Raw genomic sequence first — 71,724 nt, forward strand, 5'->3', positions numbered from 1 at the left:
TTTTATGCTAACGACGGCGAAGAGAAGGCTACTCCGGTCAAAAATGGAGTAAATCCTTATTAGAGAAATAGCCCCGCCGCGGTGGCTCAGTGGTTACGGCGCTCGGCTGCTGGCCCAAAAGACGCGGGTTCGATCCCGGCCGCGGCGGCTGAATTTCGATGAAGGCGAAATTCTAGAGGCCCGTGTACTGTGCGATGCCAGTGCACGTTGAAGAACCCCAGGTGGTCGAAATTTCCGGAGCCCTTCACTACGGCGTCCCACATAGCCTGAGTCGCTATGGGACGTTAAACCCCAATAAACCAAACCAAACTTATTGGAGAAATAAGCGAGGGTACCAGGAATGCGGATCACTTTGAAAGCACTATGCTAATCGGAAATTAAGAGGGGGTAAAAACCGAATTGGATGCACACAGCAATTTCTTCAGAAAGCATGCAGCCCCACCCGGATACAAGAAATCCACCTCAGATCCCTCCCTCAGAATAATAATAATAATAATAATAATAATAATAATAATAATAATAATAATAATAATAATAATAATAATAATAATAATAATAATAATAATAATAATAATAATGTTTATTGCCACTTTGTAGATAATACAATAAGGTTCAGGCCCGTCAAAGCCAACAAGAGGCTTGAGTGACTGGGCCCGGCAGTTACGGCCAGGACTACAAAAAAGGCAATAGATACAGTAACGCTTCTCGTTACACCCAAACGAGAGCAAAAAAAAAAAAAACAAAAATTGGAAAACACAGGTTAACAGCACAAGTATTCAGAAATTCAACTCTAAACCCAGAGTATACGTCAAAATAAAAATAAATGAAATAACGAACATTTTAAGCATAACTTCACTCTAACAGAAGAAAACCAAGATCAACACAAGGCTTTCAGATGCATCTTCAGGTCACGCATAGAAGTTACAGCAAAAATTTCATCCGGTAATTCATTAAAGATTTCAGGTACATAAGCACAGCGCCTTGCTTTTCCGTATCTAGTTACACTGCGCGGCACATAATAACGAATTGTTTTCCTTAATTTCCGTTTAGGAGTATTAGGAATAATAATAATAATAATAATAATAATAATAATAATAATAATAATAATAATAATAATAATAATAATAATAATAATAATAATAATAACTCCCTGCTACGTTACGCTTCTGCTGTGAGAAAAAGCACCAAAGTTTTGGGTGTATATTTTTTCCTTTGGAGTGATGCGCTGGACCATGGTATACATAAGTAACGACGGGAAATTCACCTACGGCTATAGCGACGGCAGCTGAATAATTTGCAACTGAATTTTTTTCTCGTGTCGCTTCGGTTTTTATTTCAAAAGCCGAACGGCGGCTGCGCCGCACAAGACATGTTCAGCTCATGTGAAACATGCAAAACTTTATTATAATCGCTATTTGTTATTTTTTGTGATCCCATCTTAAGAGTTGCTGTGAATTAAAAGGAAAAAAAAAAAGCAGCAAACACACTGCAGTTTTTGTATTCCTCATTTGACCTGAGCCCGTTTGGCGTCGCAGTCGTCGTTTAGCTGCTGAAACCGAAACCCAAAAGGCATAAGATAAAAAAATTTATTATAAAGTATTCGCTGCTTGTTGGCGCATTCCACGTAACTGTCTATGTTTTCTAATGTGCTGCGCATCATTCTACAGAGAAAAAAACAACTAAAATTTGGTGTTTCTACTCAATTCAAGGTTACAGAAGGGTTGCTTCAGTGCTCTTTGCTGTTGCTGCTATAACATAACAGCAATACTATGTTGCTGCAATAAAATTATTTCACTAAATAGTGTGAGCGCTGCTGTCTGTGTCTTCTACTTGGTCCCGTTTGTTGCGCTGCTAATTTTGTGAAATGTACCAAATGGCCCTGCTAAGTGCTCTATTAATTCACCAAGACAACGCGCGTTGCTGCCAAAAAGAAATTAGTCGCTATTTTTTACGTTTCTTTTAGGAGTGCAAGTTTGTTCAGAAAGTTTACGTCCGAACGCCCGCGCTTTCCTCGTCGGAGGATTTACGTTTGTTTCGGTTTCATTTTCGGAAAAACTGCACCAGCGACAGATTCAGAGGTTGGCGTTAGCGTCGTCTGGCAACGGCTGCCTCTCTCGCAGTCAAAATGGCGGAATGGGACTTGACTTGCATTGTCGGCCAGTACATAGACCGGCATATGGTATTTCCTCTGCTGGAATTCCTTCAGAACAAGAGTGTGAGTGTTTTTAATATCCTTCCTGCCGTTCAGAATAAGTATGCTTCTTCAAAATCGCTTGGGAAACACCTGTTCGCACTTTAGCCATGTGTCATGCTGCATCGCCTCCCATGTTGGTCTTCGCGTTTGAGAATGTCTAACGTGGCTCAGTCATTAAATCTCGTACTTTTTCTGGAAACGGCTGTAGGCATGTTTCCGTTTAGGTGCTGACAGTAGTGTCGGTCGCTGCTCTGCTGTGTGTCGTATAACCGGCGGAACTCAAGTCGTTGACCTAGTAATCCAAGTGCCATACTACCAAGAGCGACATATGTGATTTTTAACTGTTCTTTACCATCACTAGGTCTACAACGAAGATGACCTCCTCAAGGCCAAGTTGGACTTACTTCAGAACACGAAGATGGTCGATTTCAACATCGACGTCTACAAAATGTGCTATCCTGACGCCGACGTTCCGCAAGGTATTCGACCCGTTCACTGCCTTAAAACCATGCGCCATCGTAGAATAGACGGTAAAAGTTCAATTTCGTTTTTTTTTTTTTTTTCAGATATGATCGAGCGACGAGCCGAGGTCGTGCAAACGCTCGTCGTTCTGAAGTCCCAGACGCTCGCTTTGATCGAAGCCTGTCAAAATGATGAAGTGTGCAAGTACATCCAGAGTTCAAGGTAAATTTAGTTCTGGCTGAAAATACGTTGCACTTTTAGGACCAGCGCAGCAATCCTTATTATTCACACTATTTTGGCATGATAATTTAACTCCGTTTTCTTTTAAATAGGGACAGCAGACAAGTCATGGACTACCTGATGCAGAACTGCGATCTTGTGAGTAGAACGAGCGTACAGAAACCAGATTCTATTAAATTATTTTCATAAATGCCTTGAAAAGCTCTACTTGAGTTCACTTTCCTGTCTACACCGTTTTTGTTTTTTTTTTCTATGGCTACACGTTCAGTGAATGCATGATAGTTTCAAGTGTCAGACGTTTGTTAGTTGTTTCCCGGTGTCTCCTGTCATGCCCTTGAGGGTTGGCCATCAGGCATGGCCAGTCATGTTTTGTTTCCAATAAGGAGTTCATGCATGTTTTGCGGTTTTTCTGTCATTACCAGATCAACCCGGAGATGATCGACAGCCTCTATGCCTACGCGAAGCACCAGTACGAGACTGGCAGCTACACAGGTGCTGGAGAGTGCTTGTACCTTCATCGCTTCTTGGTGAGTGTAAAGTTATCACACAATGACATACGACTGGGAGTTGAAAGCGGATTGATGCTCCTATTCTCTAATTTTGAAGTCCCCATGAAAAACAAGTTAATCACTATGGCTTTTTGAATTGCATTATATTGAGCTTGCACATAAGCTACGCTGGCCACCGTTTTTACGTGCATGGAACATGTAAAAGGTTCTCTGTGTGCTTAATTGGCTTGTTGCCACCTGATCCGGCTTGCACTTTTGAAGCTGTGCGCTTAAAATGGCGCCGTGACTTCACGTGCAAGCCTCCTACATGCTGTGCAGCTTGATCCTGTTATGCTTTGAGCAGCCTGTTTGCTGTTAGTGCTCGTGTTTGTTAGCTAACTCATTTGCCCTGTTCCAGATATCTCCCAACGACAAGAACTATCTAAACAATCTCTGGGGCAAGCTGGCCTCGGAGATCCTGATGCAAAACTGGGATGTGGCGCTCGACGATCTGAGCAGACTGCGGGAATACATTGACAACAATGTAAGTAGCTTTGCAAAGTGGGAAACTCTTTCGTGCTCTTAGTAATACTTTGTTACTACAGGTGTTTTGTTTTACATGGGCATTTATGGCTGGAATTATGAGCTTTAGACTTCAATGTGCGGGGGCAGGCTGAGTGACCCTTGTGGCCCCCGCCGCGGTGGCTCAGTGATTACGGCGCTCGGCTGTTGACCCGAAAGACGCGGGCTCGATCCCGGCCGCGGCAGCTGAATTTCGATGAAGGCCAAATTCTAGAGGCCCGTGTGCTGTGCGATGTCAGTGCACGTTAAAGAACCACAGGTGGTTGAAATTTCTGGAGCCCTTCACTATGGCATCCCTCATAGCCTGAGTTACTTCGGGACATTAAACCCCAATAAACCAATAAACCAAAACCTTGTGGGCTTTGCAGCTTTCACTGCTACATGGGTCATTCATTAATGCAGACAGATGTTATTACCATTGCTTCTCGTTTATTGTTATTAATTGAGAGAGGATCTATAGATAGAATAGAGACAAAAAGAACAAGCAGTTGTTAGTTGGGTTAGAGTGATAACGAGCAACCCACAGGTGCCAACATCTCAGGCATGAGTCTTGTACGTGAGTGACGAGGTGCAGCATTGCGGTTTGGTCTGCGTCGCTTTCCTTAGACTAAGGACTACTGGACTCGTTATCAGTACTGCTGGACAGATGTGTTATGGCTGCAACATTTGGCAAGAGCCTCTTCTGGTCATGTTGCAGGCAAGCACAGAAGTTCTGAAACTGTGGTTTAACTTGATTGGCCGATTTTTGCATTATATCTCTTTGACTTGAGCTCCAATAAATACGGGTAATCTAGGTATGAGTGCTTTAAATTGTGCATAGTAGTTCGTTGTGCCTTTTTTAGAGTACTGGTGAATAGGGAATTTTATTTTGTGTTGGTCACGCATGCCATAGCTTGTCCATTCATTAGTGTTTGCTATAATGTAGTTAGTGGTAGCTGTGAAAGAATTGCCGAAATATTCGACATAACTCTGCAGGCTCAAAAGTGCACATTGTTTACATTCAGTATGCATTTTTTTTTTTCCAGCTGCACCTTCATTGAAACGTTGCCTTTCTATCTGTGCACTCTACTTCACTGCATCAACTCTCTAGCACAGTTCTTGCCACGGGTCTTCATTTGGCAGTGCTGGCTCTAGATATTGATTTGTGTTTCATCCTTACTCCATCTGTGCAATTGAAGGTTGATTAAAGTATAACGCTATTGCTACAGCAGTGCCGTTTAATGAGCACAAGTGCTTGCTGAAGCCGTAATGTCTCTCTGTAGATGCGTCATGTGCTTAAAGCTGTGAATGCTGGGAGGACAGCATTTGGTGTCGGTTCTGTGTAAAACAGCTGAGTGCAAAGTGGGCTGATTTTCGCTTTGGCGTTTGCCGCTTCATGCAGAACTTCTCGTCACCGCTGCTGTCGCTTCAGCAGCGCACTTGGCTCATCCACTGGAGCCTCTTCGTCTTCTTCAACCATGCCAAGGGCCGGGACCTCATCATTGAGCTCTTCCTCGGGCAGCCACAGTAAGTTTCCTACTTGTATGTTGCCTGGATTGGCAGGGAATGGCTGTGGAGACACGGGTCCTTGTCTACCTCATGTTTAACGTTGCTTTGGGACATTTGGGTCACTTTGGAAACTCCACAGTTTAGAATTTCCAACAGAGTAGCCGCTCTGTCAAGGGCAAGTGATGGTGCATCAATCCAAGCTAATGTCAATGTGTCTTTTTATTTATTTATTTAAAATACCTTACAGGCCCCATAGGGGCATTGTGTAAGGGGGGTTACAGAGTAAGCAGCAGAGTAAAGTGGTAAACAAAAGATACACGTCAATACAAGGCTCACCAACATTAGTACCAAGATTAAAACATGAAACAGGAACAACTGTAGTAATGAAAGGCCACAAAGGTACACTTAAGGAAATAACATGAGTAAAACTTAACGTAAGGCATTAATTCTAGAAAGTAAAAAAAAAACGCAAAAAAACACAAAAACACAAAAAATGACCATATCAGGGAGTAGAATTCTTGAAGTGATACTCAGGGAAAAAGACGCAAAAAAGCAATAATATATACAGGGCATACAAGTGAACACACGACGCAGCATAAGATAGCAATTCACAAGAGCGAGATAGCAATGAAAAAAGAAAATCACAAGAAGTTCAAAGCAGATTGCCAAGTGTAAGAGACAAGATAAAGTGATTTGTAAGTGCTATTGTGAAAAATGCTATTGTGAAAAAAAAGAGTATCTTTAATGTGCCGGCCCTAAATGTTGATGTTGTACAGTTACACTGTAATGCAGTATTCCATAGGAAGAAAAGTGCGAGGGCTAAAATTGCTGCAAGGACACTGATCACGACCAAGAAAGGGCAGCGGCCACAACAATGGCATTGTTGCATGAGAGACCCCCTAGATTATGCGGGAGGTGTGGGGTTCGATCCCCAGTGCTGCTGGGTACCTGCTGGTTTTCCAGTGGGTACTAGCTTTCGTCTGGCCTGATGCTCAGCCTCAGGGGTGGAATGCTTAGAAAAATGGTCGTTGACTTTACCTCATGCATACCAAAAAATGTGTTGGATGTGGCACTCTTTGGCCCAGCTGTCCTTTGTACCTTTGAAATCAAACCACTATCATCATAGTTCAGTTCTAGAGGAAATGTTGTTATTGTTTATGATTTGTTTACTTCTTTCTACCAGGTATCTGAACACCATACAGACCATCTGCCCACACATCCTGAGGTATCTGACGTGTGCCGTCATCACCAACAAGCAGAAGCGCAATGCTCTTCGTGACCTGGTCAAGGTTATCCAGCAGGTAGATATTTTTTCATTAAGGGGGCCCCAGAAACACAATCTTGGTTAACTGTTTTGCCTGTTGATTGCATACAGTGAGTTATAATGGTGCTATTAGCGTCGGTAATACCGCGCACATTCCGTTTTTTAATATTTTAATGTCCTCCCAAAAACAACAACATGGCTCTGATGGTGTCGCCACACAGTGGCGGGTTTTTAGCAGCGGATATGACATCACCTGGCGCGAGCTTGATGACCGGACAAACAGTAAATATACTGCAAATTGTGTGAATAAATAGAGACACATTTTGTCACCTGTCTGCGTTTTATATTAGATCAACAAAAACAACTTGTTTGTCTTAGATAAAAGCCCTGCAAAGCAAGTAAAATAAAAATACACCACCAGGGGCGCTCTGGCATGGAAACGACACTGCCATTCTCAGCAAGAACGAGTTACAGAGAGCAGGCAACCATGGAGTGCAAACTTCCGCAACGTGCTCTGGCAGGCTGTTTTGATTGGTTGCGCCAGGTGCCGTCATTGGGAGAGCGAAATAGGAGTGGGAAGCCCCGCCAAAATCGAGTTGAGGGCAGCGTTTTGTTTGCTTGTATTTTGAAATTTCTTCACTGAATAACTCCCGTTCCAGTGCATCGATTCCTGTAATTCTTTTTAAGTCGGCATCTGTGTGACATAAAGAACCCACCTGAAGTATAGCCGGTATTCCCCCAGGCAGTGTTTCGCAGCCCCTTTAACATGTATGTGTAGGTGGCACAAAGTGGTGCCGTACTAACTTGTTTGAGTGTTACCGCTCCTGTAAGTTGTAGGGTTCATGCAGAGCTCTTGACCCTTATCTGGGGGCGCTCGTGACAATCTCCTGTATGGATTTTAAAACATGCCTACCACTAATTGCTTCAGGGATCCTTTCAGTGCTTTTGAAACCTTTAAAGATGCCTTTCATGGTTTGCTGCTTCTGTCCTAGGTAGTCCGTGATTTAAAGATTTGGCATTGTTCACATTGTTCACATTGAGAATTGCTCATAATGAATGAAAACTTGTCAGTGTTGTAGTAGTGACATGGGGTGGGACCATATTTCAGAATAGCCATTTTTGACGTGTGCAGATTGGGCTGGAGATAAGAAGTCATGCTGCTGATAAAGTTGTTCATTCTTCTTTTCTTGCCTCAAGCAATAGGGAAAATGCAAGATTGTCGGTGGAGCTACAGTTTCTGTCAGTCTCATTTGTACGCCTCACACTTGTTGAGTTTTTTGACACCTGTTGTACAATTTAAATAGCTTTGAGTGCGTTTTTCTTTGTCTGAACATTCAAATGACTACCCTGCTGCCAACTGTGTGCGTTTTCACTGAACAGAACAGTGGTCTGGTTACTGGTATAACCTGCTGAGTGTATTTTCAAGATTGTTCTGGTGGAATTTTCGTAACAAGAGGTTTTTATCTCTTGTCACAAAAATTTTATTTGATTTGAGATTTTATTGCTTCAGGGAGCGACCTTTACTGCATAGAAAAAGCGCGCGAAATTTTGTGTCAAGTGAACTGAAGGCACTAGTTTCAGAATACAACTAAGGGGTACTGCTGCACGTAAACTTGCCTCCTCTTCTGCCTACCTTGCATGTTCGAAGCATGCCGAGAGGAAGCCATATGTGTTTATTTCCAGTATGTGTTTATTTCATAAGTTTTTTTACAGCTCACTGCATATTCCACCCTACATTAGCCCTCCAGCACGCATTTCACTCCGCCTTGGTCATCCCCTGCAAGTTTCCCGTCCACAGACTCATACCACAACGTTTGCTGCATCATTCTTTCCTCGCTCCGCCAAAGACTGGAACGGCCTTCCACATGACGTTGCTGCAACCACCTGTTCATCCTCATTTTTGAATTGCATAACTGCCATATTTAACGAATAACACCTTTGTATATAAAGTTTGATTCTACCTGTACCCACCCCTTATGTAATACCCCCTAACTGGGGGTCTTTAAGGAAATAAAGTGATGTGATGTGATTTCGGGTGCATTAGTAAGTGCGTGCCACTGATGTTGTCATTTGCCTGGGGAACTCGACGCAGGAGTCGTACACCTACCACGATCCCATCACTGAGTTTGTGGAGTGCCTCTTCGTCAACTTCGACTTTGACGGGGCCCAGCAGAAGCTGCGCGAGTGTGAGGTGGTCCTCTCCAACGACTTCTTCCTGGTGGCCTGCCAGGACGACTTCATCGAGAATGCCCGCCTCTTCATCTTCGAGACCTTCTGCCGCATCCACGAGTGCATCTCCATCAAGTACGCAGTGCTGCCTTTTGAAAGCGCTCAGTGGAGGGTGGTTGTGTTAGTTTTGCCTGCTTTTGAAGGAACAAAAAATATTTCTTCGCACTGCAGTGGATGTGGGCTGTTGCAAATTGAGTTGTGCTGTGTGGCAAGGGTTCTCATCACTTGCACCATTGGCTGCATAGACATGTTGGAAAACCCTGTGTGTGTGTTTTGGTTTCTAACCCTTCCTGCCTAACGTGACCACTTCCGCGGCATCAGCACTGACTGCTAGTAACAAATCTGTTAGCCTCCCTCACTCGTCGACATCTTGCAATTCTTGTGTTGTTGAGAACCCCCCACAAAGTTGTGAGCATTGGGTAAAAGAAGTGGCTTAGTAATAGACGAGTTTTCACGTGCATTGAGCTGTTAGCTTAAAGGTGCGCTGAAGAGGATTCTGAACTTGTCTTTTTGCCGCGGGAACTCAATCTACACGTTCCTAGCATTCTTAGAAACTGCGACTTATTGCTCTGTGTGGCCAATTTCCCCAATTAAATCGAATTAACGTCCGGCTCCCGCCTTTTTTTTTTTTTAATTCTCCCTCGTACGGTGGGCCGAGTCGACCAATGCGTGAAGCGCCTTTCACCCAGTCCCGTGGAGGCTTTGCTTTCGCTGTATTTTGTTTTTTTAGGTTTCCATGAATAAATAGTTTCATTCGCAGATAATATAGCCGCAAAATAAGCCCGAAGAAAAAAAAATATGCGCGGACTATTTGCTACTACGGACTACTACGTATTACTCCGCCGATGGCAGAGCGGCAAGCCACCACGGGACTGGGTGAAAGGCGCTCCACGCGTTGGTCGACTCCGCCCACCGTACGAGGGAGAATTAAAAAAAAAAAAGGTGGGAGCCGGACGTTAATTCGATTTAATTAGGGAAATTGGCCACACAGGGCAATAAGTCGCAGTTTCTAAGAAAGCTCGGAACGTGTAGATCGAGTTCCCGCGGCAAAAAGACAAGTTCAGATTCCTTTTCAGTGCACCTTTAATCTTTTTTTCTGCCTCACAGGTGGCACAAAAAAAGAGAAGTAAAATTTGATTCGGGATTAGTTTGGAATTTTTACTTCAGTGAAGAACAGCTGGCTTTCGTTCTGACTTGCATTTTTTAGCTTATCTCAGGGCAAAGCAGTTAGTATGTAGACGAAAAGGAGTTGCTTGCAGTGCACTGTGTTTCACAAGCTCCGCATCGTGGTGGTTCGATGGATTTTACATTTCGGCTTCCGAGCACAGGGTTGCCAGGATGAAGTCCCAGTCAGTGGTTTCATTGTCGTGGAGGCAGAATGAAAAACATGCCCGTGTGCTGTTTAATGCCTGTGCACTTTGAGGATTCTTCTCAGAATAATTGCTGGTCGTTAACTCCACTGTGATGCTGGAGTCTTATTTCTCACTCATTCCCTGTCTGCTCTTATTCTCAGTGATCCTTGATTAATTAGTTCTCATAAATCAAATCAAATTTATTCATGTTCATTTAGTACATGAGTTTTCCCGTCCAACCTAAGCACAGGGTGCTTGTTGGTTGTTCAGGCAGTACAGTGAATCACCGAATGTGTACAAAAAAATATCCACAAAACAATAAATTTAAGAACACTAGTACATGCATATTATACAAAAATTATGTATGCATATTGAGCAATGCAACTCGAGAAAAACGGAAACAAACATGAACAGACGTCATCATAACTTGAAATGAGCCATCTAAACAACTGAACAAATCTAAAATATGTAAACAACTCTAAAATCTGAAGCAAAAAACAGGGAAAATAGATTATAGCATGCAAGAGGCCATCAGTGATTTATCTGCAAGGATGAGCACCATTTTCTTATTGCTTTAGTCATTTTACGTTTTGTTTTGAAATTGTAAAATTCTTCACCAAGTGTATTGAATACCTGTGGTACGTAATATCTCCGTATCTTTTTCCCATAATGCGTGAAGCAGCGCGGCTTACTATAAGCTTCTGTCTTTCTTAAGGCAGCGTTTTTCTTGACGGGTATTTTGAAAGCATTTGTAAAGTAATGACGTGTGAGCACTGTGTAATAAAATAGTTCCCGCATTTCCAGTACACCTAGCCTACTGTATATTTCCTCCTTATCAACCTCCTGCAGCATAGTACCATAAGTTATACTATTTACAGTTCTTTTAATTATGCGATTTATGGCTCCCATTTTGTGATCAGAGCAGGTGCCATATAATGTAATGCCGTAGGTTATAATAGATTCAGCTAGCGCCTTGAATATGAATATGATGAATATGAAGATGAAGTAGCATTGTTCAAATGTCACTGTGAGCTGTGTCACGAGTGGCCTGTTCCAACACGTTTGGCTCTGTGTTTCAAGTTACCAACAAATGGTATTTTTTTAAGCAATCAAAGACGCATGTGGTTTCATATTATTTCATGCAGGATGCTTTACTGTACATAATTTCAAGGAAAAAAAAAATGGAAGAGCAGAGATGTGGCAAAGCTGTTCAAGACCTTAGCACAAAGAAAGAATTTCGCGCACACACTTAAGACTGCTTACATGTGGGAATGTGGAAGCATTACTGTCCCTGGGTGCATTGTTTAAGTGTAATGTTTGTATAGATGCACACACACACACACACACACAAGCTGCCGGCTTTTTTCTTATGGGACTAGAAGTTTGAGTCAGAAGCACTCAACTGCTTATAAAATACAGCTGTCACTCAATCTTTGAAACTTGAAGGGGATACAAGGTTTGTTAGAATTTAAGGGAGCCTTTTAATACACGTGATGTTGGTGAGACCAAAGTCAGTTTTGAACTAGCTAGAAGCTTGAATTAGATAAGTTGGAATGACACGAGTCCACTTTGGGCAGCGCCTTTACATTGGTGTGGTGTGGAGAGATATGGGAGAGGCCCTTGCCCTGCAGTGGGCGTAGTCATGATGATGGTGTGGTGCAAAGATTGTAGCTGTTTAAGTATTGAATAGTGTACACTTGTTATTGTGGTTTGTCCATGAGTTTTGAATGTGTAATGCATAGCAAGCTGTTAAGTAATGGCTCGTATCAAGATGGCTAAGTTTGTCTCTTTTTTTCTTTCTTTCTTTGACCCTCTACAGTATGCTGGCCGAGAAGCTCAACATGACCCCGGAAGCAGCCGAAAAATGGATTGTCAACCTCATTCGCAACGCCCACCTCGACGCCAAGATCGATTCGAAGCTGGTACGTTCTCTCTCTCTCTCTCGGATTGTTGGTTGTTCAGGAGCCGGTGGGTTTGCGGACATGGCAAACTGTGACAGTGTACCATGTCCAAGACCAAGCCTAGATGTGACAGATTTTGTTGTGCTGGTCATTCACTAAAAGTTTGTTACTCTGGTGGGCAGTTAGCAATCACACTTTTACTGTTCCCACTTTCCCTGAATAAGACCAAGTAGTTGGCTTCATCCATCAGCTGCAGCTGATTGTTATTGAGTGGCTAGCTAGTTTTGATGAGCATTTTATCCTGTCCTTCATGCACTGCTGCCTCAGCTTTGCGGTGCTTTGCTACTTTTTTTTTTTTTGGGGGGGGGGGCAAGCTTGTTTTTTAGTCTTCGTTGTCCTCGTCAAGTGGTACCTCTTATCATTAGAGTAAAACCTCATTGATTCGAACTCGCTTGATTCGAAGATCTGGGGTGCTATGCAAGAGTGCCCCAATCGCAATTTTGCTCCAAACCCGGTGAAGCAACAGCTCTTCAAAGCTGCAAAGCGACGCCACAGAGCAGTGCTGATGCTTGATAGGTAATGCGCCTCGGCCCCAGTACTTTCAGCTCGAAAAGCATATGCCTGCAGAGGAGAAGACGTGCTTCACTGCTATGCAGCTAGGGATACCGTTTGGAAGGTTACGTGCTCTCGCCATTTTGTGAAGATAGAGGCACTGGTGGTATTGAAGCACCCATCTACCCCCAGCAGTGTCACTGTGTGTCCTGTGACACGACCATTCTGTTTCTGTGTGTGCTGTGCTGTGGTTAGGGAGTTAAGTTACCAGCATCTCTGATAATTCTGCTTAATTAAAATGTTTTTCGCGCTCCCAGTGACGTCGAATTACCAAGATTTTCCTGGCCAAGCTATACCAGACTTCCTGCTTGAACCTGGGATTCAGCATCTGCAAACTTTGTTGTTCCTGTAGTTTTGGTGCTTTCAAATCGTATCTTTTTGTGTCACCTCACGCATCCATCCAATTCCTACTCTTGTTTGCGAGAGGCGTTCAACAAAGATTTCCCCTGACCCACTTCCTGTGGACGGAGAGCAACGAAACTTTGCAGATTTATTAGTCCTTCTCTACATACGTGCCACCCAAGGACACACATTTCTCCCGTCTTTTTATGCAACTATAAACAACTCGCTTGTAGAAGTCAACAGGTTGCTCCAAAAACCACGTTGTGACTTCAGAAATCAGGGTCATCATCTGGAAAATGCTCGCCCTTCAAATATGACTTCATTGTTCGAAAGGGGTGGAAGTCTGGTTTAATTATGCAGTTTGATTTAATTACACAGAGTTTGGATTACCTGAAGTCTTTTTGAATACACTTGGTGTTGGCGGCAGTAAAGTGTCAGATCGAATTGACTAGGACTTCGATTTACTGAGAGTCCACTGTAGTAAGAAGGTATATATATGTTGGTTACTGTAATCATGTCAAAGACTGTGCTGTTGTGAATGGATTACTGATTGATTCTTTGATGAAAAGACATTGCAAGAGTGATTCTTCGCAATGTCACTGTACGCCTCTTTGCTTAGCTAATAAGAAGGGCCTTCCACTGGGAGTGATTGGCAGCACGTGCTGAGCAAGAGTGTGCATTGCAGGGCCACGTGGTGATGGGCACCCAGGCGGTATCCCCCTACCAGCAGCTGATCGACAAGACCCAGGCCCTGCACTTCCGCTCCCAGCAGCAGATCGGCCACCTGGAGCACCGGCTGAGCAGCTCCGACCGGGTGAGCACCACTGGCTGCACAGTGCCACCGAGCACAACTCCATCCAGTGTTGATTGTGCAGCTCCATGCGACTACGTTGATGTTTGTCTGGCGGCTGCGATAACTGGACCGCCTTTTTTTTTCCCACCACGCATTTAAAAACTTGTGTAGCCTGGCCTAAGGGATCTAGACGTACCCGCAGTTTGCTTGTGAGAACGGACAGTGATGGCGACTCTTGTATTTTATTATAGCTGGTACTTTTTAGATTATCAAGAGCCCCTTGGTCATTCGAGCCCAGAAGGCAAACTTCTGCATGCTCTGACAGTCCCTTTAAATTTGCAACATCTGAGGCATAAAAATGGTAGGAGGCGGGCGTAGGTGATGTATTTTCAGGCCTCTACAGGCCAGGCGTTGGCTTTTCGCTTTTTCTGGGTCGACCAGTGGCTGCATGAGGCTGGCCTGACTGATATTGGTCAGTACTCATACGGACACTAAAGGCAAATTGGAGGTGGCTTGCATCAAAGGATTACCAGGCTCTAACCTAAAGACAAAAGAAGCTACTTCCTGGAAAAGGCCAACTGTTGAAGTACAGGCTTTCGGAAGCAATCTGTAGTACTGCCAGTGTTCTTTTTGTTGTTGCGCATCTATGAGGCTAGCATGATTACACTGTCAGTCAGTCGCCTTCCATCCATTGATTGCATTGTAGGTGAGATGGGCTTATTCCTTGCTGCATGGAATTGGGCAGCTTCCTGAAAGATTGAATAAATAATAACTTTTTGCAGGCCTTATGCGCAACATGTTCTATTGCAAGTTTTAGATAATTCACCAACAGAACGCATCTTAGAAACCCACATTGACCATTAAGCTTGCTGTTCGCACTCATTGGCCACAGCTGCCCTTTCATCTTAAGGGGGGACACTGGTCTTTGAGGCCAAAAAATGACCAAAAAATCGATTTTCAAAAAGTGAGATTTGTGGAATCTGCAGCTATTATTTTCCAACCGTACAAATTTTTTCCCTTAAGAAACCAGCATTTTGACCATAATATTAAATTCAGATAATCGTGTGGGCTGAATTTATGCAGGAGCAGACAATTTAATGGCATGAAAATTTTGGACATCTGGCTGTCTTAGTACTATGTCGATATCTCAACATCTAGGACAGATAGACATGTCATATTGTTTGCTAAGGGAAGCTGAAGACACAGTGTGTGCAATAATCGAAGCAGATTTGTTCAATCACACTTCAAAATTTATAATTTCACAGTTTATCGATGCATTACATTCACACCTTGAACGTTGATATTTCAAGTGCTGTAAAATTACTAATGAGGGTAATAAGGAAAAATGGTTTTGATTATTGCACTCTTTAATCACCATACTATGTAGCCATGGATTAAAAATGATTTTTTATTGAGCAGTTTCTTTTGAACCGAGGTACTAATGAATGGCTAATTAAAATTAATTATCCTGGGAACCGACTAATTTATGTGAAAGGTAATTTCATTGCTGAAATCAGTATAAAAAACTGAGCAAGGTGGTACAGTTTTATTAGGATTGGACTAAAGGTAAGGAAAATAGGTCTAAGACCAGTGTCCCCCCTTAAGATCTGCAGTCATCATCAGCCTGCAGCATTTAGTTGTGCTAATTGCTGTTTCCTGCATTGAGACATTGCAATGTTCAGTGTGTGGGTTACTGATTGAAGGACGATTTGTGACTCTTTGGCAAAAAGAGTGTTGGCAACCTTCTGTGAGTGTTTAGAGGCCTCTTGCCTTAGTGGTGTCGAGGATGGTCCATTTGGCTGTGGGAAAACTTCTGAGTGGCTGAAGCACGACCTAGCCAGTATTCCAGTCAGTATTATGTGCTATCACAAACCACTACCTCCTTAAGGTTAGAACTGCTTATTTTCCCCACTCTGCACAAAGCCTTAACTGTGAGCTCATATAGAAGAAAATGGTAAGCTTCTGTATTCATTTACGGAGAACGGGCCCATAGTGTAGCATTCACTTGGTTCCCGTGGCCGGGAATAAGAGAGGCAGTGCCCGCCGAAGCTTTTTTTATAACCCTCATGCACATACTTTGAGCCGCTCTTTTGTACAAAAAAAAAAAAAAGTGCTTGCATACCATTGAGTGATTATGGTACAGATAAAATGCAACGATTTGTGAGACATTTATTGTTGCTCATTTCAGTGATACGTAAGCTCTCTTTTCTAGTGTTTACTGTGTGACTTGGTTTTGTCAGGAAAGCTGGATGAGAACTTGAATATACTAGTGGCTCTTACAATTTTTGTGTGCTGATATCCTGTAGAGTAACCGAAGGAATCAATGTATACTACATTTACTGCCTGCAGAATTGGAAATGAACTGTGCGTTTTAGTGTGCCTAATTGTAATTTTACGAAAAAAATGTTCACTGCTGGCTTCTTTGCTAATGCTTAATTCTCTTCTCTTTCTTTCAGTCATCGCACTGGGGAGCCCAAAACTGAGCTGGGAAGAGTACCACAACTGTCTGTTTCCAGGAAATGTGGCTGCTTGGGCACTCTTTGAGACACTCATGCAGACAGACCGATTTTTCTAGAAACAAAGAAGTTGCTTCCTTTTTTCATGCGTGTTGTCTCTTGTGCGATGAGTCACTCATTTATACTGTAGCGGGGAAGAGTGTGTTTATAAGTATTTACAGGTAGACATATACCAGCAGCCGGGATAGCTTCGAGCAACGCCGAGCGCACTGAGTGAGAGATCTTTGTGGTCTTCGTCTGTTGTCGACGCGGGGCATAGTGCATCTCTTCATCATCGTCGTCAGCCCGCTACATGACCCTGGGTGGCAGAAGCACCTTCCTGGTGTTAGGCCGAAGTGTCAGCGACGTGGTAGTGTTAAGGCAGCGGACGTGGATGATGTCAGTGACGGGGCGAGAGGACGATGGTAGGACACATGGGTAAGATAGGATAGGATAACTTTATTTGGCTCTAGCACAAGGTTTTTTTATGCGGTCAGATGAGTCCATCCGCAACGATCGGTTGCCCCTATTCCAGGGCTCCGCTGGATGCTGCCGTCAGCTGAGCTCGCCGTATCAAACCGATCTGGTCATCGCAGTCGCTGGAGAGCAGACCCTCCCATTGCTCCGCACTTGGGTTTGGTATAAGTGGGACTACGTCGACTTTTTGACATGCCCATGTGATGTGATAGAGTGTAGGTTTTTCATGGCACCACATACAATTGTGTGCGTAAAGTGTGGGGTGAATTTTACTTAGTGTGTTTAGGTTTGGATATGACCCCGTTTGAAGTTGTCTCCATGTGACAGCCTCTTCTTTGTTTAAAGATTTGTGCGGTGGTGGGTACCGCATCCTGCTGCCTTTGTAGCTGTTGAGTATGGCCGAGTATTCCTGAGGTACTGGCAGGGATTGCTCAAGGTCGTTGATGTTGGATGCTCGGTAGTTAGTATATCCTCGAGCTATCCTATCTGCCTCTTGGTTTCCTGCCACCCCCGAGTGCCCCGGTATCCAGATGATCTTACGTTTGATCGGCTTGTGTGGTTTTGCATGTGTTTGTTGCGTCTTGCAGTCTACAGAGCGGAGTATGCGGAGCGCTCTGTGACCTGTTCTGCCGCAAAGATAGTTGCGGCAGGCTGCTTGTGAATCAGTAAGAATTGTCAGTGACCGCCCAGTCCGATAGCCCTCCGCTGCCGCTAGAGCGACGGCCGCTTCTTCAGCCGCAGCTATCGTGCAGTCTTGCAGTGAGGCGCTGGTAATCTCGAGTTATTTTAAAGAAACTGGGCTACACCGAACAAATTGGAGAAATATTGCGAACTGAAACGATCCCCGATGAGTACCGCAGCACGCTCAGAGTGGCACCAATACCAAGAAACATGGACCCTAACCTCCACAAAGACCGCAGAGAGGCAAGGGCCGACCGCTTACAGAAAACACCAGCATCCCAGGATACAACAGTGTATCTGGACGTTGCCACAGGACACATGGGCAGCGATGTCATAGTTGATGTCAGTCACTCTGCGCACCGCAAGGTAAGGCCTACTGTAGTGGGAAAAAAGTTTCTCTGAGAGTCCAATGTGGCGCAAAGGAGACCACAGAACGACGAGTGATCCAGGTTCGTAGCTGACTTCATGGTGTCGGCAGTCGTAGGTGGACTTCTGGGATGCTTGAGATGCATGGAGCCGATGGCGGAGTCCCAGAATACAGTGGGTAAGGAAGAAAGTTGGGGGCGGACATATGCTATGACTTAGGTGCTAGGGCAATTCAAAAAGCCCTCCAAGAAACACAAGAGCTCTACAGAACCAATTTTGAGGACCCCTGACCTAATGTTACACTGCGGTATTGCAGCTAGCAGGAGCCAAATAAAGGGTGATGCATGCTCTCATGTGCATTTAAAACGGGTGGGTGCAGGCCTAACATGACTAACATCTAACATCTTGCATGAGTGAATATAGTAACATGTCAACCGAGTACTGGGATTGGAGTCTCAGACAGCCATGCACAGAATGATGCCCAGACGCAGAGGTGAACTGCGTAGTGAGAGGCCATATGATTACAATGCGAAGCACAGGCTGCAAAGAAACACTCTGGATGCAATAAAACAATGCTTTTTGATGGTGGTTTCATGAATGCGTGAACATCAAGTACTTTTCTCAGTAATTCTCTGCTTATAGGCTTCGAGGTGAAATGATCGAAAAGTTTTTGGGGTTTTGATTCCTGCTCAGTACAACAGCAGTTGGATAATGAGGTTCTCCAGCTTCAAATAGAGTCAAAAATCAAAATATACATCTTTACTACAAGAACATTATGCCACTCACCAACTCCAAGGTGCTGAGTGCCACCCTGGCGAAAATCTTTCCCAGCCCAACTGGTTTATGGAACAATTTCCAGTTGGTTCCAGTTGGAACCAACTGGAACCCAATTGGTTCCAACTGGAACCAACTGCATGTCAAAATGTTCGTACTAATGCGTACTGACCAGAAGGCAGATTCTGAGCCACAGGGCCACAAAACATGGGAAACAAGCCAACATTTTTTTACTCCGAAAACAAAAACATATCATTGTCTTGTACAGCAGCCAATGGAAAATGTAGACCTTTGCCAGGAAAACAATTTTTAATTCTGGTTCGAATTCGTTGCCATCTTGTTGTGTCTTATGAAATGCTGAATCGTGTTGGAAGAAAACAAGAATGATGCCTTCATGCAAAACTTGACAGCGCTTTGCCTTTTCAGATGGCAGGTTCACCAGGGATATGTCATTACAGTACTGCAAACCTATATTCTTAGAAAGGTAACAATTTGCTTAGATCTTTGATTCCAGGAAAATGCTGCAACATCCGCTGAGAAAGACTTGTGCTGGTTCTTAAGACGCTTGCTGTTCCTAATGACTAATTACTAATGCAGGCCAATCAAGGACGATAGACACCTCATTTTATTTGCATGTTTGCTTCTTTCAAATGATGCATTAGACATTAAAATACTTGGTTCATCACCTTGCATTTGCCTACAACTGATAAATAATTTACAGTAATTGAATATCTTGATGCTGTTAAAGTTCTACCAACTGAACGATGGCTGTGACGAGTCGCAAGTGTTTAGGTTACAGGAGGTACCAAACAAACCGCAATATAATCACTGATAATGTAGTTTTCAATCACTATAATGCTTAGGCCAGTCTGTTCAGAGCTAGACTGCAACAAGCGATGTAACAGCGGTTATTGTGCAGTTTTTTTCATGCCTTGCGTGACCTAAACTCCCAATACATCAAAGCAATCGTTTAGTTGATGAAACCAAAACAGCGTCAACAATAAATTCAATTATATAAATTATTTAGCGGTCATAGGCAAATAACATATGATGAACTATGTATTCCAATGCCTAACACATCATTTGAATAAAGAAAACACACAATTAAAATTAGGTACCTACGGTCCTTGAAAAGCTCAACAGCAATGAAAACAATACACAGAATTATGGAACTTTCAAGCCATCTGTGAATCAAATGTATTTCTTAAACTACCCAGCGATATCTTGTACCAAGGAAGGCTCCTTTGCGCAGTTCCTAGAAAAAACAAAACAATATCAGCTGTGATTACTTGAGTCAACTTTTTTACAAACCACATTGCTGACAAGGCAAGTGTGGTCTAATACATGAGGCATCAGGTCATTTATATTCAAAAGGAGAGAGTAAGCTTGCATGTGGCTTGACATTAAAGGGATACTGAACCAAACTTTTGGCGCTGCTCTTTTGCGTGTAAACAAGAGCTTGACTGCTAAAACTGATAAATATGACAAGCATTTTAGCGAAAAAGGCGAATAACACGCTTCCTTTCGCGATTTATTGCCATATCGTTGCACCTGGCGGCCGCCTGTGGAAGCTGCGACTTGACGTCATTACACCCGCGCGCCCACCGTTCCCGCAGAAGCACGATTGCCATCGTTACTCTCGGCTTTTCCATGTCTGTCGTCTGCTCACGGCGTACACAGATATGTCAAAATGTTAATCGATGCTGTCTACTTGCCATAACCGTATGCATGCTTACGTCTGCTAAATGCAGCTACTTTTTCCAGACCTTACGCCATTTCTAACATTCTCACTTTTAAAACAGAAGCGCGACAATGTTCAGATTGGTGGCGCCATCTGGTGGTCAGGAGGGAAGCATTGTTGTCAACAAACCGACACCCCTCTTAGCCTAAAGGGGGCAGAATCATCACTCTAAATAAAAAATAAAGCAAATTTATTACTCGTAAGTTTTCTTATGGGTGACAGGAGACGAAGCGAAAGACCGGTGGCCCATTTATGACCGGTGAACGCGCTGAAGAAGCCAGTGACAACGACGCAACCAGTCCGAAGCGAGGTTTCATGCATCGAAGGGCGCCACCATAATTGTCGCCGTGGGAGGGTGCCATGACGTCACACTCTTCACCTCGCGCTGGCCGGGAGGGCTTGGCGCGCGCTCATGAAACATCGAAAATAAAACCATCCGCTGAAAAATATGCGCAGTGACGACTAGATTTCGGTGTAATCACATTCCGAGAATCTATTTTCAGCGTTTTTGTTCAATTTTCAGATTTTGCTTCAGTATCCCTTTAAAGGAATAGAAACATCAAAATTATAGGCTGTATTCTTTTCTGAAAGGTTCTGAAAGCCACTCAGGCTTGGTTCCGCATATCCTAAAATAAAAATACAATATCTTGTGCGCATTGTTTGCCTTTTGCCATTGCTTGTACGCCTCCTTGTAGATGCAGAAAGTTTTTGGCAAGTCTTCTGTAGTCTTTTTATTAAGTGTCTATACACTTTTAAGAAAAACAAAGGCTGGTCCCAGACAATGGAAATATTGCAATTAACATTTGCATGAATGCAGCCAAAATTTTGCAACTGACATCTGCATGCATACAGCCATACATTGAGAGTACTAGAGTAATGCATGGCTGTCTTAAACCTATACCGCTAACAGACAACACACCCAGGTTAAGGTATCATGACTGGAATTAGCTGCTGCTTTGCCAGTTGAGCTACCAGACAACACCAAACGTTCTGAGGACATCCTCAAATGAACAAAACGTCCTCATCCCGAACAGGACATTCTGAGTACTTTTTAAGTGCATCACGGCAAAATGTCCTCACGAGGATGTCCTCAGTTTGTACTTCGCGGAACAACTCCAGGACAAAAATTTCTCAAATGTCCTACAAACATCCTATCGCAGGACAATATTGTGGCATTGAACTGAGATAAAACCAGCTTTATCTCCCGCACTCGGCTTTCACTGCGTAAAAACTGCAGGTTTATTAAAAGATACTTGTATACAATAGAGATGTAATGTAGGAAACCACTGTGACTGAAAATATTATGTGCCTTCAGGAGATATCTTAAGTTACTTTTGTTTTCAAACCTGGTCTTATGTACTGCGTACTTCTGATGGGGTTGGAGTGTTCAGATTTTTGGGCAATTTGTCGGATTGGCCCACTGAGGTGGCAGAGTTCAACTCCTGAGAGAGTTATATAGTCATTGCTGTAGGAAAATATTGCATGGAGAATAACCTGTAACTGCCAACAAATATGGTGAACGAACCAGTCATTTGTTGAGTACGTGAAACTTTTACAATATTTGTTTGCTAAAATCCAAGACAAAAGAAGCATGAAGAAAGCTGTTTCACAACCCCTGTGCACACTGCCTACAACACAGTGAACCACATTCCCTGGGCTACACCATCATCTGATGTCTTGAAAACAGACTGAGAAAGTCCTCCAGAGGAAATCTGAGAATGTCCTGAGGACGTACTGAGGCCGGACAACAGGACTAAATGAGGACCTTTTGAGGATTAGAAGAGGACATCCTCAGGACAACACAATGTCCTCAAAGATTAATCCTCAGGATGTCCTGGGGACGTAGTTGTGTTGTCTGGGAAGCAGACCACAAGGCAAGGCTAAATTTGAAGTGGGCCAGCGTTTCAAACTATTTTGGGGAATCCATCCAACATGAAGCAGGTATCAAACAAGGGTTACAGTTGACGTCTGTCTTGACACATCTGCATCGCTTTTTGAAATGTGCTCCACGTTGGCGACACTTCTAAAAAATGCTAGACTTAATAGGATGATTTTTCAAGTTCAATAAGAAACCTACTTAGTAAACTTTTTAGGAGCCTTTTTAAAGAGGTTGAAATTTAACCAGGTCTTTCCTGCCATATTTCCTCAAACTGCTTACAGACACAAAAAGAATACCAATGGCCAATCTTGCCGCTGACAGCAGACCTAACCCTCGAATAATTTCCGTTTTCCTGGTGTGCATACACTTAGTAGAAGTCACTGCACTTGGAAAAATGTTTGAAGAAGTTATCCCTGCAGCGTAATCAAATGTTACCGTTTCTCCACTTGCTTCCTTAAACAAACACTCCCGACTACTAGTGCGTGCTACTGCCACAGCCACTCAAAACTAATAACCTCCACACACTTTTGAACAAATGAAGGGCACAGTAGACTCCCTTTAAGATGAACATGAAGGGACCACGAAACTGTTTGTCTTAACAGAAGTACCCCAAAACAAGTTAGGTGAGCACGCTGGGTATGTCCATATACCGGGGGTTTCACTAAACACTTAAAAAAATTCCTGAAAATATTGGGTCCTATATAGGAAAAAAATAGGTGTAGGATCACACACTCTGCCCTGGCGGACACAATATGCTGCAAAACCCCCTCTAATTATTCAGGTAATTAACAAAAACCAACTAATGAACATTTTATTTATTGTAGCTGGATGGTTAGTCTCAAATGGGAGTTTGATGCCGTGAACAAGACGATGTCATGTCGGTTTCTGAAACAAAGAACAGATTTTTTTTTTTTTACATTCAGTCCTATACGAAACCAACCAAATGGTCTTGTACTGTTTATCTTATTCTTATCAGAAATCTACTAATCAATCAGTAGTACATTAGTAGTGCTCTCACTTCTATGCTTCTCACTAAAGCTGTAGCAATAGTTCTTAGAGATATGAAAGCTTTGTTATGCTAGACAGGATTTTATAGTGCATAAGCAATGTTATAAAAACCGCCCATTTTGCAGGGGCATATTTAAAGGGTGACTCTAGGAGGGGGCAGTTGGGTAGGGGGCAGTTGGGTAGGGGGCAGTTGGGTAGGGGGCAATTGGGTAGGGGTGGTCCCATCTGGGCTATGTATTTCTTCAACTTTTTTGACCGAAAAATAGGGTTGAGAATGATTTCCTTATGTAAAATATTTCGTTTAGGGGCGGGGGGGGGGGGGGCTACTGCCCCTATCGCCTCCCCTAAAATTCCGCTCCTGGCATTTTGGTAACAAAACAGGTTGTGTTTTTGCACATAAAAATTTCAGATTACATTTAAAATATGTATCAGCGTCCTTCCAGAACACAAGAATAAGCGAAGGCCTTGTGACTAACCATTCTCCAAGAAGCAATCTTGGGTGGAATGATGTGTGTTCTTTATAAAACCTCCCGAATCAAATCTTCAAAATTTTTTGCATTTAGTTAAAACAGTTCCCTGCAATAAGTTCACCATAGCCTTCACACAGAATCTTGTTTTCTTTTTAATGTGAAATTACTTATCAGATATGCATGGACAACATGAGAGCAGTATCAACTTTGAGAAAAAAACTCTCAGAATGTATGATTCAGATTCGCCTCAAATGTGTTTACCAAGTGCAGTTTATAGTGTACTTGATGATAATCCTATCCTCTTCGACAGATAAAAGCCCTCATACAATTTTTTTTTTTCCCAGAGTCACAGCAAACATGGTTTGGCTTGGTTTATTGGGTTTAACGTCCCAAAGCGACTCAGGCTATGGGGGATGCCGTAGTGGAGGGCTCCGGAAATTTAGACCACCTGGGGTTCTTTACTATGGAAATTACTATGAAAATTGAATTTCCGTAAGTCGTAGATAAAATATAACGAGGAAGATGCACCAATATCTTCGGCGTTTTCATATTTAAAATGAACAATTCGTTTTTGTATGACTCAGTTGACACAGCTAGTGAAAGCGCAAGAAGAAAAAGTAATACTCATTTATTAGATCCAAAAGAAGGTGATTAGAGCGGGAATATCTTCTCCTTCTTGATATTGGTTTGTGGTTTATGCAGTTCAATGCCCCAAAGCGACTCAGGCTATGAGGAACGCCGTAGAGAATGGCTCCGGAAATTTTGACCACCTGGGGTTCTTTAACGTGCACTGACATCACACAACTACACGGGCCTCTAGAATTTCGCCTCCATCGAAATTCAGCTGCCGCGGCAGGGATCGAACCCGCATCTTTTGGGTCAGCAGCCGAGCACCATAACCACTGAGCTGCTGTGGCGGTGCTCAAGGCAAACAGGCATCTCATGAAAGGTAACCTACACAAGTGAACACAAAATGCGCAACTGTCACAGAGTTTTCGCAATAGCTAGCATTGTGGCCAGTGGTAATGCTTGTCCCTCTCTGCACATTAATATAAAGGAAACATAACACTAAGACTTCCTTCAAAGCCTTTTGCTGCTCGTATTACCTCTCCACCTCAATGCACCCTTCCGTCTCTCTCTTCTGCTTCACTAATGCGAGATGCTTCTTTGATTTCCGGTGAGCTGAAAAGAAAAAAAAGATACATGAATGCTGGCGCAAAAAGGACATTTCTTGAACAGAATGGCGACGCACAGAAGCCAGCTCTGCACACTTCTCACTTCCTGCAGAAACCCTGCTGCAATTATTTAGAAAAATGCACCATAGAATATGTATGTATATATATATATATATATATATATATATAGGACTACCGTATTTTCCGGTGTATAACACGCACCCTTGTATAAGACGCACCCGCCATTTATGCAGGCTGCCATTGAAAAATTTGGTATATAAGACGCACCCGTGTATGAGACGCACCCCAGTTTAAACAGGTAGGCTAGTGAGGCTAAATTAAACACGTTTCCGCGATCATCGCGAAATGCACCGTACCTGTGAGAAATTCTTAAGCAACGCTAAGGCAACACTCACGCCACCAAAAAAGAAACAAAAAACGAAGGAGCTCTTCCATATGTCCACAACAACATTTTATTTCTACTTAAACTTTCGAAGTCTTCATCCTCAGGTGCGCTATCAAAGAGTTAGCCCATTTCATGAGGCAACGCGGCTGAAACACGCACTACGTACGTGCTACGTACACGGAGCAAACAAAGTTGCAAAGGATGACTAAAAAAAATGCCGGCTTGTCTTGGCTTGTCTTGACAATAGCGAGAAGCGCGATTGTCGCCATCTTTTGGCATTTCACATTACTTCTGCTTTGGGCCTCTGAAACGGCCACGTTTTTGTGATCCCGGAAGACGTCATCCCCGCCGTTTCATGATAAAGTTCACCTGAAAAAGTAGCACACAGTGGTCCCGGTATTGAAGTATTAACCGTGTTACAACCGCGTTATTGGCAGCGTAAATTTTTCGGTGAAAAAAGCTTGAGCATGAACCTGAGTAATTTCTGAGCTCGCAAAAAAAAACGAAAAATTCGCGTATAAGACGCACCCTTGTATAGGACGCACCAGCAAAATTTATGAAAAAAAGTCGCGTCCTATACACCGGAAAATACGGTACTTCCGTTCATCCCGTCCTTCACGAGGTTGTGAAGATGGCTGAGGAGAACACCAGTTAAAGCCAAAAATCACACCACGGCGTGCACCTTTGCACAAACTTCATTTTATTATGCAACTGCCACAGCTAGTAACTATCATGTTTAAATGCATATATGGCAAACTTGTTTTCCCTACCATCAACTTAAACATGCAGTACTAAGCTCTATATGATTCCAATCACTGTGTGAACTCCAAATTACTACACAAGTTTCCTGAACAGATGAGTGAAGATGACTAGATGCTGCATTTTTTCATAATCCTCTTTACTGAATATGCAAGGCACTTCACACCTCATTTTTGAGCAGTGCAAGTGATGAAAATTTGGGCTAGAAATCACATTAGCGGCAGGCCAACCCATAACAGCAGCATTAATACTCTGTATCTCCTGAAAAGTTTGATGTGCCAACTCATAACTAGCTGTCAACATATGTGAGCACACCTAGGTTTGGTTTATGGTTTATGGGGTTTAATGTCCCAAAGCTACTCAGGCTATGAGAGACGCCGTAGTGAAGGGCTCCGGAAATTTCGACCACCTGGGGTTCTTTAACGTGCACTGACATTGCACAGTACACGGGCCTCTAGAATTTCTCCTCCAAAGAAATTATAGCCGCCGCGGCCGGGATCGAACCCGCGTCTTTCGGGTCAGCAGCCGAGCACCATAACCACTGAGCCACCGTGGCGGCTTGGGCAGACCTAGAGTTTAGTGCATATTACTGAACCCCAGGCAGTTGAAATTAATCTGGAGCTTTCCATTACGATGCCTCTCTTAGCCCACTGTGCTGCTCTGACCAATAAAAATCCACCCATCAATCAATCAAGACTTTACATGCACAATATTCATAGTATGTCATCTTCAACGTGCAAGAAAAATCCCTCGCTTGCTCGAGAAAATACAAGTCAGAACGCACCCTCCCAGGTGATGCTGCCAATGACAGAGATGTCGCAGATGTCACAGGTGAACAAACGATGCCGGTTGTTGTTGCTATCAAGCAGAGGGATGGGCTCATGGCTGGGCACCCTACCCTGTAAGGTGGGCCACCAGACATGTCAAGTTTTAACCAGCAAGCTTTTTTCTGTGACACAGATCGCAAGCCTCACATGATCTTCCTGATGACATAGATTAATAAAAATAGAGGTCGTATCAGAGCTGATCCATACACACTGAATGTTTAACGCACTACCACTGAGAAGCTACGAAATGGTTAATGAGACACAGATGAAGACCGCATGACAAGACTGCCTTTGTCTTCATCCGTGTCCTAATAACCGTCGTGTAGTTTCTCAGTGGTAGATTGTTCAACCTTTAGTATGTATAACAAACTAGCTCCTACTGCCACCTTGATCCATACACAGCACTTGTTGCCTTACGATGTTTGACATCTGAATTATTCGTGCAAATTTACCTTACGAGTAGGGTGTGTAGTTGCCAGAAACAGACAACAAGGAAGACTGCTATACATGACCTCACAGTGAAGGCCCATATTGTGAAAATGATGGCAAGCACCTTGACCCCCCCCCCCCCCCCCCCCCCGTTCTTTACTTTGTGCTTTCAAGAAACCCATCTGCCTGCCCTCTCTCTACCACTGACTAGAGAGTGTTAGTTTTCGTGAATGAGTACCATTTTCAATACACCGACCGATTATTATTGACTTTGAAAGCAGCTTTGCCTGTAATTTGAAACAATACCCCCAGAGCACATCATCATCACCATCAGCCTAACTACAAACATAATGCTCAGCCACGAAGGCAACTGACAGGAGGGTGATTTGCCATTCTTTTAGACAGCAGTTCTTCTCGCACTGGCTGGTTTCGCTCCTCACACATAAACTTAAGCAAAGCTTTGTGAACACATAAAAAAAAAGAAAGAGGTCATTAAGGGACCCTGGTGTTAGTAGGTAAGCGCCAACACTAAGAGTATGCCCAGTGCTCTGTGTCACAGCTGCTCCGACAGCAAAGCATAGTGCCAGAAGCTTTTATCAATCTGTGTTACCTGGGATTACCAGTGCATACACCTATTTCTGCCGACGCCCATCTATGTGAAGTTATCCAGCCATCTGCTCATGAGCTTTCTAACGACAAGTTTCCTGTCCTGCATACATGCTCTCGCCCCGGGCCCTGACAAGCAGTGGAAAACCTCACTTGCCTCTATAAAGTCACCGACAATCTCAAAGGCCTTGTCTCTTGCAGTTTCATCCCAGCGTGATACGTCCGTCGCGTCCAGGCTGTAAACTGGCGGCACTTGTCTGTCTGGGGCTGGAATTTGAGATGTTTTACGACATACATTGACAAATCGATGACGAAATGAAAAAAGTACGCAAGGCATATTGGAGAAAACATGAAAATAACCCAGGAAAGCTGAAAAGGCAGGAACTGTCACTGTTTCCTCTTCTTCAAAATGAGCAAAGTGAGCAGCGAGAATGAATGGGATTGAGTTAATGACTTTATAACAGCCTTGAGCTACAAGCGATAAATGAGCATGAAGAAAGGGATGAACACGGCACTCACTCCTCAAGAACCGCTGCACGATCCACTTCTTCTGTTTTCTGGAATACCGTTTCGTCACTTGCTTCATGAGCCACAGCCCTAGGAGAACAAGTAAGAAATGAAAGAAGTCAACATAGTTACAAGAGACATTTGGTTATAAAAGACATTTGAAAGTGGTTTGGTTGGTTTTCCTACATTCGCCATGTTAACAACATCACATACAAGAGACACTTGGTTCCTAAGGAAAACTTTTTATGCGTAGCATATTGCAATCACTCAGTTCAGCCCTTGGGCGTGGCCGGGCAGCCACCAAAACACGTGAAAAAACAAAACGAGACAAAAAAAAACAAAAAAAAAACGCCTGAGCATGGTGGCGGTTGCCACCGCCCCGTTTCAAAGGGGGCGCTCCTATCCATCCATCCATACGTCACGGAGGAAAAGCTGCTGAGAAAATCGAGTGCCGCCAAGCAATACCGCGCGCAAAAAGACCGCGCAATATGCAACGCATTCTTGGCTTAACCAAGCTAAGCCTGGGCATCTTTTTTGGGTCCCTAGAGTAAATACTTCACTATTTAAAAGAGACACAACCCAGGTATGCTCACGCAATGCGGCCGACATCGTACCAACTTGTACACACTGCATTTTTCATTCCCTTGACTTGATTCATGTCACATATCACATAGTTGCAACTACTGTCTCGCTGCACCGAAATTGCCATATCACAGACTGCATGTCCTCATGGAGAGATCATGAACTTCCTCCTCAGCTACTTCACGGTTACAGCCACGATGATGTATTCTACATGGATGAAGTTATCTAGTCCAACTCCTCAGTGTTTTTAGAATTTTTGGTTACAAGAGACCTTGGTCATAAGAGACATCTTTCTCAGGCCCCTTGAGTGTCTCTTGTAATGATTAGGTTTGGTTTGGTTTATTGAGGTTTAATGTACCGAAGCCACTCAGGCTATGAGGGACGCAGTAGTGAAGGGCTCCAGAAATTTCGACCACCTGGGGTTCTTTAACGTGCACTGACATCGCACAGCACACGGGCCTTTAGAATTTCGCCTCCATTGAAATTCAGCCGCTGCGGCCGGGATCAAACCCACGTCTTTCGGGCCAGCAGCCGAGCACCGTAACCACTGAGCCACCGCGGCGGGGCTCTCTTGTAATGAGGTTTTACTGTAATTCAATCGAATAAACTTCTCCATATCTAAGCGAACCACTTGACATTAGCAACATGCTGCTAAAATAAAAATTACGGAAGCGTCAACACATGTTGAAGGTGAGAGATAGCCTGTGATCAAGCAAGCGTCGCTGCAGTACGCTCCTCCTGAAACCCAGTGTACGTTAGTATGTAAAACAACTGAAACTTTGCACAAAAGATAAGCTACCCTAAAAACCTGAACTTCATGATGCTAAAGCACATGCCCTTGAACAGAAATGTACATCTCCTGCTTTCAAAGCAGTTAAGGGGGGATGAGGGGATCGAAGGTGACTTTTCTATTTTTCCACTCAGAGTGATAAAATTTGGCAGACCGGCTTAAAACAGCATCAAACAATCAGATATAAAGTTTCACAATGACAGCTTCATCATTGTTTATATGTATGTTGCCCCCATGTTGCTTGCTTGCAGAAAGCCTAGCATGACAAAAGAAAAACAGGCTACAGGTCTGTAAATGCTGTTAATATTTACTAAGAAGTGTGGTATAGATCAAGACTCTCTAAATTTTTTTTTTAGTTTCTCAACTCTTTTGTTTAAAGGACACAATATGCACCTTCTCTTTATGCTTAGAATGTATTGTGCTCTAATTGCCATGTAATAAAAACATGCGAGCCTAAATGGTAAATCTGAGACTGTCTCGATGCAGACCACATTTCAGTGATCACAACAAAACAAACGAGGTAAAAATCCATGCACCCATTGCTGTGCTACGCTTTCCACGAGTAAGGTATTAAGCTGAAAACAAACTTTCGAGAAAACAAGCCTGAAAGTTCTAAGCTAGCACACACTGTCTATATGTAGATGCCGACAAATATATTTATTTGGATATATTTATTTGGAGTTTATTTTTGGGTGAAATAATTCAGCACAAAATAGAAACAGTGTTCGAGATGCGAAAAAGCGTACTTTTCAAAAATGGACTTCTTTTGCAATTTTTGAGATCTGATCTCCACAACTCCACTTAAGGATATATTTTGGCAGATCTTGCAACGAGTAAACTTTTGACGCTGGAGTCATGGCTCAGCCCAGTGTGACAGGCAGCACATATCTGGCATTCAACCAACTGACCATGTAGACTGGGAGCTCTCAAACCGGGTTCCAAAGAACATTTGTGTTCCTTGGAGTGATTCTTGGATTCTCCAAGCATTTAAATCTATGCATGCCTCAACCACCACCGTCCCTTTACTCACTTTACTTTGGGGCTGACCATACTTTTGTAAATGCTTACTGTTTTGCCATAGAGCCAGTCACTATTAAATGAACTTTAAGATTTTTTTCAGCACCCACACACCAACATGCTCTTCTTCGCATGCATGCTAGGCAGAAAGAAACAGAAGCCAACACACACGGGGTTCTCCAGCATCTTTTGAAAGCATTTGAGGTTCCATGAGGCTAAAAAATGTTGCGAACATCTGATGTAGACAGTGTACCGGATGCAGAGTAACTGCTCCTGGGTACCGATTACATTCATATTTTACTTCTAGACAACACAAGAGTTCCTGTCCTTGCATCACCACTTTGGATTGTTTTTGGCACTGGTAGTTTTCGGCATTCACTAGCGGTAGTTCTGCCACCATGAACAATGCTTAGCCAGACTGTCTCAGCTCTAAATTGACTCTGAGGACAACCTGAAGTTTGTCTAGGATCATGGACTAAATCCTTCTGATGACAAACAGGCTGAAAGACACCTATATTGGTGTTACTGGGTGTTTCTACACAAGCAGTGAGGTGACACCACCGTAAGTTTTTTTTTTTTGTTCAATGAAACATGAAATGAATGATCGCTTGCCAAAATGTTAGGGTAGCTTTTGTATCATTACTGCTAGTGCACCTTTAATGCACGAAGAAGATTAAAACAGCTAAACAAACATTGAAACTTAAAAGAGAAGCAATCCCGTGACACTGGACATCCCCAGCAACGTCAAAGAGGAAGAAAATATTCCACTCTGATCCTCAGCAATGAAAGCACCTCTGATGTTAAAGGGACACTGAGGAGAAATTGAAGTTGACTTGTATCGACAGAATACCAGCTCCCGATTACAAAAACGCCACTCATACTGACAACAAAGCTCTTGTAACGAAGAAAAGAGCAAGAACCAAAATACAGGTATCGCCGCCACAGGCCAAACTCGCAAGTACAAGCGTGATGACATCATAGGACAAAACAGTGTTGCTAGAACCAATGGTTCTAGTAACACTAGGACACGAGAAGCCACGAATCACTGAGGCGCAGCAAATGAATGCGCAAATCTTCTTGATGTCGCCAGATGGCGCCACGTACCCGACAGCTGCGCGCGCTCCTGCAGCGCCGGGACCAATCAGCGCCTGCATGCTTACAGCGATATGCGGGCTCCCGGTATTCCGCTAACAGTAAACAAGGTACACGGTATGCTAAAAGTGTCTATTTGCGAGAACTTCGTTGAGGACTTCGAGAACTGGATCCATTGTAACGCTGGCAAAACGCCGGTGCAAACGTAAACGAAGCGACGGCCGCAATAGCCGATAGATGCCTTCAACGTGCGGCCGGCAGTAGCTTTCTTTTCGGCTGCTGCTGGGCCACACTGCTTGGCCGCACTGCTGGCTTCCAGAAATCACGGAGTCTGCGTTACGTCATGTGCACGTCATGTTTCACGTCACTTAGTCCTGTGTCGTCATAGGAGAATCCCAAGTTTGAATCAGAGCGGCGAAAAAAACTTCTTCAACTTCGAATCCAAATTTCTTAGAAATAAAGGCATCTTTCGCTGCCGGCCAAGTGGCAACAAAGCCATGAAATGCCGAACTATCGGATTTTGTGACAAAAAAAATATTAATAGAGCTCTCCTCAGTGTCCCTTTAAATCTACGTCAACACACTCATGAAAGGCCCAGCTATAGATTTTGCTAAGAACTCAATGCTATTTTCACCAACGAATTTCACCAATGAATTCTTAACAGCAGCTATGAGTGGCAATTGGACAACATCGAGGTTTCTCCGTAACAATGAAACCATGACTTTGCTGCCAGCATTATGTGTGGCTATGCAACGGCTGAACAAAAGTTATTCTTCCACATACTTTGTTACTGCACTTGTATGCGAGGAGCGGCAGCCAAGAATAACAATTCAGTGCGAGCTCGCACAAGCTGACAACTACAGGAGACGTCTCGACCCTCGTAAGTGCTTTTCCCTGAATCTTTTGCCTCAGCGCCATTTAGCGAAAGCCAATCTCACGTATTGCTTCCTGACATGTTGTCATTTCCTGGACACTGTTCTGCATTGTTCAGCGGTATCCAAACTCATGTCCATTGCTTTCAAAGCTACGCACAGTGATTTTACAACATTCGGGGGAGCCTGAAGTTGAGGTTGTTCCCAGCAAGCAGCAGCTGCTATGCACATTAAAGCTCAACAAGTATTACTTTGTAGGTAGAAGTATGAAGCTCAGCTGTCTGCATTTGCCAAGGAATTTTCCTCACGATAAATAATGCTGTTTTCTAGAGTTCGACTTAAAGGTGCACTGAAGAGGAATCTGAACTTGTCTTTTTGCCGCGGGAACTCGATCTACCGTATTTTCCGGTGTACAAGACGCACCCTTGTATAAGACGCACCTGCCATATATGCAGGCTGTCATTGAAAAATTTGGTATATAAGACGCACCCCAATTTACCCAGTTAGGCTAGTGAGGCTTAATTAAACATGCTTATGCGACCATCGCAAAATGCACCGTGCGTGTGAGAAGTTCTTAAGCAACGCTGAGTGATCGAAAAAGGCAACACTCACGCCATACCAGCCCACGTCTTAGCACAAAAGAAAAAAAGCGAAAGAACTCTCTTTATGTCCATAACAATTTATTTTTACATAAAACCTTCAATGTCTTCATCTCCGGATGCGCTATTGAAAAGGCAACACGTCTGAAGCATTCTCTTCGCACTTCGTACTTGCAAAGGGTGACTAAAAAAAAAATATCGGCTTCTCTTGGCTTGTCTTGACAATGGCGAGAAGCGCGACTGTCGCCATCTTTTGGCACTTCACATTATTTTTGCTTGGGGCCTCCGAAACAGCCGCGTGTTTAAGATCCCGGAAGTGGTCAACCCCGCCGTTTCATGATAAAGTTCACCTAAAAAAGTTGCGCACGGCGGTCTCCGTATTGAAGTATTAACCATGTTACAACCGCGTTATTGCTACCTCCACCAAATGTAGGATGGGGTTGTGGCTGAGCAGAACCTAGGTCGCTTTGCAACGTTCAGCAAAGGTGCAGGCCAAGCGTTCGGGCTGCGAGCGAGCGTCACACCTCAGGATCGTCGTCTTCTTTCACTACTACAGTTCACCACAGTGAGCGAGCACGGCTGCTACACTACAGTAGTAATATTTTTTCGGTGAAAAAAGCTTGAACATGAACCTGAGTAATTTCTGAACTCGCAAAAAAAGACGGAAAATTCGCATATAAGACGCACCCTTGTATAGGACGCACCAGCAAGATTTTTGAAAAAAAACCGCGTCTTATACACCGGAAAATACGGTACACGTTCCTAGCATTCTTAGAAACTGCAACTTATTGCCCTGTATGGCCGATTACCCTAATTAAATCGAATTAACATCCGGCTCCCGCCCTTTTTTTAATTCTGCCTCGTACGATGGGCGGAGTCGACCAACGCGTGAAGTTCCTTTCAGCCAGCTCCGTGGAGGCTTTGCTTTCGCTTTATTTTGTTTTTTAGGTTTCCGTGAATAAATAGTTTCATTCGCAGATAATATAGCCGCAAAATAAGCCCGCAGAAATAAAAATACACGTGGACTATTTGCTACTACGGACTACTACGTATTACTCCGCCGATGGCAGAGCGGCAAGCCGCCACGGGACTGGGCGAAAGGCACTCCACGCGTTGGTTGACTCCGCCCACCGTACGAGGCAGAATTAAAAAAAAAGGGCGGGAGCCGGCCGTTAATTCGATTTAATTTGGGAAATCGGCCACAGAGGGCAATAACTCGCAGTTTCTAAGAATGCTAGGAACGTGTAGATCGAGTTCCCGCGGCAAAAAGACAAGTTCAGATTCCTCTTCAGTGCACCTTTAACAGCAATGACGGTTATTCTCTTGAATTGTTAACTAACGTACTTGTGCAGTACTTGTGCACACTCGATGTCAATAAAGCCGGGTCACTGAGCATTTGAGAAAAGGCCATGTGGACCTCATATAATGTAGTGGTAGGCTGGAGAGAATAGCTATTCTGAAATGTATAAACAGACTGGTTAGACAGTGAATACTTATTGATTTATCGATGGATTTTGACAACTGTTGTTTCTGTTAGTGCCCACTTTGTAGCATTTTGGAAGTTTAAAACAAAACGTGTGGAAAAATATTTCTACAGTTCATTTTGATGTCATAAAATATTCTTTAATGTTTTCACATAGCTTTCTTTTTTCATTTGGATTTAGAATCAGAATCGAACATTTGCAGCTGCAAATACAAAAATATAATGCACTTCTGAGCACATCCCCCGACTTCCTCTCTGGAAATTTAGAACAGGAGGTGAGAGTACAAGTATTGAAACAAAAACTTGTGCTCACAATGGCAAAAACAAAATAAACACTATTCAATGGACAAGAAACCTACCACCTGATATGGCTCAGAGTAAGAACTGTGACACCTTGAAAACAACTTGAAAACATCTAGGGCTCACAGTTACTATAGTAGGATACAACAGCAGCTGGTGACATTTTGCAACGGTCCACGGCGTCCTTTATTACTCATATTACTCCGCTGGCTAATCACAACAGTAAACGAAATCATCTTTTTAATGTCTGGGTTAATTAAACAAGCCAGGTATCAAAATTCTAGTCCTTATAAATTTTTTCCTTGTGATTGTTCAGGTAACAAGAAGAGTTTTAACAACAGACAACTTTTTTGTCATGAAGGAATTCTGTGCAGCAGTCAAGAATGTGCACGGAGGTTCACTACAGGCTTACCGTATATTGCCGATTATAAGTAGACTCCAATTATAAGTCGACCCCCCCAACTCGCGGCCCCCATTGGGCAAAAAAATAACTCCGAATTTAGGCCGACCCTGCCACACCCTGCGGTCCTAGCTCGCCCAAAAAGTTTTTCAGAAGGCCGAGTCATAAAGAAACATTTATTTGTTCACGAAACATTTCAGACTCGTCGTCGCCTGTGAGGACACAGTCACGATCGTCATCTTATGAGCCACTGCTGCCGCTGGTTTGTCGATAACCAGTTGCTATCGTATTAAAACAAACCTTTGGTGCATATCTCAATTAAGGGGGGACACTGGTCTTAGAACTATTTTCCTTATTTTCATTTCAATCCTAATGAAACTGTACCACCTTGCTCAGTTTTTTTATGCTGATTTCAACAATGAAATTACCTTTCTCATAAATTAGTCGGTTCCCAAGATGATTAATTTTAATTAGTCATTCATTAGTACCTCGGTGCAAAAAAAAACCGCTCGATAAAGAATAATTTTTAATCCATGGCTACATAGTATGGTGACTAAAGAGTGCAATAATCAAAACCATTTTTCCAATTTACCCTCATTAGTAATTTTACAGCACTTGGAATATCAATGTTCAAGGTGTGAATGTAATGCATCGATAAACTTTGCAAAGTTATAAATGTTTGAAGTGCGATTGAACAAATCTGCTTCGATTATTACACACACTGTGCCTTCAGCTTCCCTTAGCAAGCAATACGACACCTCTGTCTGTCCTAGATGTTGAGATATCGACATACTAAGACAACCAGATGTCCAAAATTTTCATGCCATTAAATTGTCTGCTCCTGCACAAATTCAGCTCATACGATGATCTGAGTGGGATATTATGGTGAAAACGCTGATTTCTTGAAGGAAAAAATTGGTACAGTTGGAAAATAATAGCTCGAGATTCCACAAATGTCACTTTTTGAAAAACCGATTTTTTGGTCATTTTTTGGTCTCAAAGACCAATGTCCCCCCTTAAATTTAAGTGTTTTTTTAAGCAGATCCACTTTCGCACCGTGTTTAACAACTATTATGGAATTACGAGTGCACAGGGCATGATGTTATCCGCGACTCGGTCGAAATTACTTTTGACCCCACATATAGGCAGACCTTAAGACTCCGCATATACGTCGACTCCAATTATAAGTCGACCCCCCCAACTTTGGAAGGACATTTAAAAAAAAACGTCGACTTATGCGCGGCAATAAATGGTAAGTTGTATCCCATAGTTAAACATTGACACGCTGTATACATCCACAGTGAGGCGTACCTTCAGCAAATGCTTTTTGTCCATCTGGAGAGGCTTTCTCTTCGGCGTTCATGAGAAGGTACTTGTGGAACTCCTTGAAGCCAATCGACTGGAAGATGCCTTTTGTATAATCAGCTTCTCTGGGAAAATCAAGGAGAAGTAGTGTGAGGAAGAAAATAACCATCATGGGATTAGAAAGATATCCTCACAAAGCTGGGATCAGCTGAGAAGCAAAAGCTACTAATGAAACTTGAAAAAATGAGAATTGGTTCTGAGGAAAGGAAAGGACGCAGTAACTACCTCACATATCTCAGCCATTAAAGGAGGGAGTGAAAGAAAAAAGGAAGAAAGGGGAATAATTTCGATCCTCTGGGATCTTTATCATGCACCCACATCACACAGCACCTTTTGCGTTCCCCCCCCCCCCCCCCCCCCCCCATTGAAACGGTAGGGTTTGAACCCGGGTACTTCTGCTCAGTAGACGAGCGCCTTAACCCTTTCAGGCGCTTTGTACACAATTGTGTAAGCGGCAAACTTACAGCTTTTTCTGAGAAACTGGAACACTTAACAGTGATTTCATTATTTCAGTCAAATTGAGCACCCTTCTTGTTGCAAATAAGTTGCTTTTCTGAGCCATGTAGCGAATGCAGTAAATAATATTTCACATAAGAGTGAGCTAGGTAGCACTTTGTCCGCCGTTTTTGTGCAGACAGATTTTGCCGCGAGTGAAAACATCGATTGTTTTTGCTCAATTTCGAGCGTAATGTGAATCTTCCAAACACAAAGCGATTCCACGATCCTTAGGGTGTTTACCCGACACAAGAGAACATTTAGATGTTGTTATTTCTAACAAATGTGACACTTTGTATGGAATTCTCCACATCGTTGTAAAAACTTACCTGCTGGTCTTCCACGTTCGAAAACTAACAAATTCCCTTTCTTGAGACCTGAATATACTACTTGGGTGAAAAAATAATAGATTTCAGTCAAAACAAAAAATGGCGCCTGAAAGGGTTAACAAATGAACCACCGCGGCGAGTAAACCTACTAATCCTTTCACAATTAAGCATGTGTAGTATTTAGAACATGAAGAACACTTAAGAAGCAATGTTTCCCGTAACAATATGCAGTAAGTGCAGTTTTAAATGGCAGCTTTCAGGGCAACTGCATCGTGCGCAGACAGGATAGTGCTGTGGGCAACTTCTTAACCACAAAAATGCACTAGCTACCCGTTTCAACTAGTCAAAAACGGTTTGATTGGGAGTACATTGCCTAAAGCTACACAATGAGTGTCTAAATGAATGCAAGAAGGAAAATACCTGTTTTTTTCCTTTTCCTGATTTTTTCTTTTCCTGCTCTTCGGTGTCAAAAAAATTCAGGGGGCACTTTGTTGACCTAAAGTGCGGTGAGGCGAAAGCCTTAAGCGCGGTGTTGCCGCTTGTGTCACTGATGTGTTGTTAAGATGTTAAGCTAAGAGTGAAACGCGACAGCGTCTTGCAAAGCTGCCAGGGAGTCCATAGAACACCATCAACAGTTCAGTTCTACGCCTTGCTCGTCAGTAAATTGGTTATTGAGGAAAGGAAATGTATCTGCCTGGCATATCTCGGTGGACACCTGAACCTCCCTGTAACGGGAAGGGAGGAAGATGGGAGTGGAAGGCACCCTATCTAGTGATGCGCCTTTGTTCATTCCAAACCATCGAGCTGGCGTGGCGGAGTGGTTAGAGTGCTCGTCTCGCACTCTGGAGACCGGGGTTTGATTCCCGAACTCGACAAATTTCCTATTCGGTTTTATTTATTTATCTGGCCTGACTAGAAAGGTCAATTAGGCTAATTGGGTAATTAAGCAATGAACTAAACTCATTCCCACTTACTTGGAGCATCACTATACGATCCCTTTAATTGGTTGCATGGTTACTAGCCAAAGTACAATTAGCCCCATTTGAAATTCGCGCACTGTGACGTCATGACCGTTTCGACCAATTGAAAAGCGTGACATTTCTGTCGACAACTGCTGCTTACAACGATGAGGCATTAAAGGCTTCCGCCTTAAAACTTGAAAGTTCTACAGAAGTATACAAATGAGGCAAACTTACAGATTGTGGTCCAAGCGATGCCTGTTGTATCTTTCATGAAACTCTTCCATCTCTTGGATGAGGCCAGCATTAATCATGTCGTCGACACGAGCATCCAGCCTTTCATCCAGCACTGCAATAATGTTGAGAGTGATCACAGAAACACGGATGCAGGAAATGACTAATTGTTCAACACCTTTAGTTTATTTATAAAAAAAGGCCACGCCGCGAAGTTTAGTGTCCGTATTTATAGTCTAAACATACCAGCGTGCACTTTATATTTCATTGAAATACCACCTAGCCCCCAAAGTAGAATGCATTACGTTTGTACTGCTATAATTTTTGGAGTGTGGCAACATATCTAGACTTCCTATCATGATGTTCAATAATACGATAACGCCCAGAGATGATATGAAAATTCACTCCAGAACATAAAATCTTATTCACAAGTTTGGTATGTCATCCGCACTGGTCGAGTCCATTAGAAAAATTAATTTTTACTGAGAATGAAGTGGTGTTTGCTTTGCAAAGTCCAAAAAGTAACCTGAAGCCCATAAAGCCAGTACACATGCCAAGCAGTGCCATTCTTATAAAAAAGTTAAAATTCCACCGTGCACTCAATGTTTTCATGAGTCCTTCTGCCAAAGGTACTGACTTCAATCAAGAGGACTTCACAACACAGCATTCGGAACTCAGAATCATAGAGGTGTCAGATCAGCAGCTTCAATGACCACTGAGTTGTACCATATTTATGTTGTCAGTGGGGCCACCGCGGTGGCTCAGTGGTTATGGTGCTCGGCTGCTGACCCGAAAGACGTGGGTTCGATCCCGGCCGCGGCGGCTAGAATTTCTTTGGAGGAGAAATTCGAGAGGCCCGTGTACTGTGCGATGTCAGTGCACGTTAAAGAGCCCCAGGTGGTCGAAATTTCCGGCGCCCTCCACTACGGCGTCTCTCATAGCCTTAGTCACTTTGGGACGTTAAACTCCATAAACCAAACCAACCATGCTGTCAGTGTATGTAATCAGAGGAAATTGGATCACTGTGAATGAATGGTCCTGATGGCAAAAAATTGTTCAGGTGCAGCAAAAGCAGATTCTCACTGACATAGATGCACCTCCGCGGGTTCACAAGGACAATAGCACAAAGTGACCACTGCAAAAATACCGGAGTGGCCATGACCAACACAACTTATGCCTCTGATCACCATGCCTAGATGTTACTGCTGAGAAACCACCATGAGAACCACAGCCAGCTGTGGACCACAAAGGGATTTGAGGATCCACGCGGTTGGCCCTTCTCTAAACAGCAATGGGTAGCTAACTGCATTCTAGAAAGCAGCGTTCGAAAGGAGGCAGATGATTTGGCAGTTTTTCTGATTCTGAGATGTTCTATCTATTTTCCCCATTTGAAGTCGACGACAATAAGATATTTCTCCAGGGATGTCATGACTGTTTATGCTATTCAATCGGATTGCTTAGTGCCACAGCGCCACCGTTAAAACCCTTACCTCGCAGCATCATGCAATGGCTAAAGTATCCTGCTATCTACAAAAGTGAGCTGTCATGTTAGGTCCTTTCTTGCATCCCTTTGTCATATTCTACTTGACCTGTGATAGCTAACCTTAATATCTAAGCGGCACAGTTAAAGCTCCTAGCAGGCAGACCTCTCCTTTACTCATTAAAGTCTCTCTCTCTCCTAGCTGTAGAGAGAGAGAGAGAGAAACTCTTTAATATAGAGAATTTAGCCGGTGTTTAAAAATCGCTGGCATGCTACTCTGCGTAGGGAGGGGAATTTGGGGAGATAAAGACAGAAGGAGAGCGGTGTGGAAAACGTGAAAAAAAAAAACGAAGATAAAATGCGGCCATGAAATGGGTACTAAGGATGCAACGGCAAGTATTGATGTAACCTATGGAATGATGGAGTGCATAGTCCGACAAATGGACTGACGAAGTTCACTGCATGAAGAATGCATGAAGGTAACTTGCAAGTGAATTTAGAGCTTATCGAGATGTCCAATGTCTTTTAAATATGTAAATAGAAAGTTCATTGCAAGTCTCTGTTGCCTAAGGCAGGCTAAGGGACCTAAAACTTTGTTCATTGTTAGGGGCACTGGGCAGAGCTTCTGCATGCAATGTTCATAGTATGCACGCTCGTTAGCATACGCAGGGCACTCAAGCAGGATATGTTCCACAGTTTCTACCGAGGCACAGTTGTCACAATGCGGACTGTCCATTTGTCCAAAGCGGTATCGTAAGCCGTTTGTGTATGCAGCTGTGGATTGACCCACATGATAAATGTGTATGCATGGCAAAAATATCCGCACAAACCATTCTGGTCGCACTGCAGCCACAGCACACATGGCCTCTCGTACCGCAGAGGCCCACCAAGAGAGCTTCCCCCTTCCAGCTGCTGCTGCTCCTCAATGAGCTCGCTGTGGGGCCTTCCATGGACTTGGAATACCTGGAGGCTCCTGAAGTGAGAAAAAGAAAGTAGACAAATAAAAGACGACACTGTGCCTCGATGCACCCCAGGGAAAGGTCAACACCACTCTTGAGCGGGGTCTGAACATTATTCCCAATTTTCCCTTCAAGGCGGGTCTGAGAGTTACAACAGAGACGTTAACCTAGTACACCATCTAGTAATCTGTTACTCGCAAATTGCACATCCAAACCCGCAGTCTCGCCGCCGTGGTGGCTCAGTGGTTATGGTGCTCGGCTGCTGATCCATAAAGAAACGGGTTCGATCCCGGCCGCGGCGGCTGAATTTCTTTGGAGGAGAAATTCTAGAGGCCCGTGTACTGTGCAATGTCAGTGCACGTTAAAGAACCCCAGGTGGCCGACATTTCCGGAGCCCTTCACTATGGCGTCTCTCATCGCCTGAGTCGCTTTAGGACATTAAACCCCATAAACCAAACCAAACCAACCAAACCCGCAGTCTCATTTTGTCATGTTTTAGGCATACCACTCCATTCGCACAAAAATGTACAGGCTCTTCACTAAGAACCAGCCGTGGTGGCTCAGTGGTAAAGGCGCTCGTCTACCGAGCCGGAGTACCCGGGTTCGAACCCAACCGCGGCGGCCGTGTGCTGTGCGATGTCAGTGCAGCCCTGTGCTGTGCAATGTCAGTGCACGTTACAGAGCCTCAGGTGGTCGAAATTATTCTAGGGACCTCAGCTACCCCACCTCTTTCTCTTCCACCTTCCTCCCTTCCCTTAAGGAATGGTTCACGTGTCCATCGAGATATACAAGACAGATACTGCACCATTTCCTTTCCTCAAAAACCAGTTTTACTCTTCACTAAGGCCTCTCCACCTGTCATACGGTCACACATCTTGCATGTCATGTGGTCAAATGGCAAACTGACTCCACGAGGCTCAGATCCATAGTCTTGCCCAAGCCAAGGCACTCGACAAAACCCTCTACAAGGTTCTCTATCGCACTCTTACGGACACACCCAAATAGACAAGTCAGAATCTGATCTGCACACTCTTTACAAAGCAGCTCTCCAAATCCCCACTCAAACTTTTGTACTATGTTCTTATGATACCAGATTTTTTTTGTTCTCCATATATGCTCCTTCCCTTAGCCTTCACTGCAATCCTCAACTTGCTCACCTATGGATGGATCCTCCCTCAGGCTCACATCCTATCTATGCCCATAGCCCTTCAGGTCCCTGGCCTCCCATTTCTACAACCTCTGCATCGCACCCACTCCCCACAAGCTGTTTTCAACCTTTCACCCAGGATGCAGGCAGGCCCAAGCTGCCCATAATTTCCCGCCTCTGCACAGTCACACAGTAGCATACATCGTTGCTTCCATACATAGATCTTTCAGTGCTGGAGCTCAGCTCGTACTCTTATACACTCCCCTTTTTTGTCATGAACCTCTCTCTTCCACCTGCAGTCCCTACCTCGACCCCGTGGACTGTGCTACCGAGAGATGCTCTAGATTGTACATGCTTTATCTTCCCTTGACCGAGCAGTACATCCTGTACACCGACCATCAAGCTGCTTTCCGTGCGTTTCAAAGGACCATCATACCCCCGGACACACACTCCGACATAGACATGAAACTTCTGGGTCTGAAACCTCGTACAACACCACTCAGGTGGCATTCGGAGATTGCTGGAAATGAGCCGTGTAATCAGCTCACCCGCGAGGCTCTTGACTGGGCCCCAGTGATCCCCCCAGCCCAGCCCATTATTCTGTGATAAGGAACTCCCGATAAAAAAAAGCCATCTCCAACTGAGGAAGGAGTTCGCCACCCTCCCTGCCTCACACTCTTATCTCTTTATTTCCCAGGCTCATACCCTTTGTAGAATTATGAAAGACATTAATTTCACCAATAAAACGTTATTTAAGCTGCTTCCACTCTGGGCCCAATTGCCCTGAGCTCAATGCCTATCTCACACACCGTCTCTTCTACTGTCCTATTGCTCTTCAGTCCCTTTTCTGCCCCCATGCCTTATCCCCAGCCCTCCCCTGGCATATCTGGCTGGCTTATCATGAAAAGGACCAGCTAGGCCAGGTGTAGCAGGTGACACACAATTTGACCACCTCACTTGTGTTCTGAAATAAATGGTTCTGCCACTACTACTACTACTACTACTACTACTACTACTACTACTACTACTACTACTACTACTACTACTATAAGATGCACTCCATTCTTATGTTGCTTTATACCCTTATTACAAAAAAAAAGCATAGATTAAAGGCAACCTTTAGATGACACAAGGAGATGTAACATTTTATGGCACTGTTGAAAAGAAAAAGCAGCAAGAGGTATGTGGCACTCAGCTGGAATGCATCAAGCAATGAGGCTGGGCTGGAGAGCTGAGTTGAAGCCATTTCAACATATATTTATAAAGACACAGTTTGCATGTAACCTTTGCCTTCTCACAACCTCCTGCTCTTTCAATACAGTAAAACACATTAGGATATTAGGAAAGGTTCTGGGTTATGCCATTCTTTGAGAAATCATAAGCAAGACGATTTGCAGCTGAGCATCAGGTCACCCAAGTTAAATACATGCGGTTCTCTTCAGGGTTACAGTACTAGCCAAAGAAGAGATTTACCACCATTTTAAAATGTGAGAGAACAAGAACAGTGTGAAGGAAAGTGTGCACTGCCAAGTATGGTTTGGTTTGGTTTACGGGGTTTAACGTCCCAAAGCAACTCAGGCTAAGAGGGACACCGTAGTGCAGGGCTCCGGAAATTTCGACCACCTGGGGTTCTTTAATGTGCACTGACATCGCACAGTACACGGGCCTCTAGAATTTCAAGTAGGTTAGAGGCAAGAAATACTGTAGCAAAACACACCCCTCCCATTCTTTATGCTCTGCTTAACTAAACTGCCTCCAAAGATCTCAGTCACTTGGAACATTATTCAGCAAACATTCATTTCATTTGCATATTTTTAGTTTAGCTAACTTTCATAGTTACGCAGCATGGCAATAAGTGTCACTACCGTCATCATCAACCTAACTACATCCACTGACAAGATGAATGCCATTCCACTGATTTCCAATTAGCTTCCTCCTTCGCCAACTGTGGCTACCCCCCCCCCCCCCCCCCCCCCAAAGTTCTCAATTTCAACCAGTCACTTGGCTCTCTGCCACCTTCTCCTATGCCAGCCTTCTCTTGCAATCTGCTTGGTTGTCCTAAGAGACTGTTGGTTACATACACTTTGCATTACATGACCAGACATTTTCTGTTTCTTCTTCTCGATTTCAGCTGGGATATCATTAACGCACCTTCATTCCCTGACTCACCCTGCCGTCTTCCTGTCTCTTGATGTTACACCTATCATTTTCCTTTCCATAGCTCACTCTGTTACACTTGACTTATTATCAAGCCTTTTCGTAGCTGACAGTAAACAAAACTGAAGGCAATAAGTCATCATACCATAAATGTTTAAAAATATGAGAAATGTACATGAGATAGTAGTTAGATAAGCTTTGATTTTGCTGTCAACAGAGATACCAAAACATTACAAAAATCAGACCATTTCATCGGTCAGAACAAAAAAACACTGCACTTTTCCAGCAGTTCCAGCACAATTCAAGCAGATCCAAAACAAGTGACGGTACCGTTCGATCTTTCGACGGTCCTTTGGGTGGAGTCTCAGGGCACGTTCAGGATCTATTGTCTCCAGGCACTTGTACAAGTGCTCTGTCGATACGTCTTCCAAGATGGCGCTCTCGGAGACTTCGGAGAGTAGTACAGTTGCAGCTGCCTCGGCCTCACTGTCATTGTCACTTTTGTTTTTCAGGAATGAGTTGATGACTTCTTTCAGCAAGACGCGATTGCTGTTGTACGCAGGCTGGTCATCAGACTGCTTCTGTGAGGGTGATAGGAAGCAGAGGTCCCAATATGAGTAAATATAAAAGCTTAAGTAAGGTTGCACTGATGAATATGAACACGAAACAAGTCAGAGGAACATACCTGCGGCCGCACAAGAACCTTCCACAAAAGGGACTCGATGTAATAGTTTGTGCCACCAACAATTATGGGTAGCTTCTGTTTGTTGACCAAGTTGTTAATCTAAGATGGGAAAAGAGCAGTAGACGTTTTGTCACTCCAAACAAACAACGCGCGTTCATACCAAAGAGGTTATCATAACGACTAACCATAACTAGAGTTCACACTACCATAACCTTCTCGATTCATTCGAGAGAACCTCAATGGTTCACCCTCATTCAAGGCATACGTTTTTAGAAGCTTGTTTGCAACCGCGCACCTTAAAACTACCGGCTTTTAGTTATCGACGCAACCCGGGTATGCTTTGCAGAAGTTTTCGAGTACTCGAATAACGTCTAAATACTGTGTTTACATTACTCATTTAAACTTGTAAGCCGGCGTACACTGTCATCGCGCTGATGCCACAGTGAATGGAGCTAACGTATGCGCGTGAAATTTAGCTAATTAGCGAAAATAAAATTACGAAATTTGACTAAGCTGTAAAGGAGACACGAATTAAATGAGCAAAAGAAAAAAAAAAGACAGCGAAGGAGACAGACTCACAACACCAAGTGCCTTGCTTTGGAAGTCGGCTACAGTGAAATTCAACAGGGGATCCAAAAAGTCGAGGAGGTGGTGCGGGGCAGCATCTCTTTCAGCGGGCGTCACCTTATTTGTGATGATGTCGAGTGACTTGTACACCTTGAGAGGTTAACAAAATTGCAGTAACTGTTGAATTGTGACAGACAGGACAAACAACTGAAACTACGTGTGCGCGACAGACTACGCAAGAGGTAAAGTGAACAAGGTGAACGAAAACCGAACGACTGGACATCTTACCTGCATAGAATCAGCACTGATTATTTCCCCATTAAACTTTGAAGCAATTTCTATGGCTAACTTGGATTTACCCGTCCCAGTCGCGCCGAGGATTACAACAAGAGGAAGATTTCGGCAGCATTTTAACGCGCTGGGAGCTGCCATTTTGACAGAAAGAAACTAAAGAAACGGCAGAAAGAGATGGTGGCCTGATTTGTCTTTCAAATTCGCTAAAATAAAGTTTATAGTACAACAACTAAAATAATTTGCTTTATTTGTAAAAAAAATACTAAGTATGTGATGCAAATAAAATAAAATTTGGAAATAAAAGTGGTATTAATGGTTTAAACAGCCTTTACGTGATGATCGTGCCGCTTACAATTGACCTTGGCGCTTATTTGGGGTCTAGCTACGCTGTGCAAAGAACGCGCCGGTTTTGAATTAGTTTCTAGCTGGAGCACGACGACTGCATGAACACATATCATGATCTCACCAATCATTTTAAACTAGAGAGAAGAACTTTGCCCCTCCGGACAAAATCCTTAATAAAGAACGAGATGTTACGTGGCGTCGTCTGCAGACGAGATCGACACGCACCCCATCACTCCTCGCGCACATTTATCCGGATCTACGCAACCCGAACAGTAAACACTGCGGCCAACGAGCCAACTACGATCATAACCTATGGGATTGCAAAATAGAGCCACCTCCGCGTGATCTAGTTACCGCTCCTTCTCTCGGGCGGTGGGAGACTGTGCTGGCTAGTCCTGACCCCAGAACGCGAGTTCTGGCGGTGGAGTGGGCTGACAAAGTCGTCGAGGGCTATGCACTCTCGACCACTTAACGCGACCTCTTAGCACCAAGCTCTTTCCAACGAACAAAACGTTTTACAATCAATGAACACCACCACAGCGATGCCAGAAATACTGACTACAGCAACAGTGCAAGTATAGTCACATCTGTCATATGCTTCTTGTGTGCTCCCCTATGTTGAAATAAAGATAATTATAACGAGTTGAGCGTGCCTTGGCCCGTCGATACTGAGCGGTCGTGATTCCACGCACATTTTTTTTTTTTTGAAATAAAGATAATTATAACGAGTTGAGCGTGCCTTGGCCCGTCGATACTGAGCGGTCGTGATTCCACGCACATTTTTTTTCAACCACGAAATTCCCGAAATAAAGATAATTATATAAAATGTGGAAATAAAGATAATTATAACGAGTTGAGCGTGCCTTGGCCCGTCGATACTGAGCGGTCGTGATTCCACGCACATTTTTTTTTTTTGAAATAAAGATAATTATAACGAGTTGAGCGTGCCTTGGCCCGTCGATACTGAGCGGTCGTGATTCCACGCACATTTTTTTTTCAACCACGAAATTCCCGAGAGAGAGAGAGAGAGAAAGAGAGAGAGAGAGAAAGCAAGAAGTCGGAATGGTTTGGGTTTACGGGAGCTTAACGTACCAAAGTGACTCAGGCTATGAGGGATGCCGTAGTGAAGGTCTCCGAAAATTTCGACCACCTGGGGTTATTTAACGTGCACTGACGTCGCACAGTACCCGGGCCTCTAGAATTTTGCCTCCATCAAAATTCTATCACCGCGGCCGAGATCGAATCCACGTCTTTTGGGTCAGTAGCCAAGCGCCATAACCGCTGAGCAACCGCGGCGGCTCAGAGAGATCAGAAGGGTATATTTGTGGTTTATTCTGCAGAGCTGTGGGCTTCGGATTAATTCCAGCCCTCTGGCGTTTAACGTGCACAGTCATCCAGCAGCAATTGTGCGTTTTACAACGATAGCTATTTGCAAGGGCGTCCGCAGAATTTTTTGCAGGGGGGGGGGGGCCCCATTGGTTGTTGGCGCCGGAGGGGGGGGGGGGGGGGGGCATGTTCGTAGCAAAAGGGCACTATTTGCGGTATGAATTTATTTATTTATATATAAATAAAAAATAAGTGAAATACACACATGAAATAAAAATTACAAACAGCAAATTAAAGTGTGGCTAGGAGAGATACATTGCAGTTTATCAACGAAGAAACAATTAAAATTAATAAAAAATCCAAAAATATACTGTCACTTCGTGGAGAAGAGTGCTCAGTATTGCTGCATACGGGTTCTCGACTCACCCGGATTGATGACCAGCACACAGCACAATATGGTCACAAACACGCAACTACAGTCACTCAGTCAGTCTTCCTTGAACAGCAACTGTAGACTCCACGGATTTTTCTGGGCGAATTGCGTGATTACACGGGTGATAAATTCATTTCTGTGCTTCATTACACGCTCTCGGTGCACACTCGTCACACACATTGATTGGAAAAACGGTTGAACGCGCACGCTGAAAACAAAAGATGTCTATACATACAACGAAAACTTATTTACAAGATAAATGCACGCTCGCAGCTTCATACACCTCGCTCCATCTTGCTCGCGCATCCGCACAGTCGAGCAACCGCACGCACACTGCTCGCCGCTCGTAGTTTTCTCGTCCACTGTCTTGGTTGTTCTCAGCTTCGTTGACAAACGGCCACTAAAAACACCGAAGCACAAATACAGAGGCGCGCACACGTGCAAGGGCTTACTTCCGTGCGACTTCCAAGGGGAAGGGACACTCGCCACTCCGGTAGGAAAATTTATTTTGTGTGTTTTTATGGGGTTCAGAGCCCCAAAACGACTCAGGTTATGAGGAACGGAGTAGTACAGAGCTCCGGATAATGTCGACCACCTGGGTCTCTTTACCGGGCACTGACCTCGCACAGTACACGGGCGCTGTTGTCATTTGAGGCCCAGCCAGAGGTGACAGGCGAGCCAGGCAGGCGCCATCGGGCTGCGTTGACCAAAGGCGCTGGTTTTCGGAGAAGACGCAAGGGACGCTGGTGTGGGGGCGCCTCTGGAGACTGCGTCGCCGTGAACAAAAGATGCTAATCTCCTTTGCCGAAGATTCTGATAGCGGCGCTTCTACCGCACTGCGCTCTCCCGTGGATCGGAGGCACAGCGAGCGGCGGCGGCGCCAACTGATCGCCCGCTTGCCCATGAGCAGCCCGACAAAGCGGGGGTGGACACGGCTGATTTGTCTTTCCCTCCTGAAGAATTCATCGGTGGCCGGCATAACGAAGGCGAAAACAAGATGCACTGTGCACTGTCTGCCTCCGTGTCGCTATCTGTCTAGAGATCAAAGAAACAGGCACCCATTTCAAGACGGCTTGAAACACATGCTCGCCGGTGCCGCTGTATGTCTGCAACAGGTCGGCCTTCAACAGAGCTAACGATGGCGTGGTTTGAAAACGGCATAAAGACGCGTGCCCGGACGCGGCATTTCGCAGATGTGACCCAAGGCGTGGAAGCGGAGCTGCTTTTACCCTTTTGGCTGAGCCCACCACGGCCCCTGGCGTGCGGCCATCACTCACGGTTCGAGGGAGTGATTTTCCAGGGGGGTGCAGCCGCCCCCCCTTGCCCCCCCCCCCCCCCCCTCCGGACGCCCATGGCTATTTGCATTACCCTAGCAACATTGCCGTAGTACAGCGTCGAAATTGCGCGTTTGTGGAGGGGTTATTAAGTTGACGTCAGCCAACTATGGCTCACAGCACCCCAGCATTTGAAGATGGTTGGTGATTGGTGAGCTCACCGCCGTCACAACTGTGGGAAAACATGATTGACAAGCACACCACGGTCTTGTCAGCCACAAACCGGTAATTCTCACGAGATGAAAAGCTTAGCGAACAATGGCACCATTACTTAGCTGACTCAAGTTAGCACTTCAATGAATTTGCACGGTTTTCGGGGCCGGAGGTAGATTTGCTGAGTTTCTTTTTTTTTTATATGTAAACTACGTTGAGGTGAACTTTGTCGTCCTAGTTACTTTTATTTTTTTTTACAACCAATATCTGACAGTCTAACTGGAGACGAGAGGGAAGGGTTGTTGACAATTTATGGGTGGTCGCAACTGCGGCGAACATTCATGTACTAAAGTAGTTCACATAATTCATCGCATGGCTTTGTGTGCGAGGAAGTGGCTGTACTTCTCGCTTTCCACCGGTGGATACTGACGAGTGCTCAAGCGTGCAGTGCCGCCAGGTAAGAAGCAGTGAGATACTTTCTTGCTCTCGGTACGACGCCTTGCCCTACGTGGTGATCAGCACCGTTTGTGGCAATCAACAAACACTTTCATGACATTTTGCTCTCATTGTTCTGTTCCTTTGAATAAGAGGTTTCCGTTGCCTATTTATGCAAGTTATGCCCATGGACTCCACTACTGTGTCCGCAGCGATACCTAAATCTGGGCTCATGTGGCGGGCGTGCTTATGAAACGCCGCAGCAGTTGCATAAAGCGCTGACATCTGTAAATCCTGCGGGATTCGGTTGAGCGGCACACCAGGTACCAATTCCCTGAGCTGTGTTCCTAGAAAATAAGAGGTGAGTGCCTGTGCTGGGTTTGGTATGGTTTTATGGGGGTTCAACGTCCCGAGGCGACTCAGGCTATGAGGGACGCCGTAGTAGAGGGCTCCGGAAATTTCGACCACCTGGGGTTCTTTAACGTGCACTGATTGCACAGTACACAGGCCTCTAGAATTCCGCCTCCATCGAAATTCGACCGCCGCGGCCGGGATCGAACCCGCTTCTTTCAGGGTCAGCAGCCGAGTGCCATAACCACTGAGCCGCCGCGGCGGCTCAGTGGTGGGCAATCGTCTCCTCGCAACACACGAAGAATAAAGCAGAGAGAGCCAGCAGCCGGCAGCACACGGACGCAGAGGGGAAGGAGAACTCACCCCTCGAACGTGGCTGCCCAAGCGCCGCACGACAAACCAGTTCCGTGTGCCTCTCTCCCCCAGAAAAAAAAAACGAAACGAAATGTGCCATATCGATCGCAAAAAACCGATTGGACAAGATACCGCCGCTACAATAAGGGTAGATCAAAGTTACTAGTCATCGCAACCCTGCTGTTTACCTCGTCTTGAACCAAATGCCACATAGAAGCAGCTATTCCACGCCACTCATACTCTATCCTAAGAATGCGATTGCTTCGCAATACATTTCAAAGAGGAAAAGACAACGGTGGACACTCGACTCAGCTCGGAAAAGCGACTGCCGTGGACGTGAAGAGAAGTTTATTTCGACCTTGGAGCATACAAGGGACAGCCGTCCCTCCACAAAACAGAAGAAACACTACGGCGACCGATGTCGCCCGATGCAACACACGTACATACACTCACAAGCAACGCAAGTGCCCGAAACACAAAGTGTCCAAAGTACAAGAGTTCAAGAGGGTCCAAACGCGCGGGGGAAGCACGCGGGAGGAAGACCGCGCACCAATTCCGCGCACAAACATCGCGCACCACACTGGCGCGCGACACTCAATATGGCAGGAGCCGCACCGTCACACGGCCCCTGCTTGTGACGATGAAGCGGGTGCTCTGCCGTGGACACATCAACAGGGAGAAACTTCAGCAGCCCCTCCATTCAAGGCAGCACACACTGAAGGATTTATAAAGAACGACCCACTGCACTGTCCAAGTGAGGCGATCCCTTGCGCAAATATCGTGGGCCCTTTATTCGTCGCCCACCTGCGCGGCTGGTCATGTTCGAATTAGCGTAAGATCTGCCACAAAACTGCTAGTCGAAACTTGAGTCAGGCATGAATCGGTAGTCGACCCGGCAACCAGCAATCACATGGGCGTCTACGGGGGCCGTTCGTGGAGTCCGCGCCGTTTACCATGGGAACGGGTATGCGCTACTCTGAATGCGTGGTCCATGCGCCTAGTGGAAAGCTCCAGACGAAGACGCCTCCTTTGTGGCTTCAGCTTTCCTCCTTGAAGAAATGAGACAAGCACGTTGCAACGCGTTCTCGCAGGGGGCAGCAGACATAGGAGAGGACGCTGCAATCGGTCGAGGGTGGCACCGCGTCGCTGTACACCACTGAGGAATGTTCATTCAGTGCTATAGTTTACGGTCCTCGTCATGGGCGTCCGGAGGGGGGGGGGGGGGGGGGGGGGTGGGGGCAAGGGGGGGCGGCTGCACCCCCCTGGAAAATCACTCACTCGAACCGTGAGTGATGGCCGCACGCCAGGGGCGGTGGTGCGCTCAGCCAAAAGGGTAAAAGCAGCCCCGCTTCCACGCTTTGGGTCACATCTGCGAAATGCCGCGTCCGGGTGCGCGTCTTTACGCCGTTTTCAAACCACACGGTCGTTAGCTCTGTTGAAGGGCGACCTGTTGCAGACATACAGCGGCACCGACGAGCATGTGTTTCGAGCCGCCTTGAGATGGGTGTCTGTTTCTTTGATCTCTAGAGAGATAGCGACACGGAGGCAGACAGTGCACAGGGCATCTTGTTTTAGCCTTCGTTGCTCGCTATAATCAGCATACGTTCGTACGCCGGCCACCAATGAATTCTTCAGGAGGGAAGGACAAATCAGCCGTGTCCACCCCCGCTTTGTCGGGCCAAGCGGGCGATGAGTTGGCGCCGCCGCCGCTCACTGTCTCCTGCGATCCACGGGAGAGCGCAGTTCGGTAGAGGCGCCGCTTTCAGAATCTTCGGCAAAGGGGATTAGCAGTTGCTTTTGTTCATGGCGACGCAGTCTCCAGAGGCGCCCCCACACCAGCGTTCCTTGCGTCTTCTCCGAAAACCAGCGCCTTTGGTCAACGCAGCCCGATGGCGCCTGCCTGGCTCGCCTGTCACCTCTGGCTGGGCCTCAAATCACAACAGCGCCCATGTACTGTGCGATGTCAGTGCATGGTAAAGAGACCCAGGTGGTCGACATTATCCGGAACTCTGTACTACTTTGTCCCTCATAGCCTGAGTCGTTTTGGGGCTCTGAACCCCATAAAAACACACAAAAAAAATTTCCGACCGGAGTGGCGAGTGTCCCTTCCTCTTGGAAGTCGCGCGGCGTTCCTTTCAACCCCAAAGTGCGCATTCGGGGATATTGCGGCAAGTAAGCCCTTGCACGTGCGCGCGCCTCTGTGTTTGTGCTTCGGTGTTTTTAGTGGCCGGTTGTCAACGAAGCTGAGAACAACCAAGACAGCGGACGAGAAAACGACGAGCGGCGAGCAGTGTGTGTGCGGTTGCTCGACTGTGCGGATGCGCGAGCAAGATGGAGCGAGGTGTATGAAGCTGCGAGCGTGCATTTATCTTGTAAACAAGTTTTCGTTGTATATATAGTCATCTTTTGTTTTCAACGTACGCGTTCAACCGTTTTTCCAATCAATGTGTATGATGAGTGTGCACCGAGAACGTGTAATGAAGCACAGAAATGAATTTATCACCCGTGTAATCACGCAATTCGCCCAGAAAAGCCCGAGGCGCCTACAGTTGCTGTTCATGGAAGACTGACTGAGTGACTGTAGTTGCGTGTTTGTGAACATATTGTGCTGTGTGCTGGTCATCAATCCGGGTGAGTCGAGAACCCGTATGCAGCAAGACTGAGCACTCTTCTCCACGAAGTGACAGTATATTTTTGCATTTTTATTAATTTTAATTGTTTCTTCGTTGATAAACTCCAATGTATATCTCCTAGCCACGCTTTAATCTGCTGTTTGTAATTTTTCTTTCATGTGTGTATTTCACTTATTTTTTACTTATATATAAATAAATAAATTTACTCCGCAAATAGTGCCTTTTTGCTACGAACATACCCCCCCCCCCCCCCCCCGCCCCCTCCGGCGCCAACAACCAATGCCCCCCCCCCCCCCCCCCTGCAAAAAATTCTGCGGACGCCCTTAGTCCTCGTGTGATAAATCGGCAACGCTTTGCATTCTCCTAAGGGTTGCTTAAGGAGGTATGAGGGTGTTAAAACTATTTTATTTGTTAGCATATCTTGCTGAAGCTTAGCATGCAGGCATATCATGGGATGCTGATTTTGAAGATGCATTAAGATTTCAAATATCTCACTTGCAAGGAAATATATGGCAAAATAACATATACTAATTAGGTCATCCTTGCGGGCCTTTATAGCAATTTATCAGTCGAAGGAAGCTTTTTTAAGTATAAGCAAACATTTTCAAAGGCCCACAGCACATACTAAACCTAAAAAAATAAAGCTGGAAAGAAAAAAGAATGTGGCAGTAATTAGCCCACATTTGGCCTAATTGCTAATCTATCATGTCTAAAGGAAAAAGGAAAGCTTTAGGATGTGCATGGACCTGTGGAAATGTCTACATATTTCTTAAATAAGCTTTTTTTAAACTGAGAAATTGCTATAAAGGCCCGTAAGAAATGGCCTAATTGGGATGTTACTTTACCATCAATCTTCTTCCAGGTGAGATATTTGAAATCTAAATGCATATTTGAAATTAGCATTCTATGATACACCTGCATGCCAGGTTTCAAACCTGGTTTTAGACCCTAATTCCCCTTAGGAGTTATTCAAGTTTTTTGCCTCAATATATCAGAAAATCAAGACGCAGCCAAATTTCGCGTTATGGAGTACTGCAATCGTCGGTAAGTTTTTCACACCTTATTATATCTAATTAAGTGCGCATGGTTGGAAGAAGAATAAAACATTGTTTTCGGTATTCATAATACACCCTCGTGTATGAGGCTTCCTCAGCATCTGTGACATCAGTTTTTTCGCCAGAGTTCTTATTGGCCTCCATATTTCTGCTTTTGCTCCACCATGATTGCCTCCGCCAAAAAACTTACGCGACAGCCATTTTTTGATGATGGTGTTACATTGCGCACTGGCACGTGCACTGACATCACACAACACACCAGCGCTTTTGAATTTCACCTCCATAGAAATGCTGCCACCATGGCCTGGATTCGATCCCGCGTCCTTCGGTCTTGCAGCCGAAAGCCGCAGCCACTACGCCAAGTCCGGGTCGAGGCGCAGAAATTGACCGTGCTGTGTTGCCCCTGTGAAGCGTGCACTACCTTTATAACAGTGTTTATGCGGCGAAGCAAACTTTAACTTTATCCAGCACCTTATTCTATGTGTAGCAACGTTGTAAAATACCTCCTGCACAAACTCCCCACTCGAAATCTGACACTGACAAGAATATTACGAAGTATGTTGTATAGGAGAATATACGTGACGTCACTTTCCTCGCTTGAGTGTCATATTTTTGTTCTAAGGGTGGCCCTGTGCGCAGTTGCCACAACCACTGCCAGATAATTTTTCATCGTGGCCATGCCTTTCCTTTCTCCACGACCGGGAAGCATTTTAGAGTGTGCTACCTGACCCTGGAGTGCGTCAAGATAGAGATTCTAGTCATCTTCTATCGAACTAATATCGTCGCCAGACGTGCGACGATCCAGCAAATCAAAACCTTGAAGCAAAGAGGCTAAACACATTCTTTCACACGTCTACTCGGTTTAACTACGTTGAAAGCATACTACATTTTTTGCGAGACGCCTCGCTTTTGGTATTATTCTAGCACAAGGCACTGTTTTGTCTTTCCGAGAGACTGCCTTGCTTGCTAGATTGTGACTTTGTCTCTCGTTCCTTCTCTCTTCCCTTTTTAATCCCATCATTCCCTTCCCCAGTGCAGGGCAGCCAACCGGAAACCTTTCTGGTTAACATCCATGCCTTTCCCCCACTCTTTATCTCTCTCTCTAGCTCCGTTCACCCATCGCCACGTTATGGGGCCTGTAAAGCTCTAGGCGCGCGCACCGAGATAACGGCCCGAGTGTCGCAACGCGCCGTCAGATCACGCAGTGCTTCAACGAAGGGGACATGCCACGCGACTTGAGGAGATAAAATTGGCAGTGGTTTAGCTCCGGTTAAACCTGGAGGATTGCGAAAGCAACGAGGAGAGAGAGGCGATGGAGAGCGCGCGGCAACGGCGGCGGCCCCGGCACGCTAACACTGTGCCGCTACTGCGCATGCGCAACTGGCGAGCGCGGAGACGTCATCTCTGAGTCACCCGCGCAGCGACGGCGGCGACGCGCCAGCGGTGCGTTGTGCGCGCCGTCACTGCTCCTCGCGCATGCGCAGTATGGCCTTTCCTAGGCTCCGCGAAATGGCTCAGCGACTCGCGTAGTGTTGCTTTCGCAACAAAAAGCCAGCACACAAGGAGAAAGGTTCTGGTGGCCCGCTCGATTCTTAGCGGACGGTCGCTGGCCGGGCCGACTCTGTTGTCTGGGCACGCCACCGCAACGATGCAGGTCACAAGAATGCCCTTTTTCATGCAGGCCTTACTGATATGGATTACCACGTCAACGCCGCCGGGCTGTCAAGGCAGCTGTTACAACCTGGACACGGATTCCGACGTTCGGCAGCAAGTTGACTTCATGGACAACGAAATCGACGCCGTGCAGTACCCGCTTGTATCAACCTTTCCCCATCTGGCGAACTGTTTCCACATCTGGCAACCAGGAACTACGCTCAGCGCCACCGCGTTGATTGGACTACAAATACCGCCATCACACTGCGATCACTCGGGGCACGCCACCGCAACGATGCAGGTCACAAGAATGCCCTTTTTCATGCAGGTTGGTTACTTACAAAATTCAAATTGCATTCGCTCTGATAACGCGTTTTTGGTTGCGGTGTCGTGCCCCATCGACGCTGACTGCAGTTTGCGAAGGTTCTTGTGCTCTTCATGCTACCAGTGTATCAACGCCTATGTCGTTTGTCTTATGCTTGTGCTAGCCGGGGATGTGGAATTGAATCCAGGACCCCCAGAGAATAACGCCCCTCAACCATCCCTCGAATCAATTGCCTTGGCTATATCCCGCATTGAATGCTCTCAAAATACTATGCTTAGTGAACTAGCGTTGATTCGCGCTGCTCAGTCGAAGGTCGAGGATTCAATATCCAGCCTTTCAGCGCGAGTTGACGCCCTGGAACAATCCACGAGCTCAAATCAGTTAAGTAGCCCGAGTTTATCAGCCGATCCTGATATGGCTAAACTTTCATCCGACATTAAGCTACTTTCAGATAAATGTGATGACGCTGAGAACCGCCTCCGACGGTCCAATTTGCTGTTTTTTGGAATCGCAGATCAACAAGATGAATCTTGGTCCGAGTCTGAATCGCGGATTATTTCATTCTGCGCGGACGAGCTCGATGTCACAATTGATAGCCACGATATTGAGCGTGCTCACAGACTTGGCCGTTTCCAACAAGGAAAAAACCGCCCTATCATTGTAAACTTTATGAGATTTAAAGACAAAGGGCGTATCCTTTTTGCCAGCTCCAAGCTTAAAAATTCTTCATTTTCTGTCCGTGAGGACTACTCTGCACGCGTTCGCTTGGCAAGGAAGAAACTTTTTTCGTATGGTCAGCAACGAGGTGGCTCATTTAAAATCCGGTTTGATAAGCTCATCATGAACAACAAACAGTTTGTGTACGATGCTGTTAAAGATTCTGTGGTTGAAATAAATTTATAGCGCTCACCGCAGGCACACAGGTCCTTTATGCACCAATGCTTCCAAAATCGCACGCGTGCAGCCCCTGCCCCAATCGATAAATCAGTTTCCGTTTTACTAACAAATATCCGAAGTTATTTTCCAAAGAAAGAAGCCGTGGAAGCTATATTGCAAGACAACAGCACAGATATTGCGATCTTTACTGAAACGTGGCTCACACCTGATATACTGAATGACGAACTTTTCCAAGATAAGCAATCCTTCACTTGTTTCCGCCGTGACAGACCAGGGCGTAGGGGAGGCGGCGTGATGGTTCTTGTTAAAAGTATTCTGGTCTCTTCTGCTGTCGCAGTCAATAGTAAAAGTGAAATAATTTGCGTGAACGTTTCTCTTGCTCATTGCACCAATATAATAATCGCATGTTACCGAGCACCTGACTCCGATCATTCCTTCAACGACGACCTAAGTACCATTCTGCTCGACATAAATAAACAGTTTCCCAGAGCCAACCTTATAGTTAGTGGCGATTTTAACTTCCCTGACATCGATTGGGACAATCTAACCGCATCTTCCCGCCATTCCAGAGAATTTTTGGATCTTATTCTTTCGTTTGACCTCTCTCAAGCAGTCAGAACACCAACTCGGGGCACTAACATCCTAGATCTTGCACTTGCATCTAATCCTGATTTAATCCAGTCTTTATCATCCATCGCCGGTCTTAGCGATCATAGCATAGTGTTGTTCAATTTTTCAGTTCGCATCACTCCACGACAACGCTCAGTGAAATACATACGCGACTACAAAAAAGCCAATTTTTCTAAAATCAATGAAGAACTAGCCAAATTTCTTCTCCACTTCGAACAGACTGCCTCTTTCAGGTCTATTGATGATAACTGGTCCATGTATAGAGATAAAATTACCTCTTTAACTGAATCTTATGTACCCCTCGTTTGCATTCGTGGTGATGCCGGAAAACCGTGGTTTACCAACTCTTTAAGAAGTCTGTGCAATAAGAAAAAACGATTATTTAGAGAAGCTAAGGGCTCCAACTTAGCGTCTAAATGGGAAAAATATTTTAGCTGCCTGAGAAATTACACCAAGTTGCTTAAGAGCACTAAACAAAATTTTTACAGCAATGACCTACTCGATATCCTTCGAAACAACCCAAAAAAGTTCTGGACTATTTTAACTCCAGGTCGTAGCGGATCGCATAATATATCTTTATTAGATCAAGATGGTTGTCATGTTCCAAATGAGCTTCGCTCGGACGTAATGAATGCGTACTTCACATCTGTTTTCACCCACGAACCAGCCGTAAACATTCCTACATCACAGAGCCTAAATGTATCTGAAATGCCACCTGTTAGTATCTCAGCCGAAGGAATATGTAAACTTATTGAAGATTTAAAGGTATCAAGTGCTCCTGGGCCCGACAACATTTCTGCGAAAATTCTTAAATGTACCAAAGTAATATCCAGCCACTTCCTGCAAATCATTTTCACGCAATCTATTTCTAGTGGCCAAATTCCGTCTGAGTGGAAGATTAGCCGAGTCGTGCCTTGCTTTAAGGCAGGAAACCGCTCTGATCCATCAAATTATCGTCCCATCTCGCTAACATGCATTGCGTGTAAACTACTTGAACATATTATTTACTCCCAAGTAGCTAATCACCTCGATAGAAATTCTTTTTTTCTTTCCAAACCAACACGGATTCCGTTCTGGCTACTCATGTGAAACTCAACTTTTTGAATTTACGACTGACCTCCACCTAAACCTTGACTCCTTGTTTCAAACAGATATCATCTACCTCGATTTTTCTAAAGCTTTCGACCGAGTTCCCCACCAGCGCCTCTTGGCTAAACTTTCCTCCCTTTCACTGCACCCGCTGATATTATCATGGATTCGCAGTTTCCTAACTAATCGTTCGAAATACACCGTCATCGACAACCATCCTTCTACCGTTACTAAAGTTACCTCCGGAGTGCCTCAGGGCTCAGTTCTTGGGCCGCTCCTGTTTCTTGTCTTTATCAATGACCTTCCTGCTGGCATTTCATCATCCATCCGTTTGTTCGCAGATGATTGCGTTCTTTACCGCCGTGTTAGCACTACGAACGACCAGTCATTGCTGCAGGACGACCTGAACTTGATACAAAGTTGGTGCTCTACCTGGCTCATGAAATTGAATGAAACTAAATGCAAGTTTATGCACGTGTCCCGTAAACGATCTAACCTGCACTTTTCATACTCGCTAAACAGGACCGCGCTATCTGAAGTTGAATCCTACAGATACCTTGGCATAGAAATAACAAGTAATCTTAACTGGTCGAAGCACATTACGTCACTGGCTGCTAGCGTTTCTAAATCACTAGGATTCATCAGACGATCGCTCACATTTTCTCCCCCTAAGGTTAGACTAATCGCATACGAAACTTTCATCCGCACTAAACTTGAATATGCATCGAGCATTTGGAATCCCCATCTAGAGTATTTAGCACATATGTTAGAGGCCATTCAAAATCGAGCTGCTCGGTTCATAACATCAAATTATGATTCTTGGTCGAGTGTTACTAATATCAAATCCTCCGTTGGTTTACCTTCCTTGGCATCCCGTCGTAAGATAGCAAGGCTCTGTCTATTTCATAAACTTTATTATAATTTTCCCCAACTGCGTGAGAGCCTAATTTTGCCCCCTTTAAGATCATCGCGACGTTTGTTTAATTGCCGTAGTATTCAACGCATTCATGGTTCAACCAATGCGTTCAATTCCTCGTTCTTGCCAGCGGCCATAGCCGAGTGGAATGTCCTTCCTGACAGTGTTGTGAATGAAGTTAATTCCCTAAAATTTAAACAGATGTTAATTGATTTATTCCCCAAATGATTCCCGTTGAAGGCCCTTTTTCTTTTTCTTTTCTTTTTTTTTTTCTTTCTTTTTCTTGTGTTTACCTACTTACTCGCTTGTTTTTATTTTGAAGTGTTCACAGCTGTATCTACATGTGTCTAAGTTTATGTTCCAACTTTGTTCTTTGTTCTTTGTGACTTGATTACTGTTCGACCCCCCCCCCCCCCCCCCCCCCTTATGTAATGCCCCCTGGGGCCCTTAAGGGTAAATAAATGATGATGATGATGACGATGTGAATCAATCGTCGAACTGATAAATATTGGTGATCTGGGCCTTTCTTTAGGCAGGGGTTGCCCTGCCTTGTGCCGCACTGCTGTGTTTGACGGCTTTTTCTTTTAAACCAAAAATAAATCGGTTTTCGTTGCTGCTAGGCAACAGCATTTTTTTTTTGCCGGCAGAAAGAACGCTAACAAACCCCGTCGAAAGGAAGATGATGGCCTCAAAGCATTTTAGGTTAGTTAATTATTTTCTTAAAAATTTTGTGATGAAAATCACTGCAAGGATCACAGTATTTAGACATTTTTAATGTTACGTATTTCTCGATAAGTTGCATAATTTCGCTACAAGCGGCTTTAACGACTTCCTTGTTACGTCATGCTAAAATAGTGTTTAAACCCGAACAGCACGCTACGCAAGGGTGGGAAAGGATCGATTACCTGCTATTAAATTGTGTAATTATAGACAATGCATTATGCATGTGTTTTGCTCTGTAATTCAAGAGCATGAAGCCTGTATACTGGTGGGTTATTAGAATCTAATGTCATGGTCCGTAGCTTCAAGCTGCATTGAAAAACTGCGGCTGTCTGTGAAGGAATCTCGCTTTCTGGGTGAGAAAGCTTTGAGTTATAGTACGCCAGAGGATTAAACACACGGAGAATAAACCTGAGACTTAATCTGCATGTCAGGCCACATCTAAGTAGCGTTAAGCAAGCTGTCTTTTCCGTGGGAACAACGTTACTGTGAAGGCTGTAAGGGGCATAATTAAGTACTATGGTACAGTATGCCCACGAGGTGCTGGAAAAGAGCGCTGGATGCCACCTGGCTAAGCCTAAAACTGGTTTACATTTCATGGGCAGTCAATAGTAGAACATAAACATCAGAAAAGCTAATTACACTGAAAGAAGTAGAATAGAAATCCATTAGCAAAAAAGGGGCCCAATATGCTGCAAAAAGGAAATAAAAAAAAATAGTTGAGTGACTCTATAGTATGAATCCATGGTAGAGAGAGGGTGTGGTAGATGGTCCTTGGCGATCACAAAATGAACAAGGGAGGGGAAAACCTCAGGTTGCTTGAGCCAACGTTTCGACAAGGGTACTTGTCTTCGTCTGGGGACTTGTCTTCGCCCAGACGAAGACAAGTCCCCTTGTCGAAACGTTGGCTCAAGCAACCTGAGGTTTTCCCCTCCCTTGTTCATTTTGTGATCTATACTATGAAGTTAATTTTCGCCTGAAATAAAGATATACAGAGACATATAAATGTTATGAGAACACAGAACCTGAAAACATTGCACCAATTCAATAGCAGTAAACCTATACGTGCATTAGCTGCTTGGGGTTCTGAAAAGATGGACGCGATTTTTTTTTTTAACTGAGGCAAGTGCGGCTTTCTTAAGGACACAAAATCAGTGCCAGGCGATGGATAGATTGTGAACCGTAAATTCTGCATGTTCGGGGTAAACCCAAGAAAATCACGCGGAGATTGCATCAGTATACGTATGTTTGAGAAAATGGGACGAAATATCCTTGAACTTACTGATAAAGCAAAACTGCCAAATTCTTGTACATTCCTTATATGGTTGAACGCTGATTGTTTCGCATATTGAGAGTCTTCGGGAAGTTTGCTCATGGAATCTTTCATAACATTCTCAATGGGAATTATACAACGACGAAGCCAGCTAGCAATATTAAAAAGTAGGTTACTTTAGCTATAAAGTCTGTTGTAACGCATACCCGGCCGCGGTGGCTGTATTTCGATGAAGGCGAAATTCTAGAGGCCCGTGTACTGTGCGATGTCAGTGCACGTTAAAGAACCCCAGGTGGTCGAAATCTCCGAAGCCCTCCACTACGGCGTCGCTCATAGCCTGAGTTGCTTTTGGACGTTAAACCCCAATAAACCAAACCAATGTTCTAACGCATAGTAATACCAGTGGTGCGGGATGCCAGAAATCATGTGGATCATGTATACAAGCAGGCTAGTCAACTAAACCCTGCTAATGCGCTTCTATTACAGCTCGGCGCTGGTTAGATTGAGACATTTCTACTTATTGGTTAGCTCTACAGTTATCGGCTTGTAGAACTTCAAAAGCGCAACTTTGCTTGCCACGGTGGCAAAAAAATTTGCTTGCGCCTAGAGAATGCTTATCTTGAGTTGCGACGGCATGAGGAGGCAGATAAGCCGGTTTAGTGACGCCCCGCTCGCACCCAGCTAAGATATGATGACGTCATCAGTGCTATTTTCCTCATTAATAAAACATAGATGTTTTGCTGAGTCATGAGCATGATTTGCATGACTGAGTGATGTCCCATGAATCATGCAAACTGGTCTGTTACGTGGTTTCTATACGCAGCAATCAGCAGAAATTAATCACCACCGAATAATTTGTCATAATGAGCCGTGACATTACATGCTCGTCATGACCGCGCATCATACATTTAGTCACCATGCGCGCATCATGTTTAGTCATATCCTCACCATACCATATACTCACACTCATCGCTGTGCATGAGACCATGGCTTCCATACAGACCGATTACACACCAATTAGTTAATAATGCTTAGTCATGACGTAACATGATCATCAGCAATCATGTATCATGTATCATCCATAATCGCACACTTTAATGTAACCACGCATGCCATGATTGTTACTGCATACACACAACAAACAAAATATCGACAGTGTGTGACAGCGAGACAACAATGCCGGGAAAACTCCTCAAAGGGCTCGTTGTGCTGTCTCCTAAAAAAAAAATGTCCTTTCTTTCGAGTAGAAGTTGATCCGCGAGGCCCAAAACGCACACGCACCGACGTTACCTCTTTCACACCCAGGCTGGAGCACTGCGACAAAGCAGGCGGCTACTGCCGCCGCGACAGGGCAAAGCGACGATAAAGGTCAGCATCATGATCGGTGAAGAAATCCCATGATGTGTCGTCCAGACCAGGGATTATTTATTAATTCATTGGTTTGTTTCTTTCTCAAAAGTACCAATACAGAGTGCATGGGCGATTTCTTTTAATGAATGTCATGGAGCGCGGAGGAGTAAAATGGTGCACTACGTCGCCAATGAGGTGATTCGCCCGTGAAGAGAAAAAAAATTATTCAGCTATATGTTATTTACTCGAAGTAGGTGGGTTTCACATGCTGACCCACACATGCTAATGTCTTCAGCAGCATTAATGAAGAACAGCTTAAGAGAGAGCAAGAGACCTACGCGAAGCCCTCCGCATATTCTCCCGCGGTGGCCTTTAGGATTTCGAGGAGAACAATGTTAGAAGGGCAAGGGCGCAGACATAGCAGCAGTACATTTGTCTTGTAAGGACAAGAATGCATATGTTTATTCTGCTCACATCCCGTTAGCAATATTAATTGCGACATTTGTACAGCATGCGAATGCGACGGGCGTCACTGGCGCTGAGTCCCTTCTTGTCGTAGGTCATTGGCAGACGTCTTCCGTCCTTGGTCAGTATGGTTAGCAGCCCTGGCGCACGGGAGAACGTCTCGGAGCCGTAGAGCATCACAGACTTCATGTCAAAGGGCGTCAGCAGTCGGTTTTCAGAAGGCTGCCGCTTCTTAAAGTTGTGCATTTTGCCTGGAAGTTCATGTTGAGAAACGCAGTAGTATTTTAGTAGGAACACGCGGGAGTAAGCACGAAAGTCAACCATGCTATGTTGTACCAGTGCCTGCAGCGACAATAGCTAGGCGCAAACACAAAATGTTGCAAACGTACGCTTTTGAAAACAATGACAAAGTGCCGTCTTTTTCGAAAAATATATATTGTACGTGTAACCAACATCACCGACTTAAAAAAGTGGTGGGGCTTTAACATAGTTAAACGGAGTAGACGTGTGAAAGCATGTGTTCATTCTTCGCCTCTTCTTTCTGGCATCTGCATGTGCACGCAACAGCGTTTCTCGCTCTTCATCTTCACACCCTCTCTCCACTTGGCCGCAGCTGGCGCGATGCCCTGCACCTATTGGCTACAGCTGGCGCGATGCCCTGCACCTATTGGCTGCAGCTGGCGCGATGCCCTCCTCCTATTGGCTACAGCTGGCTCGATGCCCTCCTCCTATTGGCTACAGCTGGCTCGATGCCCTCCTCCTATTGGCTACAGCTGGCGCGATGTCCTCCTCCTATTGGCTACAGCTGCTGCGATGCCCTCCTCCTATTGGCTACAGCTGGCTCGATGCCCTCTTATTGGCTACAGCTGGCTCGATGCCCTCCTCCTATTGGCTACAGCTGGCGCGATGCCCTTCTCCTATTGGCTACAGCTGGCTCGATGCCCTCCTCCTATTGGCTACAGCTGGCGCGATGCCCTCCTCCTATTGGCTACAGCTGGCGCGATGCCCTTCTACTATTGGCTACAGCTGGCGCGATGCCCTCCTCCTATTGGCTACAGCTGACGCGACGCTCCTCCGAACCCCAGCTTACCCGGTTACTCCGAGGCTTCACGCAAGATTCTTGGTTGGGCTTAACCACGCTAAAGAGTGCTTTGCACTAAAACAGCGAACATTCGAGCTGGATTGCTGGTGAAGCGGTCGCCCGAGGTTCGAACGCCGGACCAGGACGAATTTTTCTTGAACTATGAAGTTTCTTTCGAAGCTGTATAGCTTTCCTTCGTAGCCTTAACGCTATACTTGCGGGGATGCCATGAGTAATTACTCCCCTATTACAAATCTACTCCGCCTCGGGGGATTCCCCTAAACATTTGACTAACATTGCTGGTATTCATATGAGAAACCAGCTAACAGCAGCTCTTGCTTCCTGCTTACTGGTTACAGTCCTGGTTACTGGTTGCTTGCTTAATGGTTTCAGAAAACATATTCAGGATTTTTTACATCTACAATGCTTTCCTAGTATCACTTTTTTTCGCATCTATGAGCACGCGTGAACTCGAAATCAAAAACTTGGTGCCATTTCTGCTGAATGCTCTGGTGGGGTCACTACTCTCCCCTGCGTGAGGCTCGAAATGTCCGTGCAACTGCTTTAAATGTGCGAAACAGTTCTTTGTTGTTCTGACCACTAAATGGAGTAGAGAGGTCGTGGGTACAATTTTTGCGGTCAAGGGCGTGTCTTTATAGACCTACGAGGAATGACCCTGAAGCTGAAACAAGAAAACGGTCTGAACACAGCTCTCCGTTTGGACCTTGCATGTAAGGACAGTGTTCAACAATATACGTATGGCAAGTATGGCTTAGGGCTCACAACTTTCCAAAGACCACTAGCTTCCTGATGGGACCATTTATAAACGTTGAAAGACTTTTTTTTTCTGGAGCCTGTGAAGGTCCTGAGGTAGTATGTAATGCAACAACAATAACTGACTTCGAGCGGTCTGACTGCTTGCGTGAAAATCAAGATTTTACAAATAAAATGCCGCCCCAACTTATCCTTTGAACTCACGTCTCTCACTTTGCTCGCAAAGATATATATATCACTTATGGCCACAGCGGTGATGCTTCATTTATTAAACGACTGTCGCTACGGGAACCGCACCCGTTCTCTGGCTTTCGTAGGTCTGACACTGCGGTATGCCACTATCCCCAAAAGTTATTCTAAATAAATCCGCACCTTCCTTCACGTTTTCCGGGAAGATCACCACGTAGTCGTCCCTGTCGGAGCGCGTGTGCTCGTGGTAGAAACCAGCAGCATGTAGTAACTCGTGCATAACTGTAGCCTTGGCGAGGCAGCCATCCTTCAGGGACAGTACTTGCTCTCCCCCCTGGCGGCCGATGAACGAACTGTAGCTGCACAGTACGGCACATGAGGCGAGATTTTGCGACACGATTGCAACATCGCAGAGAAACACAAGACAAGGAGATGAGCACGAACAGACAAATGAGCGCAAATGCGTCTTTGAACATCTGTCCGTGCCTTGTCGTTGTCTTGTGTTGAGGCTAAATTGCTGAAATTAAAGGGCAACTGAAGAGGTTTTAGAATTCGATGAGCTTCATCCCATTGCTACATGCACCCAGTTTTTGAGCTTTGCAGCGGGAACATACCTCCATTTCCAGAAGTAAGCATTCCGTATAATTAGTGATTAAAATATGCTCCGGAACTTGGGCAGCATAATCTGCCCCCTAAAAGAGAATACGCGAGAGGACAGCATACTTGCTTTTTACTCTCATATTGGGGAATTCGTGTTTATAATGTGCACCAGTAGAGTCGGCGTTCATGTCTGCTTTGCTGCATGCGCCAAGTGCTCGTCCTAACAAAGGCGCCAAATGCTTTTCCCGAGCGACCAAGAGCAGTCGGCAATCGTTCTTACCCGTCGGAAGAATCAATGGAAATGTAGTCTTTCTGTGTTGTGCGCTGCACAAAGCGTAAGCAGCTCGCGGCCTCAACCGACGCCATTCCGTCCCGGATCTTCTTTATGTCTCCAGCTGTCGAAGAAAAAAGACGCGTAAAACGTTGCGAAGCAGCTTACTTCGAAAGCGCTTCTGCACATTAATATCTGAGGATTTATAATTTTTTAAAATAGCAAAAAACCCAGGACGAAAGGCGCCTGCTTGCATCTGACTAGATCGTACTCGTCGTAAATTTTGTGCTGCATGCAAGAAGAAAATAATAAATACTGCTTCTCATGAACTACAAAGAAAGCTCGTACATTGACAAAATATAGTGTACACAAACGTTGGCGGGAAAATTACAAGTATAGTGAAATTCCGTGCACAGCGCGCAGCAGCTTTAATCGAAAGACACAAATGAGGAGAATAGCCAGGCGACGACCTGTGGCAATGCACGTTACATCAAGAAGCATCTGCGGCTGGCAATTTCCTAACGTAATTGATGCAGAGGGATAAATCTTTTTCGTAAATTATTATTTTTTTTTACATCACAAGCTGGCGATTCAGAATTTAAACTTAGCTGCGTGTGTTACTTTCGAATTTGCACTGTTCTGGAAATTGCTGTTGACTGAAATGTTTCGTGCCTTAATAGGCATGTCATCCCGAAGGCTCCTCACTATATTATTTGCCGCTGTAAATGTGTGTAAATGAATTCCCGCATTTTGAAGTTTATTTATCCCCTCCAAATAGCATTTAGTTCTAATGCCTGTGGTTGTTCCTCGTATGTATGCTTATCCAGGACCAAACTAATTTATTTCATACGTCATTTATTTTAATGCGGTTAGTAAATTTGATGTACTAAGGGGAAAATTTTGCGCACATGTTTTTTAGCGCGATGAATATGGTAGCTCAAAAATGCATAAAGGATGTTAGCATCATTCTGTAGACAAGTAGCCTGGAGCCCCCCTACCTGCCGCTGCGGACTCAATGATTACCGACATTGAAGATAAATTTGATGCAAATATTTAAAGAGCTCTGACACTCAGATAACAGGTTCACTCACCAGACCTGGATTTGATGACGTAAGGAATGACACCATTAGGCCATAGCCGCACATCTCGGGTCACCACACCCCTCTGCAGAAGAGTGTGACAAGTTTTCTCAGCTGTCCAGACGTTGTTGCAGTCAGACGCACCAACATACCCAACAATTCCTTGCAAAAGTATTTTAAGGCGGAAGCCGTTATGCTTCATCGTTGTAAGCAGGAGTTGTCGACAGCAATGTCACGCTTTTCAATTGCTCGAAACGGTCGTGACGTCTCAGTGCGCGAATTTCAAACAGGGCCAATTGTACTTTAGCAAGAAACCATGCAACCAATTAAAGGGATCGTATAGTGATGCTCCAAGTAAGTGGGACTGAGTTTAGTTAATTGCTTAATTACCCAATTAGCCTAACTAACCCTTCTAGTCAGGCCAGATAAATAAATAAAACCGAGTAGGAAATTGGTCGAGTTCGGGATTCGAACCCTGGTGTCCGGAGTGCGAGACGAGCATGCTAACCACTCCGCCTTGCCAGCTCGATGATTTTGAATTAACAAAGGCACGTCTAGTGAATACGGTGTCTTCGTTCACTCCAACTTCATCCCTTCCCGTTACGGCGAGGTTTAGGTGTCCACTCAGATATGCGCGACAGATACATTTCCTTTCCTCGAAAACCAATTTACCGACTAGCAAGGCGTAGAACCGAACGGGCGATGGCATTCTATGGACTCCCTGGCAGCGTTGCAATACGCTGTCGCGTTTCACTCTTGGAGGCGAGGCCTAACATCTTAACAACGCATTAGTGACACAAGCAGGAACACCACGCTTAAGGCTTTCGCTTCACCACACTTTAGGTCAACAAAGTTCCCCCCTGAATTTTTTTTGAGCGGGAAATCACGGATGAACGTAATTTTTTTCATATAATGTGAGATGTCACTAAAACAATCAATGTATTCACAGATCACCCGACGGCAGCCTTTCTTTGTTTTTCAATTAACGTTTTTGCTATGGTCAACCCCCCCCCCCTCCCCCCTTTTTCCCCATTGTTTTTCTACGGCAGTCTTAAGTAAAATGCCAGAACAAGAGTTTTAAGATGGTATGCAAGAAACTTCATGAAGATTCTTGTCATCTTTGTTAGGAGCGTTAACTGTTCGATGAGACTGATTGAAACACTTTAAGAGGATTATTTTGCTACATATAAGAAGAATGGACCCTCAGCTTCAATCTCTCTATAAGAGTATCTTACAATTTCCCACTTTTCAAGAATGTCGGGCATGGGCTCAAAATATGATTCAGCACTTCACGTGTGGGTCCTTTGCGACACAAGGTGCGGCTTTTTAGCGCAAGCAGAAGGGTTGCCCGAGAGCACATGCATTGCCAGCGGCAATATTATTGGCCAGAAAAAAAATGGACTCGTGACTAGAATTTTCGGTTAATGCCTTTGTGTGGTGCAATATTGTGCCATCCCTGCCGGACGTTGGTGCCACTGACAACGGCTGCACAGTCATGGATCTTTTTCTCCATTTCAAGAGGCACATGCCATAGGGAAGTAGGCGATAGAGGTCGAGTTCTACCACCTGTTCCATCTGGAGTGTGTCCTGGCTCCTATCTGCTTGACTATCACCTGAACATGGCCTGCTTCCGCGGGAATGTTCTAATCAGAGATAAGAGGGACGTGAGCATCCCAATGCGGAACAGAATTCGAGCCAGTCGGGAGCTCACGCCTGCTGTCTCTACTGATAGGTCTTTATCCGACACGCGCCATAGAGAAAGATAAGGTAGAATCATGCATCTACCACAGCTCATATTCACATGACCTTACGCCTTAAGAGTTCTTTACTGCTTGTGTTCGTTCCATTAAATAGCGGTTCCAATAATTACACTTCTCAGTTTTATTTGCAAAGACGTGATCACCCCAATAAGTCGTTCGAAAATAAAAATACGCACTGTATAATGGCGGTTAAATACGTGTAGACCCCACACGATTACATGGCATCTAAAATAACGCTTATGTTGACAACACTCTTCTGTCAATATCGGTAGTAGTAGTTACACTGGTTTCGAAGAAGAAAGATTGGTTTATTGGTTTATTGTGGTTTAACGTCCCGAAGCGACTCAGGCTATGAGAGACGCCGTAGGGAAGTACTCCGGAGATTTCGACCACCTGGGGTTCTTTAACGTGCAAAGACATTGCACAGTACACGGGCCTTTAGAATTCCGCCTCAAAATTTGGCTGCCGCCGTGGCCGGGATCGAATCCGCGTCTTTTGGGACAGCAGCCGAGCGCCATAACCACTGAGCCACCGCGGCGGAGCTCGAAGAAGAAAGACAATGTTGAATATTTCCGGCGGATTTTGACGCTCCAGAGTTCTCTATATGGCGGGATGCCTGTCCACTGGGTGAAGAGTCCACTTGTGTGGTTGCCCCTATTTTGTCTTCCTTCCGCTCTTTTGGGCGCTGTTTAGTTCCAGGCAGATTGCAGTTCTCAGCTGGACTTTATATCCGTCCCTAATGGGGCGAAATTTCCACACCTGGCTCCGGAACAACTTTTCTCTGTTGGCTTGCACTCTACGTAAACTGGTTAACTAAAGAGGGAATCAGAAAAGGAGAAAATTGAAAAAAAAAAAAAACTTTCTGCACAAGGCTGTGCTGGTCATAGTAGCCACTTTTAGTGACAGGACTTCTCGCTTCCCAAAATATCTAAGCACAATGCATCGTTATTATATTATGCCTGAAATAACATATTGAGGGTGCTGGCAAGTACCGCTTGAGTGATAATTTTACGAGCGCAAGTCAGCCTAACGGACAATATAATCATAACAGGCCATTTCATTTTGTCTATTCTTGCGTACTTTGTGCCGTGAAAATAATTAAGTTCGTCTTATTACCACAGGAACTCGATCTACACATTTTCGATTTAAAAGGTGGGAGCCGGGACGTTTAATTCGATTTATAGGGAAATGGACCGCACAGGACCACAAATCGAAGTTTCCAAGACTGCTTGGAGCGTGCAGGTCGAGTTCCCGTGGTAAAAAGACGAGATCAGAATCCATTTCAGTGCACCTTTCCGGCATCTGAATGAAAAAGGAGCCGCCGCGGTGGCTCAGTGGTTATGGCGCTCGGCTGCAGACCTGGAACACGCGGGTTCGATCCCGGCCACGGCGGCCAAATTTCGATGGAGGCGAAATTCTAGAGGGTCATGCACTGTGCGATGTCAGTGCACGTTAAAGAACCGCAGGTGGTCGAAATTTCCGGAGCCCTCCACTACGGCGTTCCTCATAGCCTGAGTCGCTTTGGGGCGTTGAACTGCATAAACCACAAACCAATGTCAAGAAGGGGAAGATATTCCCGCTTTAATCCCCTTCTTTTTCGATCTAGATTATTACTTTTTTTCTTGCGCTTTCACTAGCTGTGCCAACTGAGTTATACAAAAACGAATTCTTCATTTTAAATATGAAAACGCCGAAGATATTGGTGCATCTTCCTTGTTATATTTGATCTACGACTTACGGGAATTCAATTTTCATAGTAATTGACGATATATGCGAAAGCCAATGGTTTGGTTTCGTTTTATTGGGATGTAACGCCCCAACGCATACTCAGGCTATGAGACATTCCATAGTGGAGGGCTCCGGATAATTTTGAAAAACCT

General features: G+C 44.7%; 3 protein-coding genes across 4 annotated transcripts in view; 1 reads left to right on the top strand and 2 right to left on the bottom strand.

Moving 5' to 3' along the window:
- The first annotated feature begins 2,085 nt into the window (after positions 1–2,085).
- eIF3e (eukaryotic translation initiation factor 3 subunit e) lies at positions 2,086–16,545 on the top strand. The gene is made up of 12 exons (XM_089563956.1): positions 2,086–2,215; positions 2,556–2,673; positions 2,761–2,878; positions 2,989–3,034; positions 3,319–3,423; positions 3,803–3,928; positions 5,348–5,472; positions 6,638–6,755; positions 8,811–9,022; positions 12,119–12,221; positions 13,840–13,968; positions 16,404–16,545. Exons 1-12 carry the CDS (start codon positions 2,126–2,128, stop codon positions 16,428–16,430), a joined length of 1,317 nt encoding a protein of 438 aa, XP_089420082.1. The 5' UTR covers positions 2,086–2,125; the 3' UTR covers positions 16,431–16,545.
- Positions 16,546–19,030: 2,485 nt separating this feature from the next.
- Positions 19,031–46,516, bottom strand: LOC149327879 (tRNA dimethylallyltransferase-like). Of its 2 annotated transcripts, XM_089563614.1 has the most exons (12): positions 46,348–46,514; positions 46,072–46,209; positions 45,493–45,591; positions 45,138–45,388; positions 41,375–41,517; positions 39,068–39,179; positions 36,994–37,112; positions 28,560–28,637; positions 28,198–28,307; positions 26,963–27,077; positions 24,945–25,020; positions 19,031–19,995 (listed from the first exon to the last, which is right to left on the bottom strand). In XM_089563614.1, exons 1-12 carry the CDS (start codon positions 46,489–46,491, stop codon positions 19,950–19,952), a joined length of 1,431 nt encoding a protein of 476 aa, XP_089419740.1. In that variant the 5' UTR covers positions 46,492–46,514; the 3' UTR covers positions 19,031–19,949. The 2 variants fall into 2 exon arrangements, with proteins under 2 accessions (XP_089419740.1, XP_089419741.1); XM_089563615.1 differs by lacking the exon at positions 46,072–46,209 and having other exon boundaries at positions 46,348–46,516.
- Positions 46,517–63,813: 17,297 nt separating this feature from the next.
- Positions 63,814–71,724, bottom strand: part of LOC149327880 (astacin-like metalloprotease toxin 5) — a 25,124-nt gene continuing 17,213 nt past the window's right edge. Inside the window, exons 3-6 of the mRNA XM_089564985.1 lie at positions 68,097–68,169; positions 67,015–67,129; positions 66,318–66,493; positions 63,814–64,341 (exon numbers count right to left, since the gene is read on the bottom strand). Of these exons, the coding sequence (XP_089421111.1) occupies positions 64,115–64,341; positions 66,318–66,493; positions 67,015–67,129; positions 68,097–68,169 (591 nt within the window). The 3' untranslated portion in view covers positions 63,814–64,114. The remainder of the gene's footprint in view (positions 64,342–66,317; positions 66,494–67,014; positions 67,130–68,096; positions 68,170–71,724) is intronic.

This window comes from Amblyomma mixtum, chromosome 10 (genome assembly GCF_055824585.1).
Source record: "Amblyomma mixtum isolate Tamu chromosome 10, ASM5582458v1, whole genome shotgun sequence".
Taxonomy (NCBI): domain Eukaryota; kingdom Metazoa; phylum Arthropoda; class Arachnida; order Ixodida; family Ixodidae; genus Amblyomma; species Amblyomma mixtum.

Bases quoted from the DNA above. Each gene is read 5' to 3' on its own strand.
- eIF3e (XM_089563956.1), top strand. From the start codon at position 2,126: ATGGCGGAATGGGACTTGACTTGCATTGTCGGCCAGTACATAGACCGG. The intron at 9,023-12,118 runs GTACGCAGTGCT...GACCCTCTACAG, and splicing joins CACGAGTGCATCTCCATCAA to TATGCTGGCCGAGAAGCTCA. The intron at 13,969-16,403 runs GTGAGCACCACT...TCTTTCTTTCAG, and splicing joins GGCTGAGCAGCTCCGACCGG to TCATCGCACTGGGGAGCCCA.
- LOC149327879 (XM_089563614.1), bottom strand. From the start codon at position 46,491: ATGGCAGCTCCCAGCGCGTTAAAATGCTGCCGAAATCTTCCTCTTGTT. The intron at 39,180-41,374 runs GTTTGTGCGGAT...ACATTATTGCAG, and splicing joins GCTGCAGTGCGACCAGAATG to TGCTGGATGAAAGGCTGGAT. The intron at 37,113-39,067 runs GTAAGTTTGCCT...TGATTTTCCCAG, and splicing joins CATCGCTTGGACCACAATCT to AGAAGCTGATTATACAAAAG.